The 67,682-nt window shown below is 38.9% G+C and overlaps 2 protein-coding genes and 1 pseudogene across 2 annotated transcripts; all 3 read right to left on the bottom strand.

Moving 5' to 3' along the window:
- Positions 1-10,617: 10,617 nt before the first annotated feature.
- Positions 10,618-39,187, bottom strand: LOC139721204 (ubiquitin-conjugating enzyme E2 R1-like). Its single transcript, XM_071632531.1, has 5 exons — positions 39,005-39,187; positions 36,169-36,255; positions 22,846-22,946; positions 12,684-12,818; positions 10,618-10,928 (listed from the first exon to the last, which is right to left on the bottom strand). Exons 1-5 carry the CDS (start codon positions 39,185-39,187, stop codon positions 10,703-10,705), a joined length of 732 nt encoding a protein of 243 aa, XP_071488632.1. The 3' UTR covers positions 10,618-10,702.
- A 4,843-nt stretch (positions 39,188-44,030) lies between these two features.
- LOC139721230 (uncharacterized) lies at positions 44,031-45,110 on the bottom strand (annotated as a pseudogene).
- A 3,612-nt stretch (positions 45,111-48,722) lies between these two features.
- LOC139721203 (uncharacterized) lies at positions 48,723-56,784 on the bottom strand. Its single transcript, XM_071632530.1, has 9 exons — positions 56,628-56,784; positions 55,493-55,700; positions 54,807-55,122; positions 54,226-54,302; positions 53,792-53,881; positions 53,266-53,441; positions 52,515-52,599; positions 50,741-50,825; positions 48,723-50,172 (listed from the first exon to the last, which is right to left on the bottom strand). Exons 2-9 carry the CDS (start codon positions 55,673-55,675, stop codon positions 49,811-49,813), a joined length of 1,374 nt encoding a protein of 457 aa, XP_071488631.1. The 5' UTR covers positions 55,676-55,700; positions 56,628-56,784; the 3' UTR covers positions 48,723-49,810.
- Between the last annotated feature and the right edge of the window lie 10,898 nt (positions 56,785-67,682).

Here is a 67,682-nt window from a genome sequence, read left to right as displayed (position 1 = left end):
CATAAACAGAAGTGTAAAGGTTGGTGACAATCTCCCACAATCTGAGTCATTTTGCCAGGGATGCAATGATGAACAACAACTGTTGCCACTCATAGTCAGTGAGTGCAGATAATCAACCTACATGCAGTTATGTTTTCCAGTCACGAGAGTGGCTTGAAATGAGAATAAAAAATAGCACCTCAGGTATCTTATTTTACCCCTCCCCAAAAAAACAAACGAACACCAATCATTGGCAAATTTTACACCCAATCTCTGTTCCAAATGGTAGTTTTTGAAATGGAACTAGAAACCAAGAAAAGCATAGGAGAGGGATTGAATGCTCTAAAGCCTACATCACAAGGTTCTGAACCAAGTCCATTATAATACGGGAAATCCAAGTCAAGTAAGGTACAATCATAAAGAGCTTTGTCATCATCAGCAATAAGTGTTGTTGTATTTGTGTGTGTGTTTTTTCCTAATATCTTCATTTTTTCTCTCTAATGTTATCACTTGTCCGTAACAACTCTGAATCTTGGGTGAAGTTCTCATCCACATGATATTAAGGACAAAATCATTGTGTGCAAAAAGATTAGGTGATAGTAGCTTGCTTTGCTAGGAAGAAAGAAAAGTGTTCTCGTATTTGCATTCAATTCTTTGAATTATTGGAAGTAGCTGCTGGAAGACAGGGTCAAACTGGTAGTAGCAGTAGTTGTAGTATTGTAGTGTAGTTAAATATTTTGCAAAAAAGGGCTACATCTGAGAAGTGACAAGAAAACTCCTATGTATTTTCAAACTCCTGAATATTTCTGGCTAGTTAGGGTGATTTGACTGGTGATTAAAAGCTTGCAAGTGTCCAGTTTAGATTCAATTCTCCCTATCACATATAGCCGATATCAAGCGATATCACCTTGCGATACCGATATCTGATCGATCGCTCTTGGGACGTACACTTCGGTTTTGCGGGTTTACCCCACAGAACTATGTGGCTTACCCACGTCACGTCCTTCACCTATGGATATTTTCCATAATTTCATTTTTTGCATCATCGGCCCAGCATTGGGCCGCTTCACAGAAGAATCCCGTTCATCAAATTTAAAGTTACAGATTAGAAAATAACTCTATTATTCGACAGATTATAAGACAGAATTTGATACGATCTGTGAATACTGGTACTTCGGCGTTCAATGTGCATTTAGTGTACATTTACACACAGCGCGTTTATAACCGGAAGTTTATATCCCAATAATTCAAGGTAAAAAAAATTAGAGTGCCACATTGTTCAGATTCAGAGAGCTATATGCAATAGGGAGAATTGGGTGATGTGCAAAGTTTCTCAAGCAGGGATGGGGAGTGACCATGCCTCCCAGCTGTGATTGGCTAGCCACTGCAGGTGGGCGTCGCCCTTCAATGTACTCTGACACTCCCATCCAGGATGATGGCAGGGAGTCACATGCTCTCCTTGCTTCACGCAAGAGAAAGGAGGAGCCTAGGCCTGATGGCTGTCAGCTAGTTTGTCTTAAAGGTGCATAGTCCCGGTAGTGTGGAAGGCGCTGTTGATGATACTGCCGATCACCATTAGCATTGACACGATAAGATTGCCGAAATTGAGCTGTCATCAAGAGTAAAGCGCGTAGGTGTTGCTATTAAAGTAACGTTGCCTTCGTTGTCTTCTCTGCGCATCACGCAGTCTGTAGTAATGCCAGGGTGCGTGCATATGTGCTTCTTATGACATCACAAAAGAAGTTTGCCAAAGCTGTCATCCCCCTCCGCCGAATCATGAGCCGAAACTGTGATCCGACCACTGACTACAGTGAATCGGACTTCTTCGGACTCGGGGAAGTGGGCCAAAGCGTAAGCGCCAAAGAGGAGTCTATAGCATAGGTCTGTATGGGAAACTTGCGCCGTGCGCCTGCGTACGCATTTGACTAAAACACCGGGACCATGCACCTTTAAACTACAATGTTGTCCCGTCTCATTTTAGTACATGGTATGATGATAGGAGTGAAAAAATAAGATGGGCCATATTCGTTCTGTGTTCTGACCATAAAATGCATCATTAATACCTGCTTTTATAAAGCAGTCTGTTACATTGTCATGGTTTTAGCTGTGTGGTGATGCAATTTGTATAGTTTTTTTTTACCCTTTTGGTGAACAGAACTCATGGTGTGACTGAGCTTGGTGATGGAATGTGAGAAAAACTGTAGTTTGCATATCAAACTTTGTGATTGAAGTATGCACTCACCACATTCAGGATCTTGTCTTGGAAACAAATAAACAAACCCCAAGATGGGAGGAAAAATGGGCTGGATATGGAACTTTGAAATGCATTTTTATATGAGTTTTACACACTGCTGGGAAGAAAGAGTTCAGGATATTCTTTGTGGTTCATTTTTACTAAAATGAAATATCATATTATAGGCCAATAGTGTACTTTTTGTGTATTATGAAGTGATGTATGGCAGTGCTAAGAAAACATTGCACAGTCATCATGAACAAATTCTAGATTTTACATTTGATGTGAACATGTGTGTTTTCTCACCCACTTTCTGTGTGTGTGTTTAAACACATTGTGCATGCTGAGTTTTCCTAGACCCTCAGGTAATTTTGTGTTTGGCTGTACTTCTGAATTGATTTGAATGGATTTCATCAGTCGTGTGTCTTCCTTATAGTTACAAATGTATTATACTTGGACGGATTACATTTGCTAGATTGAATATATAGATTTTACCATGTTTTTGCTATCTTAAAAAGGTTATTACTGATTCAAGAAAGAGGCTTGTAATCAACATTACAACAAACAAAAAACTTGAACAGGGTAGAATGGTGCTAAGATTTTTTTTTTTTGTATTCAAAAGGGTCAAGAGGTTACTGCAGAGTAGTGCTATGCCATGTACTAAAGTACATATTTTTGCTCTGGTAGTTCAGTGACTTCAGGCTGTACATCTCGCAGTAAAAGTTTATAACTTATCCAAGTTTGGTCTTGGGATGTGTGATAAACCACATGCAAATTTGGGTATGTGTTCAGGGGTTCAAAATTTTGAGAGTTGGGGCTCGGTGGGGGAAAAGTAAAGTGACCCCCCATGTCGAGCATTTCCTCTTCGGCACAACCATGTCCTAGTCTGTCATAATAATTATGTATCAATTGTACACAAAGTATCTAATCAGAGACTCCAACCCAAAGTACCTTCTGATCTGGAGATTCTCCCGCCTGAAACCCCTAGCAAACGGGAGACTCAAAGTTGATGTGTGCGAAGCGCGAAATTCCCAGGGTTCTAGATGCTCTCTGGTGCTATCTAAGGCTTATTTTTTTCAACATACGATAGAAATATGTAAGAAATCCTTTCCGATGGGAGACAAAGAGCCAGGGCGGGAGAAATTAAATCTCAAACGGGAGAATGGGAGATTCTGCAAAAATGGGTTTTTGGCGGGAGATCTCCCGTCGAAAACGGGAGAGTTGGAGTCTCTGTCTAATCTTCTAAAGTAATGAATGTATACGTGTCGATTTTATCATATCATGTTTTTGAGATGGACATTGACTGTGAAACCTGCCAATTCTTGATCATGATGGTTATATACCTGGCTGCATTGTTTCCAAGATATATTGGATACTATATATAATTTAGGTTCAAAGGTATACATATTAGAAAATATTATGAAGTACTTTCCTATTACAAAAGGCAGTATTGATGCCTTGTATTTGTGTATATTCATCAGGATGGATGATCATAGAGTATGCAAAAATGCTGCACACAGACTTGTGTTTAGAAAATGCTACAGACAATGTTTATTTCACGATATAAAAGCATCATTGGCCAGAGTTTGAAACTTGATTTTCTTTTATTCTCTCCAAATCTGGTTAGAAAGTGACTTCTGTATTTACAGATCTACCAGACTTGAAGTCAAAGAAAAGTGGGCTCCAATGTTGTTGACCCTTTGGGACAAAACTTGCCTAGTCGAGTGTCTGCATTCAGTAATGTGGTTCAGGACATGCCATGTGTAGAATATGAGGTGACATGCATTCAGAATGCAAGGGTGCATTTGAAATGCTTATATGCATTATAGTGCTTCTTGCTATGGATGAAGAGTTTTGTGCTTTTATGATATCCAATCTGTACCTTCTTTTTAGCAGAGAGACATTATATGTCTCTTTTGTCGCATTCATATATTTTAATGAGGTATTGTGGTAACACTAAAGTAAGAAATCTTGACCACAGTTTTAAGTCATCTTAAAGAAGTTTGTGCACTTGTTTTATATCTACCTGGCTACCTACAAACTTTTTTATACAATAACAATGTATTTTGTCTTCTCTGTATTTAACAGTATTAATGACAACTTGAAGGCTTTGGGGAAGTTTTAAAGAGCAAGATATTTCATACCGAAAGAGGTATATCAAGGTTGTATTGTTGCTTGTGATACTTCACAGGGAGACGACAATAGTATGTGCAATCTGCATAGTGATCTCGTAGAGCAAACAGCCCATTGTGCATTTTGTGTTTTTACCTGACCTCTGTTTAGTCATTTTTGTTTATTCATTATTTGTGTTATAAACCTATTTTACCATGCTAATTATATTATCATTATCATTGGTCGTAGTAGTACTAGAAGTGTAATTGTTGTTATTGTTGATATCAGTGTCAAGTAATACTACATGTAAGGCTGAAATTTGTGCCAAAAATTCTCTGACCAATCAAGATTGCAATGTTCAGACCAACTCAGCTGTAGTGAATTACCTCTTCTGTGAAGGAGCTTTTGATAGTGTACCCAGGGTCCTATACCAAATCAACATACCCATACTTTTGGTGGAGTATGTATTTTTCTTTCTACACAAATTGTTATGCCTCATTTGTTGTTGTTTTTTCTTGTGTGTGTGTGCTTATTTGTTTTGGGGGAGTTATATTTTGAATGTGAAATGAAATGGAGGGGAGCCTCATAACGAGCTATTTGGGACCACTGAAATTTTCATATTATATTGGGTATCTCGTTATATCAGGGATAAAAACAAGATGATTGTTGAAGGAATTGGACCTGAAACATTATCTAGTTGCATCAGGTATCTCACTATCCGAACTCGTTGTGACAAGGTTTCATTGTAATAGCTTGTGTGATGGGAACAACCTGATATTACCTCGCAAAATAATTGCATAACACTCTGTCAATCCTTTGATAGAATGTGGGCTGCAAGGTATGTTTTTGAAAGGGGTGCAAGGTATGTTCTTGAAAGGGGTACAAGGAGAGCCCGTAAACATTGCCAGGGATGTGGGGCCGTACTGTGACACGTAAGTGGAGCGACGAGGATTGAGAGTATGAAAACCCATGTTGGCAAACCAGGAAGTGAAAACCACAGCTTGTGTAGAATTCTCTACCGCAGTGTTTGGTTTGCTTCATCTGCAGGGCGTATCCTTTCAATAACAAGCCGTTGGTTGTATTGGATGTACACTGGTATAATATGCTACCAGTCTCAATATGAGTGATGTTTTGTTAGTGTGTTGTTGCAAGTAGGCTTTTTAAATGCCCCAAATGCATGATGTTTGAGCTGAACAGAATATGAAGTATTTTCACATCAACAGAGATGATTTATGAAATTAAATAACTGCTTTTAAATCAGTTTTTTTGTGTGTCAATACTGTCTTGCATGTTATTAGCAAAAGAATTGATGTAGAGAGATAGATTGATAGAAAGATAGATAGGTACAATGTAGGTAGATAGATGGTGTAATTCTGTCGATATGACAGACTCGATCACAAGGTCTGCGATTTGGTCCCCTGGGTGCAACGTTCGTGCCCCATGGCAAGGTATTTTGTCCTCATTGCCCAGTCTTTTGGAGGGGACTTCAAGCCATCAGTCACTTGCTCACAAGCATCCAGTGCTAAACAATCATGGTGCAAGCCAAATTTCATCAATCAGTCAATCTACCTATCTATCTATCCATCCATCTATCCATCCATCTATCTATCTATCTATGTGTGTGAGTGTGAACATTTGAAGTGATCGAGCATTAAGTGGACATCACATATCCGCTGCATTAAAAAACTTGTGAAATACAAGAAAGCACTAGATCAAATACACAGGCAGGTGGTCCATCTCGCTACAGTTTGACAACAATTTACATGTTTATTATTAAATATGTGAGAAAAAAGTCCTTGAATTACAATCAAGTTGTATCTTCCAGATCATCATATCATGGTGTATCAACAGGTGATTATTCAGAAGTTCTTGCGCTTTAATAGCTACCACTCGTTAGTCTACCGACTAAAACTGGCTTGAAAAGAGAGGAAAAATAGACGGTGGCTCCGACCCATGTCACTCTCACATACACAGTCACACACACACACAAGCAAACACACACGCAAACTCTCTTTCTGTAACTGGTTAGAGTCTACACTGGCATAACATCACCTGGGGGGGGGGGGGGGGGGGTGGTTGTTTCACCCCAAACCCATTCTTGGCTTTGTATGACATGAAGTCACAGTATCATAATCTAGTATTATCCATAACTGGCAGGGTCAGCAAAAAGAGGATACTACTGAAAAATGACTGCAGGCGAGTCGAGGAATATGGACGCAAACAGCAGTAGGTATTTCTTCTTCAGTAGGTTGCAATATTGCATGCCCTCCTCGCCCCCACTATCCTTGTCTGTACTCGAGACGAGGCGACAGTGGGCAGAAAAATTTGTGCAATCTCATCAACTTATGTCCATGACCACAAAGTTATGTTTTTAGTATGATTACAAAATGAGAACTAGCTACATTTCTGAAGTTGGAAGTAGATGGTGCGTGAACCATAGATAGCGAATGATGTCAAGAAAAAGCAAATGCATATTATGTGGATGTGAAGTACATACAAGTAATCCAGAGATTTCAATACCACAAAAATTACCTTACAAGGCAACGGATATTGGTGCCGTCAACTCATTCCGTAGCAAACCTCCTTCAAACTGCTAAATTTGGAATCCCTTATCCTAGTTCACAATGAGTTCAATTCTGCACCTCTATCATGGCGATTCACTTAAGTGTACTGGGCTTGTGCCAATAGTGATGCCACTCGGTGGTAAAAAGGGGGAACTAATATCCACAGGCACAAGAAACATTCCAATCACATCTCTAGAAGACGGTTAGTTGCACAGACAGAGCATATAAACCCCCAAGACAGACATAATGATAAAACTTTTTAAGTATGCCTTTGTCCAACTCAAACACTACCATCTAAAATTGAATAATATGCGAAGCAGCAGCCCAAATATTAGTATAGCATATGATTTCTTTCTTTATTTCTATCTTCTTGCTCCATTTCTCACACACCCTTTTTTCTTTCTCTTTGCTCTATGAGTGAAATACCGCTATTTGGCATAAGCCATAAACTGGTCCAAAGTTGGTAACACGTCATCTCTGCGATATTTGTTGATGAGGAAACTTGTTTCGTAACCACGCCCATGTCAGAATTCTGTCACACATCTAGTATCTCTGGGAAAGTGCCGCCCCTCTCGACGAAACAGTGAATTAATCGTCCACTCTGGTTGAACCCCATGTGTTCTGGGGCAGGTTGCACAATACACATCCACATGGAATACTATCTGTAAACATCTCTCCTGCTAGTGGACACCTACCGATGCCAGCACTACACAGAAATTGAACAGTACTCGTACTCATCTAATGCAAGTACCAGCACTGGGATACCTGCTTGCTTGTGCCCTGTACACCTGCCCTGGGCTACCATATATAGAAGTTGTGTTGGAACACACACTACTTTTGAGTGCACATATAGAGTAGTGACTTTGACTTAACAGTCATCAGTGGTTGTTTTGTTTCATTACAAAATTACACTCTTTCTTCTTCACCCTTTTTCTCTTTCAAAATGCTCTGCAACAGAGCCAAATTCTACAAGTCACATGGAAACGCTTCACAAGAATTTGCACCACATAATGTCACAACTAGGTTAATACACATAACTGCTTGGAATTATATAAAACATTAAAGAAAAAAGAAAACAACCTTCAGAATTCAAATACATATATCATACTCATGATCTATACAGAGCTGTAAAAAAAAAATATATAAAATAAATGCCAATTAATGTCAGCAGTCTTACTGTGATGACTAACCAACTTGACCAGCTTTTACCAACATCATAAAAACCTCTGGGGTTAGAAATGTACTCAAGCCCACATTGACTACTTTGTTAAAGCTTGTGCTACTATGTAAACTACAAAAATAAAGAGACAGCATTGCATCATATTAAATAGGGAGTTTGTGGTAACAGCTACCTCAGTGAGTGATGATATTATCAATACCTTCTTGACAAACCAACCAGGGCCCCATTTCATGAAAAGTTGATATGATAGCAAGTCTTGCTGGAATGGCAATTGTCATAGTAACGACAGGAATCCAGCTTCCTGATTGGCTGTTGCTATTGGAAGTTGCCATTCCAGCAAGAGTTGCCATCCTAACATCGTTAATGAAATGGGGCCCAGAAATGCACAAATGGGAAGTGCCATGAAAAAATGATTTCACACAAAGAGATTAGACACAATTCCATACGGAAGCCTAAACCTTTGTCTGGATTATTTTTTTTGTTTTCCCCTTTCTTTCTCTATTGCATTTTGGTCTGGGGGTATATAATACAATTATATATCACTAAATTGGAATGAAAAATGTCTTCAGGAAACACTATCATCCAAGAATGCTATACACATGATCATGTTCATGTTACTGTAGACATGAATTCTGTATTTGGACATGTCAGACTATTGTAGTTGTGTCAAACAATGTATCTAACAAAATCCTTCCTGTTGTCAGTCCCCATGGCTTTAATATGATTATGATTTTCAATCAGAACCTCAGAATAACACGAGCTATTGACCTTTGCCAATATACACGTTTGCACTGATTGCAACTTGAAAAAGAAAATTATGTCCCTGGCACCCTTTGAGGTGAAGGCATATATACCAATATTAGCCCAGAAATGATTGGCTAAAAAAAAAAAAAAAGGCCGTATAAAGTTTCGAACACACATGATTGACACTGAATGTTTAGAAGCATAAAGGAGAAATGCTTCTTAAAGGACTCTTTGGTGAACAAAATACAAAAAAAAATAATGCCTCCGGCACCACTTCATGGCGGAGGCATAAAAAAGGAAAAAAAAAAAAAAAACTCCCATCGATGCATATGATGGAGGAAATGAGGCAGAACAGAAATACAGAGCAGAATCTTTTGAATCTAACTACTATCATGAACAGCAAAGTCAAATGAGCTGGTTTGTGTGTAAGCCAGAGATTTTTCAAATGACATTCAGCACAAAACTCACAAACTTCTCCTCCTTCTATCTTCCTCTGTGCAAATGTGATGTAGTGCTGAAACTTGTATGTGATACATTTCACCTTCTTCTTGGAGACTGCCAGGTAAGAATCTCTCATGGTATCACAAGGACCTCGATATCTCATGAAACAACTATGACACGATTACATTCAGTTCTCTTCTTTTATGAAACAAAAAATTGCTACAGGTCTTGCGCATGATTTCCTGTAAGTGATAGGTATATAATGATATTGTTTTCTTTTGTACCTAGCCAGGAAAAAAAAAATAATGGCTCAATCATAACTGCCTGATAAGCTGCTTCAGAGAAAGCAGGTGAGTGTATTTATTTCTACCAGATTCTTTCACTTTTCTCTTGCGGAAGAGCAGAGCAATACTTTGTGTCAGTGAAGGCCAGGGCAAAGTCTACACCCTGTCACAACTACAGGATGGGTGACATTTACATTACAATGATGCTATGTGGTATAATGGGAATTTCTCGTATTCCAGGGTCATGAAATGGACTCGTCTAGAGAAAGAATGAAAAAGGCAGACACTGTAACAGTAAATGAGCAAACCTGATTTGGTGGCATCGCTATGATTCTCTATTAATAGCAAACTGTTGCAATGCTTGCATTTTCACATCACCTCCCAATCTTTTAGAAAAAAAACAAAAACCCAGGTATACATTTTAAAGGAACACATCTTACACTTTGCCTATTTGTTTGTTTATTTGTTTGTTCTTTGGGGTGCTTTGTGAAACACATGGCTGACCAGATCAAAATTCCTGCAATGCAGCAGAGCAGAGCTTCCATAGAAAGTATACATGAAAGTAAATAAAATTGTTGCACTACATATGTCGCTGATGCTGCATCTGACGTTGTACACATAAACACAAACACGCACATATTTAAAAAACATCACAAGTACATCTAGCCCCCAACTCATCACTGGCTGTCACACTAGAAATGTCGTCGATGACACGCGATTACAAACCCTCGTCCGAGAAACTTGCCATTCCTGTCCTTCATAATACCTGCGATGGTCACACTACAGTGTATTCACAGCTTCTGACCTATCTCTGGTTTCCCCCTGTACATAACATTTGTACTATTAAAATAGCGCACGCACAGGAGACAGAATGAACATATGAATGAAAAAACCATATTGTTGTACTCCACTTTTATCTACAGTGATGATAGCTTCCATAGAGAATGGTTCTGCATCATACATGGCAGTAAAAGATAAACATTTTTTTTTCCCTTTAAAACTGCTGGATCAGATATCCATGTCTTTTTTTTCTAATTTTTATGCAAAGATCAGTATATTGTTTTCTTCAGAAAATTGAATCATATACAGTTGTAAGTTGGATGATTTTTTTTTCTTCCTTTGTCCCGATCACATTTATCAACAGTTTGTTCATGAGGAATGCAGGTCACGATTCTCCATTTCCCGAGTCGTTCTCATCATCGTCATAGTAACAGTCATCATCGTCTTCGTCGTCGTCATCCTCTGCATAGTCCTCATCATAGAAGTCGGCCAGATCCACAGAGCTCTGCGACTGTGGCGTTTCTTTCGTCTTGATGCAGTATTCCTCCAGTGTGGTTGGCACGACAACCTTGTCCTTTTGAGCTTCCTTCTCTGTGGCCCTGACTTGCTTCCTGCATGACGTGAGACAAAACGTAACCCAAAATGTCCATCACAGAGTTGATTAAAGGGATGGTGCAGTTTCGGTTAAGATCGGGCTTCAGGTTTCCAACTTTTATTGCTGATAATTTGTTGAGATAATGAGAAATCTTGTATGAAACACAAAACAGCATATAGTTCTAAAAAAATTCAAAGTTTACTTTATAATAATTAGTTTTGAAATGGCTGAGCTATCCAAAACAAAGCAATCATAACAAAAGCTGGGACCCACCTTTAATTAGAATCTCTTTGTTGTACTTTGTTTTTGGATATCTCAGCGATTTCAAAACTGATTTTCATCAAACAAACTTTGAATTACTCTCAGAATTGTATGCTATTTAACATTTCACAAAGTGTTTTCTAAGTATCTCGCAAAAAGTTCAAACCAATGCTACAATGTATACCATCCCTTTAAAGAGGTATCAAGGCCTGTGCTGACGCACAATCAAACAAAAAACATTCCGAAGACAAAAAAATCTCTTCAAATCTCTTCTCAAAATTTCTTCAATACTGGGAAATTGAACATCAACATCTACCATTTCAGACTATCAGTTTCTCATTTTGGATGAGGAAAAAAAAATAAAGCAAAGACACGCTAAATTGGACTTATGATATATAATACACTTCTCAGACCCTATGAAAATACTTTGCTTTATCAAAATTTTATTCTATCAAGATTTGAAAAACAATAAAATACAATGAACTCTCTGGGTAGTTCTGGTTACAATGTATCTTCAAGCTGGACTATCATCATCATCAAGTACCTCTTCACAATAGCTGGAACTATGGGACAATGACAATCTGCACTTCAATTTTACTTGACATCTAAATGCTTTCCACAATTTCATCTGGATTTTTTTAAGGTCACTTCTGAGAGTCAGATGATGATAAACATGGAAGATATTAACAGAAGCTCTCCCTGACATCATTTCTGCACTGTACTTTCATCTTAAAACAGGCCCAGTGCTTGTTACATGTGACCTTTACTTACAAATGGGGAAGGTGTACAGTTGTAGTAAAGTCTAAATGAATGTGCCTATTGTAGCTCTACACTGTAAATTACAATAAAGTTCTACAGGTCATATGATATTCATTTCACAGAGTTGATGTCCCGTTTACCTGTTCTTTGTCACAAAAACATGTTTAACAATGGCATTCATCAGCACAATAACAAACCCCAAATGTAAATGTTCGAAATAAACATGTAAATTTGCACCACAAATGACAATGAAAGTATTTTGTAAACGATGTCCCCCCATGCCTATGAACATATACAACTATGCCAGAACTAGGGTTTGTCTACGTCATAAATAGCAATGTTGCATTTACACAAATGTGTCATTTACCATGTCTTGCAGTCTCTGAGCTCAAAACCTTAGCTGCATTGTTTCGCATGCAGGGTCATGACCTTTAAGAACATTACAGGAAATTTTCCTCATCAAAATCCAGGGAACACTTTTATTCCTTTGAGATGGATCTGAACTAGTGGCTCCTTATCCCAAATGCCATCTCAGGGCATTACTTCTCAGAAGCTATAAAAGATCTACAAAGCAAAATCTTTTCAAAAGGAATGCAAAAATTACCCCTCCCCTCACCAAACACTAATTTATAATCCTTGCAACATACAACATGCTGTTCATGATTTTGTTTCACTGCTTGACATAGATGACTATTAAATTGAAGATTTGAATTACAGATTAACAGTCACTATCAAAAGGTCTTTTACTCACATGATCAGCTCAGCGTAGTCATTGTTTTTGCCCTTGGAGTCCTTCCAGCGCCTGTACATCACCGAGGCATCCACGTTGGCAGGAGAGTATGTGTTGGGTTCGTTCAGCAGGGAGATAACACTCAGCAGAATGGTCCTGTTCAGAACAAAAAAATATATTCCAAATATATGTAACATTACATATCATATTATGTGAAGATGTTGCATTTTAATTGCACTTTCAGGCTGGAAGGAGAAGGGAAAAAACCCCCAATATATTTCAAGGGTAGCATTAAATGTCACATGTGAAAACAGTTTTTAATTGGACTTTCAGGCAGGGAGGGGAGAGAAAGAAAAGAAAACAAAAACAAAAACAGAACTCTTAAACCAAAACCCCACTGGCATATTTAAGAATCTGGGTCAATGACTTGGCATGCAATACAGTTTGCTATTCTCGGAATCACTCTCCAGCATTTCCCCTGATATCTGTTAAAATCCTGTTGCATGAAAGTGGTGTTTTTTTCACTCCTTTCTATTTTTTTTTGTTTTCTCCAGAATTTCCAGTAAATTTCTTCCAAGTCTTGAGAATTACACTTTACTACCTCCAGTTTACAATCCAGTCATCTTTGTAATCATTTCAAAACGGGAAAGACAAAGAAAATGAACAGGTTGAAGTTTTCTGAGTTTTACGACTGGATTTCTCATTGAATCTTTGATGAGATACACAATGTACAATGTATAATTGAGACAAGTAAGCATTTGACCCCTCAAAAATATATGGGGATACAGTTAGGAAATAGAGGAAGAGTGTGAAGACACGAGCACTGTACAGTTTACACAGAGTTGTGTACGGAGAAAACACACAATAACTTATTTAAACAGTACAATTGCTGCATACAACAAACAGAAAAATAGAATGTCTGTCAAAAATAAATCATGGCTTTTGTCACGTTCAATGTATGTGACTATGTTCAGGCCATGTTACAATTTCTTCCAAGGTCACGGCAGTTCAAGGCAAAAAGGTCGCCTCACCAAATCCCTTGCTGCCATATCGTGTGTCAGTTCTTGATTCCGCCCGATCTATTTTCAGCCCCTTATGATTTCACACGGTAACCTTTAGATCGGGTCTCCCTCCTGCCTGAGACAAATTCAACCCCTTTGGATCTGAAAATAGTGTCTGTTCTTCCACTGAAGACGTGCCATTTTGTGTGGCAGCATCTTTTCCCCCGCAGGGCCTGCTAATTTCCACAAAACGCTTTGGATTCTGGAGATGATATTTGGAAGGTGAATTGGATGTGCTATAAACTCCTGTCAGATTCAAATCCTCAACTACACTGTATGTTAAAGTTACATAACTTTTAAAGTAAAGATCCACTACAGTACATATTCAAGTTGGCTTTAATAAATTGAATAAAATCAAATGAAAAAGTGAAATTCTAAACAAAATCTGACCCCCCCCCCAAAAAAAAAAAAAATAATAATAATAATAACAATAAACTTCCATGTTTTCCCACAGTGATTATCAATCACATATGAAAATAAGATGGTGTGAAGATGTCATGGCTTTATATGTTTTCCTGGTTTGCACACAAAACTTCTGCTTTGTTTCCTTTTTTTTTTCTCCAATGCAAAATTGTTTTAAAGGGATGGTACATTTTTGGTTAAGATGGAGATTTGTGTTTCCAATCCTTTTTGATGATGATTTTGCGATAATAAGACACCTCTTATAAAATAATGAAAGAATATATAATTTTCTAAGAGGAATTCAAAGTTTGTTAGAAGAAAAAAGGGTTTTGAAATGGCTGAAATATCCAAAACAAAGTGATCCTCATAAAAGGTGGGACCCACCTTTTCATAGGATCGCTTTGTTTTTACTTTGTTTGTGATTAATATCTCAGCCATTTCAAAACATTGTCATGCAGTAAACTTTGAATTCCTCCTTGATTTGGATGCTCTTTAACACTTCATGAAGTGACTTTTAAGTATCTTGCAAAAAGTTTTAAGCTGAATCCTCACCTAAACCAACATTTTACTATACAAATTGTACCTTTAACCTCTACATCAGTTTGTTTTAGAGTTACATGATGAAACTAGAGTGTATGATGACTTTGTTATAGGGTTGGAGGTCACAGCTGCTGAATGCTTTACCAGAAAAAAAAAGAAAAAAAGAAGATAAATATCTTGATGAGCAAACCAACAGGAAAGTCGTAAGGAGATTACATCATCACCATGTCAAATTGTACATACAAAGTTGATTTTGACTGATATCACTGTCTTATGGCAATGTATTAACTGACTTTGAATCCCATGACTTTTTTTTTAAATCAAACTTTTACTAATCTCTTTGTTTTGATTTCACTTTCCAGCTGATGCCAACTTGAACACATAGTGGAGTTTCCCTTTAACAGAGAATATTTATGGCATTCTTTGAATCCTGCTCTGGTTAAAACGTATTATGCATGTGAGGGCACATTGGAAATTCCAAGGACTGTACTATGTACAATATACACTGAATCACATGATCTCTGAGCAGTTAAATGGTTGTAATTGAAGCTGCATCAAATGACAGTTCACGGACATACTGCCAGACGATGGACTGGTGGAGTGGAGAATGTGGTTGCTGTTAGCAATCACGAGCGCTAACAGCTGCTGATAGGGAGTTACACACATGACACCATGCCTCAGCAACATATCACAGTGATGTGAAAGCCACGCACGGCACGGGGACATTATAACTACTATGGCACTCTGGTGATATAGTACACCGGGGAACATTGGACCGTGCCTGTGTGCAATGTGTGCGGAAAGAACAGTGTAGGCCCTACATGTATAACACATACAGTGATCAAGTCACATACACTGTAAACATTGCCATCTCTTTTGCCGACAAAGCTCTGTGAACAATGAAAAAAGCAAACAATGTGGGGGAGGGGGGGGGGGATGTAGATTTTGTGAAATTAGACGCGAAAATCAGTCATTGCCTGCCTGAATAACTATTTGAACTCCCTTTGAGCTCATGTTGTGCATGGAAGGACAGTAAGTACCGAAAGTTCTTGTCGAAAAAAACAACAAGCATGCATAGTTCCAGCAGATATACATTCAAATGGTCCCCTATAAAACATTTAGAAAGCAATAATCTCAACAATTGTGGTGGCCTGTATTTCTGGAATTTCCCCTCTGTTTTCTTAAGTTTGCTCATACTGTAAGTGAAGAAAAATACACATATGACCAAATTATACACTGTATATGTATTGTATACTTACAATGTACATATACTTACAAACTGGTAATGACACAAAATTTTGCAGAAAATCATCCTTACAGCCAACAAACTGGTAAACAGGGTACATACAGTGTACATGTAGGTGTGTAATTATAATAGATTGTCTCAAGAGGATGTAGGCCTATAGCTGTACATTGTATATTATGTAATGGCAGGACCCAACACTGAATAGACAACAGATAGGAGCCTATTGTTTTACAATGAGTACAAATACACTGTAGGTTGACATGTGTACATCGTACAGCTGTACCGGTACACATATAATTCTAAAAAGTTGCAATGTTTTGTTTTGTGTCTTATTGTTTTGCTTTGTTTAAACCAATCAATTTCTGGAAACCATATTTCTGTATTTTTATTTCTTTTGTATGATTGTTGACATTGTTACAGTGTAGTGTTTCATCAAGTAGAGTAAAACATTGTCTCCACCACTTCTTGCTTTTTCCTACTGTTCCCAGACTCTTTCAATAGAAAGTGCCTACCGTATACAGATGGACGTTGTACATAAAGTACATCTATACACATTATAGCAACCCTATTCTTTTCTATCCCGTTCGATTCTGGTGCAATGTCACAAAACGGCTTGTACAAGGAAAAGGAGTGGCTGAATGATTCTGACACTGTATGATACATGAACTTGGCACTGGAACCTTTCCTGTACAGTGCCTCATATCCTTCAAGAGAAGGCAACTCCATAGTACATTATCATAGAAAGTGAAGGTTAATGCTGTACCGTGCTCATCATACTAGTACCGGCATTTGCAGTGGTGTCAGCATCTACACTAGGGGCTGCATTTCATTATCCATCTAAAAACCTTGTGAATATTTGATACTCTATACTCATGCTTCAGTGTAATTATCAAGAGAATGTGTGATGTCATAAGACTGAGGATAGCTCCCTGTTGACTCGAACAGCCAGCATCATATCATATGGTGCTTTTCACAGTTTACAGACTTCTAAAGACTTCAGTCTGCCTCATCTTACTGTATACGCTATAAAAGCGAGTCTAAATTTTCGCGAATCAAGACTCCCCAACCATTTCGTGAGTGTTGAAATTCGCGATCGTGAAGCGCAGTACTGAACAGCATGTGCACGTCACTTCCATATCAGGATCAGAATCATTATTTTTGTGCGTCTTTAAATTCGCAAATAGCACCCAACTCATGAAATTTGCGCACACAAAAACCTTGTGAAATACTGAACGTACACAGTATACCACATCACGTTGTACCTGGTATGTGCTCTGAGTAAATACTTTTGAGCAGCAAAAATGATACTGTAAAACACAATATTTTCGCGGCATTAAATTTTTTGCAAATTGCAGCCGATGGCCTTTTTCGCAGCATGAAATTTTTGCAAATTGTCTATAATGTGTATAGTGTAGACAAGAACTTTCACATGCACTTAATTTCGCAAATCTTGGCTTTCGCAAAATTCACGGAATTAAAATACACACAAACATTCCTCATTTTAGAGTACTTTACACAGCTGAATGATTAGCTCCAGGAGGATGCCCTTGGTAAACTCAGAAGACAGATGTCACATTGATCAAATGTTAAGTGCTAGCTAATTATACTAGTAGGTCGACATGAACTTATGATGTGTCTCAATGTAACACATAAGGCACGGTCAGACTGGCAAAAGATCAAGAAGTTTTAAGATTGCGAATTCTGTGTGATCTTTGGCCGTCCGTTCACACTGGCAGCCAAACTTCTCGATCTTTATGTCGAGAAGTTTGGGTCACTAGTGCATGTGTGAAAGCAAGAAGAAAGTGTACACAGTCCGATGGCCTGTGATTGTGATGTAACAATGAACACCTGTACATTACAATAGCCCTTCGCTTCTTAGGCACTGCCCGAAAACAGGTGGTGGAATGGTCACGTGACAAAAGATTGCAAAGTTTCAGTTTCTGGCATTCACACTGGCAAAAGATCGAGAAGTTTGGCGGGGGTGGGGAAATATCCCTAGTATGAGTGGGAAGTTTCGTTGGAAATTTCATGAGAAGTTTTGCGGTCACACTGGCAAAATTTTGAGATCTTAGAGATCGTGATCGCAATCTTAACTTCTTGATCTTTCGCCAATGTGACCACAGCTATAGTGAATTTGACCAAAAAAAAAAAAAACTTAATGAGTTTTAGCTTTACTATGTACATGTACAATGCATAATCATGTAACAAAATATACACACGGAAGGACAGGTGACTTCACATACATATATATTGTAAATCATTCATCCTTGGTAGAAGCATTGGTTGAGATTATAGTACAGCACCATATCATATGAAAATTTGCTATTGCACTCTGTCAACACTTTCAAGTTTTACTAAAGGTACTGTTTACCACTGGGAGCAGTGATTTCAAAAATATTCGAGCTATCACATTTGATGCATATGTGTGGGTCAGTTGTATCACAAAACACCCTAACATATAAAAACTGTGCATTAAAGCCTAAAATATAAGGAGATATCACTATTTTTCTCACTAATGCATAACTGTACACAGTTTTGTCTAGACACAATTTTATTATAACTACTGTTCACATTTTGTGTATTTAACAATACATGTACTTAACATTGATGATACTGATAACTTTTTTACAATGGTTGTTTCTATCCTTCACATTTTAGAACTATTTTGAAGCACTAAGGAAGAGTTTTTGTTTCATCTGCAAATGGTAAACAATGCCTTTAGAACAGGGTATGGTAAAGTACAATACATTGTGTACACGCTGAACCTAGCAATAACATCTACTACTATAATACTCGAAGTTGTTGTTGTTGTCGCGGCCTTATGTATTTCCTGTTTTATTCCGGCGTTGCTGGTTTCTCTATCTCCACCCGAGCCGTCGGCTCCGAGCAGCTGCGACCGGTGCCGTCGGCCGCAGGAGAGTATCCTGCATCGAATGGCGCGGGTTTCGTCCCCGCTCCGCCTCCGTGTCGACGTCGAGGACGAAAAAGAAAAAATTAATTAGATAGATGCATAATGCATTTTTGTGCGTGACGAAAGAGCCGAGCGTTTTAATATTCACCAATCCTGCGCTGGACTCCTGCTTTCTCGACCGTCCATCTTTTAGCTTGCTGAAACAGTGGGGATACTAAAGATAATGGATGCAGCGAAATCTCTGACATCTTCCGGCGGACGCGCACGCACACACACACACACAATGTACCTCACAGAACTCTACACACTCTGCACTGTGTGTAGAGTTCTGTGATGTACCTTTGCCTCCGCCTGTTACGTGTATGTATTGACGATGGTTACACGATCGAAGCACTACATCTGCGTGCGCGTGACATGGACTACAAGGGCATTTACGTACAGTTCGCCATTGGCGTCCCCAAATGAAAACAACGAACGTTGTTATTTAATTGTATTTTACACAACTGTACTATGCAGCTCAGGTACGTCATTTAGTTTGCTCGCCGTTTGCTCTCAAATCGGGTATCATTGTACGCAGACTGTGTAGGACGGCTAAATATATTTGCCGATCGTGCCCTTCCATATCAGATTACACGCGCAGCTATGTCCATTCGTCTACTGCAGAGCTAGCTGCTGTAAACATACATATTCATAAGATGAGCGGACGTAGGGGAAAACCTCGCTTTGACGACCGCCTATTTTTAAAATTACAAGTGGAAATAAAATGTGTGGTTCTATGGTCTATCAAACCAAGTTTTGGTGATAAATAAAAAAGAGGGAGCAAATGAAGACGAATATAATTATATTCTTCTTAATTCTCCCATAACATGGGAAAATATTGGACAAAAAAAAAAAACGATTTCATGAGACGTCCAGTACTTTACTCCCACAGGTGCCTATTAAACCTGATGACTATGATCTCCCCCTCCCCAAATAACAATGATGATAATATGATAATTATAATAATAATAACAATAATAAGAGCAAATTGTAGGCCTAATATTAATTATGATAATGTACAGTCTGAAGCAGATGAACAGATGGTTCTATGATATATCAAGCCAAGATTTGGTGACTAAAAACAAAGAGGGAGTAAATAAAGACGAACATATTTTATTTTTCTCTCATGACGTGGGGAAAAGAAATACAAAAAAAAAAACAAAAAAACGAGGCCTTGAGACCAGCCCGTGAGTGCCTGCATGGATGCAAGAGCAGGGGGTACTTGATATCAAAGTCATAGTGTTAATATCTCCCCGTTTCGACGGGAACGATCTGTGGGCAGAAATTTCGGGGAATCTCATTTGCGTTTTTGGTAATTTTCCCTGAATGTTTTTGTTTTTTGCCCTGCGGAGGTGGAAATGTGTGTGTGCGTGGGGGGGGGGGGGGGAGGAGTGAGGGAAAACAAGACAACTGTTTGACTTCAACGGGTGCAAATAACCCCTCGAAACTCAAGTTCTATAATAAAAGCAAGTAGTGGCGGGAATGATCCCTACCAATGGACCGGATAGCCGGGCACATACTACAAAAATGGAATATTAAATTTCTGGGAAGGGCGGTCATTTAGAAGACAGCACAATTAACGAAAGAATGAGAAAACTTTTCTTTTTATTTCTTCAATAAACATGTGCAAAATCGTACGATGAGAAAAAAATAAAACCCCTCAGACCCGTGGATTTCCACGGGTGCTGCTAGTGTATCAATAGTGTAACATGTGTTCAGTCCATAGTCAAATGCCAGTCAGCAAATTGGATGAACATGAGCATGAGATGGGGGATCACTTGTTGTGTTCAACCATGGACAGAACATTCAAGGATGTTCTGCCCGTGGGAGAAAATTTTTGGAGGAGCAAATGGCTAGTGATACCAAACAATGGAACAATGATAATTTTTGATAGTGAAATCAACGAAAACATTCCTTTTTAATAAGCAATTCAATGTTCAAAAATAGTAAGAGACCAATACTAGCAATTTGTGATGCATGTCAGTATGTGATTTAGAATTTAAAGCAGTGTGTACTATAACAATTGGGTTTGCAAATTCGGGGTTTATTGCATGCATTAAGGGAAACAGCTGCAGTATGCACACTGACGTCTTGGTGGAGATGATGCAAAAATGGCCATCCCAAAATATTCTTGTTGAAGGTACAAAGTGTATATGTATGCATTCTCAAAGAACTGAAACAAACCCACCTACAGTACTAAACAAATTATTACATTTTCTAACCCATCCCCATGAACAGATAGTCAAGGGGCCTAAGCTTTCAATCCGAGCAGAATCTTCATGTCAGAGGCAAAATACTATGTACATTTAACTTTACTTTTTTATGTTCTAAGGTGAGAGTTTAATGTTTTCCTAAAATATTCTGGGAGATCATACATTGTATTAAAGTCCCTCAATACCATTCAAACCCTTGGGACTGAACATGCTATCTGTTCTTCTTGCCTGTAATCATCTACATGCACATATATACAGAACCTGTTGTATTATTTCTACACTGTACATGTGTATGATGAACACATTTCGCCCATTTCGCACAACCAAAAACGACCATGAAAATAAAAGCATGGGAAGCTGGTTTTATGTACCACTATGTAATGTCTTCATTCTGCGGAATTAAAAACACTCATTCATTTTACTCGGCTGAGCCCGAAAAATTACTCGCGCAAAAATATCCACTTTTACAGTATAGGATTTAATTTCCTATATTGCCATGAAATTCTTGCACAATTGTTAACCATTAAACATCCACAATGTACATACAATGCCACAAAACATATGTACGAATTGTACAGCAGTACGGCCGGCTCGAGCCAATTTTCAGAATGTCTGGCTTACATTCAAGGCAGATCAGCGGTTCTAATTAATGTGATTACCCAGCCACTCTGCACTGTGCCTAAACAAAGGCCACTCACGCACCTACACGGAGTGACTAACAGCCTTTGTCAAGGCACAGGGCTATGATTTTCTTGTCTTGGCACACCCACGAGACACTTGAATCATGGCCTATAGGGGACTGAATGTTGAACGCAGTCATGACACTCCCGTTTCATATCCTTACATCTACTGGTAAGGATACCAACTTCCCTGTCTACACCGTAAGCTTACCATACATCCTGTAAAAGATCACATAGTGCTATGTACATGAAGCATTGATTTCTACAATGCACAAATGCACACATGAAGACAGAATTGTAGGGTTGAGTACAGTAGACTTTTCTATTCTTTTCACCGACTACAGAGTAGGCATAGAATGTTGGGCAACTAGGAATACATGAACAGAAAGTGCAATTGTGTACGATCAATCAGGATCAGCACTAGATATTTTATGTGAGGTGTTTCACAATATTTTTTTCTTTAATAGTATGATATGTAATAAATTGTATTAATGCACATAGCATTGACAACCCCCTCCCCCCCCCCCAAAAAAAAAAGATGTTTAACTCCATTTAATAATCATAGTTTATAATATTAATTATAATACTCTGCATTGATATAACCTTGTGATTCCCTTCTGTATACCTTACATGCCACTTTAGTAGTAGTCTCTATTGGGGAATATACAGCGTAACTCATAAATTATCTTTGAACATTATTTTCATCCCTCTTTTTTTTTTCCCAAGGATTTTTACCGAACTTTTCAGAGACTGACAACTTTCATGAAATGGTGCCCAGAGGAAACGGTGAATAAGAGAATGATCAAGTATTACAAGAGGGGCATCAAAACTGAACTTAACCCGTTGAGGACGGGCTGATTTTGCTACAACACGCATTTCCCATAGACACCTGCCCGAGTATACTCGCGACTCGTCCTCAACGGGTTAATATGAAATGAAATGAAATGAAATATAATGAAATGAAGAACCTTGACAGCTCCAAGTACCACAGTCCCTGGACTTTTACCTGGTTGGCCTATAAGGAGTCAGATTCCCCTCAACCTCCCCCCCCCCCCACCCCTCCCATGCAAAAAGAGGTGGCATCCACTCACCTGACGTTCTGTGTGGGATTCCACCTCTCAGAGGGCAACTCGCCGCTCTGTTCATCAGCCACCGGTGGATGCAGGATGGATATACACACGTCACCGCTGGTCTGCATGCATCAAAGGGGAGGACAAAAATAACAACAAACATTAATCAAATAAACGTTGTGATGAGAAAAATATGTTTCATCGTTATCAGAAATCTGCAAAAAAAAAAAAAAGGGGGGGGGAATGGGGACAGAAAGAGGAAATTTCAATTTCAGAGTCAAAATACAAAAAGTAAAATGTGTGTCAACACAGAGCAAGCCTTGAAAATATAATCTAACAGCAATCAGGGAACCACGAGTCCAACCATTGATTAACCTCGTTACACAACTGTAATGCTAACTTTGTACATTGTGGCACTGTACATCATGTCACACACCACTTTGTCAGCTGTCTTTCATTGAATTGACCTCAATATATCTGCTTGCAAATCTCAGTATAAAAGTTAACTGTGAAAATGACTTGACACTTTAAAGCAAACTGTAGAAAACAAATATATCAACCTTTGATGTACACATAATGGAATACACATTTCAATGGAGGAATTTTGTTGTTGATGACAAGTAAAAAAGCATCAATATTTCACAACTTTGGGGTAGGCAAGCATTGGGCAATTTAATTTTAAAACCCACTGGTCTTCAAACCATCGTAATTTTTCATTGTATGCCTGGACAACAACAAAAACAGCAGCAGCAGCAAATACAATGTAGATATTGTTGAGCATTATAACTTCACAGACCGACATCAGGGATGCCAAGTTCAAAAAAATGTTATGAGTGAGATTTTCATGACTCGGCATCTCGGCATGCGAATGTACACGCGAGCGAGGGTGCGGGAGGGGTTTTCCCCCCTGTGGCCTCCCACGGTAGGGAGCTTTTTCAATTTTTAGCTCTTAATGGTGCGATCAGATGCGTACTTAAGTGACTATTTTTTACTTATTTTGAAAGACAAAAGGGAAATATACCTTCATTTGCAACTATCACTTTAATCTTTTGAGCTACACTCATTATTATAGGCCCAAGTTGCAGACTTGGCCCGATGCGTGAGAAAAATGGGTGTCATGCGTGAGATCGTGAGATTGCCCCTAAATGCGTGAGACTTGGTAGCTCTGCCTACAGTATATGTGTAAAGCCTAATATCAAAGCAGTGGAGTGGGGAATGCAGGCACACAATGTTCACTTACTTGTACAGTGTACTGTAAGCATACATGTATGTCACAAGAATATCCTGTTCCGAGTCTGGACATCTGAGAACATGCAAGAGCCATTTGCTATCCTCACTTAGTTTCATAGCTCAACTACTATCTAAGATATTTTAAAGTAACATCACTAACCACTACTATAACTGGTAGTACAATTGTAAATAGTAATGCCCCTATAAACTCTACAGCTTCATTGTAATACTATCAAGGATGATAATCAAATACCAAAGACAACAGTACTGTATACCACAATGTAAAAGTTGTACCACACTTGACTGACATGATGAACCTGAGTGACTACAGTGTACATTCTAATTTCAACATCACAAGGTCAAAAAAAGTCCATTACTGGGTTGAGTAGCATGCCCACTGGGCAATACCACACAGATCTTCAGTCATAAACATGTTATGTCAGCTGCAGTTGTGTACTGTAGGAGTTGTAAACATGTAGCCTAATCAGGGAGGGTTTCCACCTCCCTGATGTAATTGTAATAGAGACTGATTACTGTATTTGAGTTACCCTGGGACATGAAAAAGTGCTGTGGGGATATTGTCAAAACCAAATTACAGTATGCAAACACTTTGTGCCACCTACATGTAGAACACCTGAATTTGGCGGGGTGAACATACTGCAGAACACCACAATTTGTGAAATACACAACTTTTTGTGCCACTGTGCATTGTGCACAGCACGTTGCCTTGTGCATGGTACACTGTGCACATCACACTGGCACTTGCTGGTGTGCCAAACCGTGTCTAATGAAAGCTTTGCATTATTACACACAATTGAGGTCACAATAAATGAGAAGCCAGCAGAGTCACCCCACCAGGGCTCACACTCACTCCCCCGATCCCATCATTTCTTGGACTCCATAGTACTGATTACTCACTGAGGTTTTTACACACTTCAGCATGAATCATCGCTCTCTCGATGGGCAAATTGAGTTTGTCTTCCCACGGCAGCGCTCGGGGTAATCTTCAGCGCATGCTACGTGCTGTTTTCATTTGAACCGAATATACAATGTAGTGGGGCACACAAGTACTGGTGTATAGTGTAGTGCTTAATGATGACATACATGTACTGTACATAAATGTATAGGGAAAAGAAGAAGAAACTAAGAAGAAGAAGAAAAAAACCATCCCTTATCATGGGGGGGGGGGGGGGGGGGGAATGGTTGTCAAAAGATTGAATGTAACACAGCATTACAGCTCAAGTAGTACATATTGTAATACACAATACAAAAACTGCAATTAATATCATAACATTCAAATTATGGTCACACTGCAACAGTAACAAGCATACTACATACACGTTGTATATAAAACCGTACACCCACCCCTGCGCTACACATGTAAGTTTATCTACTGTTTAGTCAGTTATATAGGAAGTAAAAGGATTGAAAATTTCCATTCTTGTTGAATTTCAAACAAGATTTCGCATATCACTGTACACTTTGTACACACACTTTTCAAGTGTAAGTACACTATATCAATGTACAAATGTACATATGATCTGCCTCTGATACCCAAATCCTGTACTTCCAAACAAACTTTGGTAGATACTGGTAATGTGATACTTGCATTGAAAAGAGACTATTAATGCAACTTCACTGGAAATTTCACTCAAAAGAACACACTAGTTTGTAATCAGGCAGACAGAAATTAAAAGCAGAAACAGGCTGGTTAAAAATAGAACTGCTGTTTGTCACTGGCATATGCCTATAATTAACTTAGAACTACATTGTCAGCACTGTTAGGATTTATTATCCATGAGAATCGAGAACGAGAGTGGATGCATACGTGCCTCAAACACAGCTGACTGACACCCGGAAGGAAAATGTTATTTAAGTTCTGTGCAAGTGTTTATTTCTAAAGTTTGTCCATGATGAGTTATGCACGTTCACACAATGTTCCTACACTTTAAGATTACCGGTACCGGTAGCTCAAAGTTTCAATCTATGATAATTAGCTTGTAATCTAGCCCCTTACATGCAATTAAGAGTTAGTATTAAATCTTAAAGATTAGTTGATGATTAGTACCACAAGACCTCTTATTACAGTTTATGCTCTGCTAAAGGAGACCCCACTCATAGTTTAGCATCGTGTGGACACGAAAATCAATGAACTCGAAAGTTAGCGTGACCTCTCCATTAAGCCCATCCCCCCCAAGGTTCTGAGTCAACCTCCAGAGCATGCTGTGCACTGCTGTATCTTTGTGCATCCTGATTATCGCATTTAACTAGTATTGCATGTTAGTATTTCTTGCAATTCTATGGTTGAATCATTGAGTGGGACTCTCACTCTAAAAACGTGTCACTCTTGACCCACACTTACAGTACCGTAATATCTTGTACCATACTTACAGTACAAAAACAACATGTGGATAACAATACAGAGCTGTACATCATCTAAAATATAAGGGCAAACCCTACAGTATGGGTCCATCAATGGCTTACTACTGTACGAGTGTGTGTCAGTAAACGATGTACAATTTGTACACCATTCTATGTTTATTTTCACTGATTTCTTGATATCATTTCACTGAAAAAAGAATCTTCCAAATAACAGGATAAGTGTGATGAACTTTTTTTGACCTGGAAAATGTAATCTGAATAGTGAATGTTGTATTCCATGGAAACAAATATTTTATTAAATTGACCCGATGCACTGTACACTATAGATGAAATAAGAATCCGACTCCAGAGCACTGCAACTTATGGCGGCCATAACTGGGGGCTTCCAAAGAAGAAGAAAAGCACTTTCAATGGGTTATGCAATGAGCCAGGTGCATTACTATGACAGTGAACAAATTATCTCTTGTTAAAGCATACAGCGTATTTGAAGTCCCCAGTTAGAAATTATCATAAAAAACAATGCCCAAACCACATTGGTCCATACATACCCCAACTACAATGTAAAAGTAGGAGTTACTGTATTAGGACACGACAGGGTAACACGCTCTACACAGAGCAACATACTGTAAAGTACATTGTACACTGTACCATTCCATCCTGTTGCAATTATTATGCTTGAAAGTTGTGTACATGGTGGCTTTGTATTCCTCTTGTACATTGTACATCTTAAATTTTTTTGATGGTACCTGCCATCCTCAGAACTCATACTTCAGACTGATGATCTTAATTGTCTGAAAACATCATGGAGTTCTGTCTGGTTCACACACTGACGCGGATATTTCTTGTATGCCCCTACAACTAACTGTTAACATGCAGGCCTAATTGATATAACAGTGTACAGTGGTGTGTGATTTACTGTATATAATTTATAAACATCTAGGTCCACATTGTAGGGCCTATACAATTTGCTGACCTACAAATGTACTTTGTAGAAACAAAAATGGGATGCTGAAATATATTTCAGAGAATATCATGGAATATCATAGCATCAAGTTGCTTACTCCATGAGATAAATACATATGTACTATTGGGGCATAGCCCCTAAATGCTGTAAAAAAAGCAATGTTTGCGTGCATTTTAATTTCGCGAATTTGCCGTGAGCCATGATTCGCGAAATTAAAATGCACAAAAAGGCTCTTGTCTACACTACAGTATGCATTGAATGCCAGAGGCACTTCGCGAAAATTTCATGCCGTGAAAAAGGTTGTCGGCTCCAATTCGTGAAAATTTCATGCCGCTAAAATATGTTTTACAGTACATTGTACATGTACTGTGCATTGTATATTGTACCTATAAGTTGTACCAAGTACAAGACCTACGCCCTACACATTCCACATGTACATGTACATGTACAATGTGCATATAAGCTGCTAGATGTGAGTTTCCAGAATTGCTGTTTGTACTTACAATGTACTGTATACGCTATAATTTTCGCGTACATAAATTTTCGCGAATTGCCGCTGTCACACATTTTCGCGATGGTTAAATTCGCGATTGAGGGACCAGAGAAAATATGAAGTGGCAAAGAAAGTGAATTTTCAACTTACTAGCAAATAAGAATGATACTAGTTATACACTGCATGAAAAAAACTCACCAAACGCTGCGAACTAGTAAGTTAGAATTCAACATTTTTGAAGTGGTTAAGTCCATCCCGCTAGATTTCTGACGAGTGGTCCCCTTGCGATAATGGATTGGCTCTCTACAGTATTCGTAAAGTAGACGTGGACGTGTGTAAACAAGCTTAGCCAGTATGATCTGTTCGGTAAGCCGTGACATGGTATACTAGTACTGAAATGTTCGTATCATCAAGGCAAGGGATTCATTTTGGAAGGTAATATTTTCGCGTGTTGTTAATTTCGCGAATAGCTCCCGATTCGCGAAATTCGCGAAAATAAAACCCCCGCGAAATATATAGCGTATACAGTATTGTACTAGCAGCACCCGTGGAAATCCACGGGTCTGAGGGCCTTTATTTCTTTTTTCTCATATACGATTTTGCACATTTTTATTGATGAAATAAAAAGAAAAGTTTTCTCATTCTTTCATTAAATTGTGCTCTCTTCTACCCAGGACCACCCTTCCCAGAAATTTAATATTACATTTGTAGTACGTGCCCAGCGATCCAGTCCATTGGTTGGGATCTTCCCGCCACGTGCTTTTATTATAAAACTTGAGTTTCGAGGGGTTATCTGCACCCGTTGAATTCCAACGGTTGTCTTGTTGTCCCTCACCCACCCCCACCTCCCCCACACACACACATTTCCATCCCCGCAGAACAAAAAACAAAAACAAACATTCAGGGAAAAATTACCAAAGACGCTTATGAAATTCCCTGAAAGTTCTGCCCACAGATTCTTCCCGTCAAAACGGGGAGATACCCTTGACACTATGACTTTGATATTAATTACCCCCTGCTCTTGCCTCCATGCAGGCACACGAGGGAAAGCTGCTAGCTGTGAGTTTCCAGAGCTGCTCTTATGGGTACCTACAATGAATGTATGCCAACTGGGTCCTACAATGACCTTCTGAAGTCATGCACAGTGTGTAAAAAAAGAAGAAGAAAAAAGGCTGTTGTGTAGCCAGATTCAACCATGTTCTGTTTGCTCAAAGTGCATTCAAACTGTAAACAAAATTGTAATCAACAATACAGCAAAGCTACAGTGTGTATAAAATGTCATTGTTGTCTGCAACCAATATTCTTTCATACTTATTCCACTTTTAGTAGTAGGACTTCACATAAAAAGGTGGCAAATTGACAGTATTTCTACACGGAGCATGCTATTCAAGTGTAGCTGTGTGTACCATAAAGGAAAGTCCTCTTAAATTTCTTAGGGTGCGTTTATAAGATTTTTCTTTTGGCCAGAAACAGTGTTTTGAAACACTGTTTCTGGTCAAACAGTGATTCTAGCAAGAAAAAAATTCTTATAAACGCTCGCCGTGATTTGAAACAGTGTTTTGAAACACTGTTTGTAAACGCACAAAATAGTGCGTTTACAAACAGTGTTTCTGTAGAATCAGTGTTTCAAAAATCTTATAAACGCAACCGCGATCGCAAACACTGTTTATGTGACGTCACAATGCCTTGCGCGCACCCTGTTTGACCTTTTGCCGAGGAAAAACTGCGCAGAGTGAGTTGCGCAATGGCACAGTCTGAGCGAGAGCCCAAACACGCTCGGAGAAAAAATCTTATAAACGCTCTCCTGACGAAAGTGTGATTTGAAACAGTGTTTCAAAACTGTGAATCTAGGTCCGCAAAATCTTATAAACGCACCCTTAATCTGTCATACATGTACCGAGCATACACTTGTACATGTACACTGTACCCAATTTACAGAGCTCTACACTATGGGTTTATAGTATTAAACTGTACTATAGGACCCTACAGTGTACGTAACATGTACAAATGTAGGCCTACACTTGTACATACTACAATGTGTATCATACTATTACTACACACAAATGACATTAGCTTGCTTGGCATCCCATTTGTGTCAACTTTTACATATGGCAATCATTGGCATGGTATAATAAAGCACACATAATGCAGCTGTGACCTCAGTTTGCTGCAAATATTAACCCCCCCCCCCCAAAAAAAAAAAAAGAGACTGTACAATAGGACCGACAACGTGTACATGTACTGTGTACACCTGACCAAACAATGTACAGTACAGGTACAATATGTACAAGCTGTATGTGTACCAGTACAAGGTATGTACTGGAGTTTCCCCTATCAATCATGTGGTACAGTGTACAAAAACAGCTGTACATTTGTGTGGGACACTGTATAGTAGATTTCAGCCATAGGGAATTTCCCAAAGTTACCCCCACAACGTACACCTGTACTACAGTTCTCTGGCATACTGTACATTGTACATGTACATGTAGTCACATAACAAATGTACACTACACAAACACAGTACAGCTGCATGTACAGTATACACAAATTTGTACGTAATGGAGCAAACATTGTAAATGATCCTAAGTATGGAGGAAATGTGAGGCCCTCGTACTGTACTCACTAAAAGAAGAGAAAAGAAAAGAAATTTTGTAATTCTCTGCTTAAAGGTACTGTTTACCAGATTGGGAGCAGCGTTTTAACAATGAGTTAACACATTTGATGCATACATATATACAGTGTATGTGTAGATCAGTTGTATCACAAAAATCCTACCATACAACAATTTTGCAATAAAGCCTAAAATATAACGAGATATCACCATTTTTTGAAGGATTCTGTATCATTTTGGGAAGGAGGGCCTACTTGTGTAAACAAAAGGAATTCAAGCTGCATGGTATGTGGTGTGCGTACATTTGTATTTGCACCAAGTGCATTCTTAAGGCGCAACAAGAAGCTAAAGGTAGAGACACCAAAAAGTATTCTTTAAATTGGGAAATATGGCCACAAACATTGTACTATACGAGTATGCTATGCGTGCAATGTATATGGGTGGAAAGATACGCTGCTTGGCGGAGGTCTGCACTCTCTGAGTGATTTTTGTTTTTTTTTAATGAATACAAAAACAACAGCAAACAAACAGGTAGACTTGCTCTTTTGCATCAAACTATTTTGTTCTAGTAATAATAAATACAAGTAAAGACTTTTGGAGGACGGCATTCCCAAGTACACTGTACAATGTACATACACTCCAGTAATTGTACGCATACATTGTACAGAAATGTACACCCTGTACATGTACAACGAAACGTATCACATTACTGTAAAACATGATATATTCGCGGCATGAAATTTTCGCGAATTAGAGTCGACAGCCTTTTTCGTGGCATGAAATTTTCGCGAATTGCTACTGGCATTCAATGCATGTAGTGTAGACAAAAGCTTTTGCGTGCATTTTAATTTTGCGAATTTTGGCGCTCACGAAATTTGCGAAATTAAAATGCATGCGAAAATTCCTCGTTTTACAGTACTCACCACACACTATGTACATTGTACATGTACGTACGCTACATTTTTATGGTTTTGTGTTTTGTATGTAGTACAGGTATGTTGTATAGGCCTACACTGTACAAAAACTATATTTAGGTTGACCTAGTGTGACAATATCAGTACTTCATCTAATTTGCATGTCGCTGTAACAAACAGCACAGATCCATTAAAACACCCCCCCCCCCCAAAAAAAAAAAAAAATCAAAATTGAATAACTTCATCATTACATGAATATATTCAAATTTGTTTCAACTGTTCAATTTGTTTCAACTTAGACTGATATCAATCTTCAGTACTTTAATATCATAGTCAACTTAAACAAGGAGTAAAATCGCACATCAAGTGCATGGTTACTGTAGCTATAATTTGACTATGATTGATTACTGCCATAATGTATTAATCTTGTGATCGACAGTTTAGAAGTTTAAGTGTAGAGTCCACAGTAAGCCTGTTGTGATTATGACATATCCACATGACAGAATGTTTTATAGAAATTCAAAATGATCCTAAAGAGGACTGTATACCAACTTGATGCTTATACATGTACAGTGTACAAAATTGTACATACCCACTTGGCCATGCTGAAACTGTACCATACAGAAGGCAATATCGGCACTTGAGTGCATGTGATTGCCACAGTAAAGTCTTCAATCTCATTCTTTTAAAAATGCAACTTCTCTGGCAGGCCAGGAAAATTTAACCTACAATTGTATGTAGTATTTTGGAACATAATGTATTGACGCTGAGCCAAAACTGAAGAAGTACTTATGGATCCTTGCCAAATCTGTGATGTGCAGCTAAAAGCTTTAGCGTGCAGGTTGATGGAGCATACGGTAGCAAGACAGCCATAATCTTAAAGGGCATGGATAGTTTTGGGGCACTAGAGGCTCATTTGGGTCTAGAACAAGAACTAGAGTGTATATACTGGCAATTTGTCATCTCTAGGATGGAGATGGGGTTTGTGATAATAATACTTTGTATTCTTAAATACTTACCACCAGTGCCAAGCAATATCATGCACATATTATCCAGGGTGATTTGATTGATTGATTCATCTATTTATTTGAAATGTTAAGTTTGTTTTTCTTTGCATGAGTGCTCATATCAAAACAACCAAAACAAAGAAAGAAAGAAAGAAAGAAAGAAAGAAAGAAAGAAGAATATCTACAGAGATGCACAAGGTTGATGTGACAAGTGACAAAAAAGCTGTCAAGTTGTTTCTTATGCAGATAATCTATCATGTGTACGGAGTCAGGAAAAATGTTTGCGTTATGATAAATTACAGATCTCATGTCATTGCCGCATCATATAATGCCTACTAACTATTGAATATCAAATTACTGTTTTGCACCCTAAATTCTCGTTGCCTGAAGATGTTTTGAAGTTGTTTTCTTGAAGTAACATAATGCACAGTTGGTATTTTTCATTTTGGCTTTTCTCTATTAATCAGAGGTCAACTGTTTTGTGCAAAGATGTACAAATTTATCTCGTTTCTAGACTGCAAAGGTACGTTGTACTTTGCAAAAACAAGGATTTAGACTGTGTGTATACTTCCATGTGGTTTATTTAAAACTGAATTGACTTGGGTTCAGGTATCTGCGTCTTGTGATATCAGTATAAAAAAAAATACCCCAATGTAAAACCCTCTTTTCTTTCATGATAATGTCAGATGGAACACACAGGCCTGAATTCATGAAGGTGGTACAATCTTGTCCATGGTTTAAACCATGGACAAAGACCATAGTCTTTCATGGGACGCCAAGTGTCGCATGGCCTATTTCGTTATGAAGTCAGTCATTTTGTTATGAAATGTTCTAATTTTGTTACGAAATGACTGATTTCGTAACGAAATAGTCCATGCACCACTTGGCGCCCAATAAAAAAATACAGTCTTTGTCCATGATTTAAACCATGGACAAGATTGTACCACCTTTGTGAATTCGGCCAATGGGTGTATATACACTAGATATCACAGTTCTAAGTGTACCATACCAGGGGCAGATCCAGGAATTCCGTAAAGAGGGGACGCCTTTACAAAACTAAAGGGGGGGGGGGGTGCACGCATCCCACTACCAATTTTTTTCTTTTCATTTACAGTATTTTGTTTTCACAAAAAATAAAGGGGGGGGGGGGGGGGGGGGGAGGCTACGCCCAGTGCACCCCTGCCTGGATCCGCCACTGCATACTGTAGTGTACATGTACAACATACATGTATCAACACACATATTATGAACATGTACACAGTCATGCACACTTGAAATACTGGTACATAGTGTTTATACATTTGTACATTGCGTTTGTGTATTGTGAGAACACAAACACACATACAATGTGGGAACATCACCTGCATGTATACCATAGTGGGTTTATACAACTTTTGTATGATGTGTGATGTATGTAAATGACAATATATTCCCTTTATATTTGTGTGGTACTGTGTGTGTGTGTGTGTGTGTGTGTGTGTGTGTGTGTGTTTACGTTTATATACAAATGTACTCATGGTTGATGTGACTACTGTACAATGTACTATTCATGATAAAGTAATTGATTAGATTACAAATTCTATGAGCATTGATAGCTGATCCTGCTACAGGTACATTTGTACATACTGCAAGATGAACAAGGTAAAAGTCTGTACATGTACAGGTATACTACTGTACTGCGGTGTGCGAAGGGCAAAGGGGCTTTATGATGTACTGTATGTACATGTACACTGTGTGTGCATTCTGTTTAATAAGTGTACAGTATGTCCTTGGAAACAATGTCTACGTGACCTGTGCATTATACACTGTACTACTCATGTTGAATGCAATGTGTACGCTGGTTGTCAAGTATGAACTGACGGACAATAACTTCATTGTGTACAAAGCAAAGAGACTTCATCAAACATACTGGAGCAACGTCTCTGTTTTGAAAATGTAATCATGTTCATCACATGGTGTATGGGACATTGCACACCTGTTTAATGCTTTTTTTTTAGTTTACAAAAGACACACATAAAAATGTACACACAATGTACATGAACAGAAATACAAATATATACATACAGTACATGTACATACAGTACATGTACAGACACACTACTTTTAGAGTTTCAATGGGCAGAAAGTATAGCAATTGATGAAGAAAGGAGACACAATCTGGTGCTTTGGGTGGTCATTCTGGGTTGGGTGAATAAAACATTTAACTCTCAACAATCAGTCCTCTCTGAGCTACAATTGTATGATTCATGTACACTGCATTAAAAAAAAAGACTGGTAAAAACACATAGAGAGTGATGATATACAGATGTAGTTTCGCCCATGGCCATGCCAAAAAAAAAAAAAAACAAAAAACCAAGAAAAAGATCTGTTAAAAGTTCATTGTATAATTTGATGGATCTCCAATACAAACTGTACCTGCTTGCTGAAGGGGTATTTGAGGTACTGCAGAGAAAACAAAAATTGCTTGCAAACTTCATGTTGAAAAGGAAATTTACAAAACATGACACCATGAAAACTTGATGCTATTTATTAAAAGTGACCTACATTTGTACTGTGTACCATGTACTCTGTAAAATGCAAAAAAAAAAAAAATAAAAAAAAATCACAGTGCATGTACACCATCGTACAATAAGTCTGTTAATTCAAAATTCTACGTACATTTGTATGTAGATGATGTCACCCTACAAATGTACTGTATTGGTCACAATCCAGATGTAACACACTCTCCCATTTAACCCATATTGGGCCAACGCACTTGTGTAAACAAACACCGCAGTGGCCCAGCACCATTTGCGCACACACGCTGACAGGCAGACAACTCTCCAAACAATCGCTCTTCATTAGCAAGCAATGAACAAAACATGGACAAGTTACATATGTCATTTGAAAGAGGATAAAATTCCCTTTAAAATGGTATATGACATGCTGCCATTTGATTCACAGTGCAGTCATAATACTCAGCAGAAATGAAGTCCAGTCGTCCAAAAATTACGAAATCAATTTGTTTGCTTTCATTCATTGATTAAAAATAACAAATGTTGTAATTTTACACATCCAGTATCGGAAATAAAATGATCAGAGCGTCAGCTTTCTCATGACCATTGATACAATAATTGCAGATTTATGTTAATGTTTACGACCATGAAACCATTGCTAGAGCACAGGAAATCGATAGTATAATGTGTGCATCCTACAGTTTGTTGAAGCGAAACTTGTCACGATAGATGCACTTCTACAGCTTTTCAGTTTCGACAGAATTATACAATTGTTGTACATACAATGTACATGTGGATGTACATGTGGGACTACATGTATTATCACAGTCGAATCATCACCCGGCAAGTGTCCAAACTTCCTAAAAAACTGCGGCAGAAAATCCAAAATCGAGTATTCCGTATACCTGTAGATAGCACCCACTGATGCTTCGTGGTTATTCGCGTTATTCCATGTAAACACATATTTTTTTCGATGATTTTTACTATATTGTTGGGGTTCGACTGACAAATCCTTCTTGAATTATCGCAGACAGTGTAGCAAAGCATTCTGGGATATGTTGTCAAAGGTTACAAGGTGAAAGAACTTTGGAATGACGTCGTTTTATGTCATTTTTTTCACTACGGGATATTCCGTATTTGGCCCCTGCGGCGTTTGGACGAACTACGGAATATCCCGTAGATGGCCCGATATGGGTTAAGACAGGTTACATTATACAATGATGGCAGATATCAAAAAGGTTTCCTTACCTCATAAATATTTGGATGCCACATCTTTGTGAGGAACTTGAATGTTGGTGGTGAGTAAGGGTAGTCTTGTGGGAAAGTCATCACAGCCTGCTCATGAGGAAAGAAAAATGGAGGAAACAAAAAAAAGACAAAATTATAAAATAACACAATGATGCTTGGTTGATCACATTTCAATACGATAACATTTCAACTGGAGTTTACAACCTGGGCCCCATTTCATCTACTTGTTATCAGTGACAAGTTGTGATAGCTGTTACAAGCTACAGAAATCCTTGCATCTGATTGGCCAAGAGCAAATTTGTCACTGAAATGGGGCAGTTGTCACTGATAACAAGTTTTATGAAACGGGGCCTGGCTTGCTTTTGTGCTGTCATAATTTTCCAGACATGTTCTGGTTTAGGGACTAAACCCTATTTTTAAGGGAAAGTATGAATTTGAACCCCCTCCCCCCAACTCAGAAATGAAACATACAATTGTATTACTGGTTGTAAAGTGTACATTTGTAAGAGGCGATGCAATTGATGAAAAATCCCACAAAAAAGAAAGAAATATTTTACAGCATATTCTTTAAAGCCTGATAATGCGACTGAAAATGTTCCAATGACACTTTCTGCAAAAATTTTGGACTGCCAAAAAAAAAAAACCACCAACAACAACAAACAAACACAAGCACATGTGTATTGTAATTAACATCAATTATCCATATTCTGCACAATTAAATTGTGCATGTTAACAGCTGTATGTTCAGGCAAGGTTACAATGTATCAGCTCCCCTTACAAGAGACATACATGTACAATGTACTGCAATCATTTTCCCCTCTTTCTGTATTACTAATTATATGAATGTACAAGCCAACTGGAGGTTGACTCTGAATTCTGAAGTAAAAATTCATTTCCTGAAACAGAAATGTGAACTCTTTCTTTCCTGTCAAGTTCTATTGTAGCTGCAAACCTACATGTACAGTGTTGCTCTGTTGCATACAATGTAAATGCTACTCTGTGCAGTCATCATGACTTCGCATTTCATATCCTGTCTGGGGGCATGAACCCTTTCAGGGATATTTTGTGAGTAAAATACTGTCAAGTCTAAGGCTCAAAACTGACAGGATGTGAGAATGCATACAATGTAAAACACAGAATAGTCTGAAAAGTGAGTCATTTTAAACGCCATGTACCAGTATAGGTTAATTAACACTTACACTCTCCTGATAATTTTAAGATAGCCATGAACAAAGGCTGGAAAAATAAAGAAAAGACTGCACAATATAAAGCAAGCTGCCATAATTTTACTATGATGCCATCCATTCAACTGTTGTCTGCATGTAGAAAAGAAACCGTACATGTACTGTATGTGCCAATGTTTTTGCGTGTGGTCGAATTTGGGCACGGGAGGTCGAACCCACGTGTGGATTTTTTACCACCACACATGTACCATGACATGAACGAGTCCTTTTGAAGTAGAAACAAACCAAGAAGCAAAAAATAAATGTCGGGCATGATGGGAGAAATTATACCGAGTCTATGGATGCAAGCTGCCCAGACATGTACAAACTGTACTTTGACCACAACACCGTCCAAAATTTGACTGCCTGCTAGTGTGTACATGTAGACACCTACAGTTATGCTTCTGCGCACGGTCGAACCTTGGCGCGGGAGGTCGAACTTTGGTGCGGGTGCCGATAAATGCCCTGCTCTGTAATTTGTAAATTGTTATATCAATGACATCAATCATACATACGTTATACAGCACACATGTACACACACTTTCACATTCACCGTTTGGTAATCAGGTACTGATGCATGATGGTTTGTTTGTATATGTACACCGTATACTGTATAAAAGTGGATATTTTCGCGTGACTAATTTTTCGCGCTTGGCCGGGTCGAAAGAGTTTCGCGTGTTTTTAATTCCGCGGAATCAAGACATCATGCACAGGAACATATGGCAAGCAAAAATATTTGCGTACTTTTATTTTCGCGCTAGTTTCTGGTTGCGCGAAATGCGCAAAAATTTGAACACCGCGAAAATTTCCACTTTTACAGTTCTCTTTTTCTATAACACCCTGTATTTCATTTAATACAGGAGAAAGTATTTTGTGTGTGGTCCACTTACAGCACTGTCAAGATAATGTAAAACACGATATTTTCACAGTATGAAATTTTCGCGATTTGGACCTTTTTTGCGGCATGAAATATTCGCGAGTTGCCTCAAACATTCAAAATCTAGTGTAGACAAGAACTTTCACATGCATTCTAATTTCTGCAATCTTGGTTCTTGCGAAATTCGCGAAATTAAAAAAAACGCGAACATTCTTCGTTTTACAGTAGAGCATTGAAACGTCCATTTACATTAGAAAAAATATATCCTATGAATATGTGAACATTGTCATTACATCATACCGACATGTCACTGTGTTTTAGAGACCATTTGATTCCCAATATCATTCATACTACAGCAAACTACTGCACTGTTTGCATACAGCATTATCACTGATTATATGTTCAAATGTAATAAATACTAGAGAAGTAGCTCTAAACTTTATATAACAATGAAATTGGATTCCTCTCGATCAGGTGTACAGTGTAGCAGCAGGCATGCCTGAACAATAGAACCTGCAGCACACGCACTGACGATCACCGACATTCCTTTGTAGATCAGTGTTTCCATGCGCAGCGCAGTGTACCAGTGAGAGCGAGCTTCCGCACTGCGCTGCCTCTGCAGTAAGCGAAGCTCGACTTCACGCAAATCATAAACAGTGTGGTTTGTGGATGCTAACATGAAAAGTGATAAAGAAATAAAGGGTTTTCATCGTATATAATACGCAGGCTTATGTACCTTGAAGTAGCCTCCCTCGTACAGTGTTCCCGGGGGACCAAATATTGCAACTTCCCATACAAAGAGGTTCTCATCATTTGCTTTGACAATGAATCCTTCCACGGGTTCTTTCTCGAGCTTGACCAGTTCTGCCTGCAAGGCCCGAAGAGCGCCCGTTGTAGTTACGCTGGTTGTTGTGGCCATTTCCCTCCGCGAGTTTCTCGATGTTATTTTTCTGCACAGAGTTTCTTTTTCGATGATACTCCAGTAAGGGGCTGATTTCCCGGTATCTCAGACGATCACCAGGATTTACTGTTCTTGATACGTGTCTCCTCCGACACAGCGCTAACTACCAAGGTTTTGGAGGTCTCCCCGTGCTTGAGTTTCCCGTTTTGTTGTGTGCGTAATCGGCACTGTACTGACTTGCTTATATTTGTGTGTATAAATGTAAATGGACGTAATGATCACACAACCGTACCGCGGACCGTACGCAGTATCCGAGTCACACACTATACGTGTGTGTGTATAAGTATTAGTCATGAACTGGAAGTTTAGGATGACGTCACCAATGCGCTGAATCCGCCGGACTGTGAGATACGGGTACTGTGTGAGGGAATATGGGATGCAGCGATACTTTTGTTGCGTCTGCTTGTTATTGACCAAAAAGTTCCTCTTTGTTCCTAAGAAACAAAGTTAGCCAACTTCTCACAACTCGAGATTTTCTCAGGATTTACGTAATTACGTGTATCCTTTGAAGTCTACTGTGAAAATGTGAAAGCTGTTGTCGTCCAGCTCCCGTTTACTAAATCGAGAGCTACTCAGTAGTGAACAAAATTTGCTTCAATAGAAATGATGCGGCTAAACATTTTCCAAGAAAAAAAGTTAAACCTCTAGCCCAAGACAAAGGATAAGGCCTGAATATAGGCCTATACATATTTCGAATTTCTGTAAGATTTCCTTGAATATTTAGGTCTCGAGTAGTCCTACAGTACCTTGTGTTGGATTTAGACTAACACAGTTTAACTTTGTAAAATATTTGCAGCCACAATTTAAAAAAAAAAAAGTAAGCACTGGGGGAAAAAAAAGATCACCAAACCCCTGTGATTTGTATTCTTACAATTATGCAGAATGTTAGATTTCCGGTCCATCGCCTAATTTTGTTCTCTTCAAGAATCACGCACGAGTTACATTGAAATATGAATTAAACTTCATAATGTGATTTTACTACAAAGCGAGTCTTCGATTTCATTTGCAATGAAATAATTTTTAACCAATATTCCCGATGATGGGCCAACAAAAGCTATATATACCACATGGAAAATGGCAGTGAGAAAGGGTTCCATAGATACCTATTGTCCGTACGCTGGTTGTCATCAGCCTCATTAAAGGCGCGAAGAGAAACTAAAAAAAAATAATTTGATGCCATCTGGACAACAATAATAACAATATTCATGTGAAGCATGATCCATCTGCTTTAGCAATATTCTCTTGTTATATTCCCACACAAATTGGCCTATAACAACAACTTTCTTTGATAACCTTTATCATTGTATCAGTTTACTATCATTATCATCACATAAAATGCAGTCTTAAGATACTGCAGTTATCATCATTACTATGTCCATCACTGTTTAAGCATGACTAGAAATCTATCGTTGTGGTGGGACCGTATGTTATCATGTTCTCGGAGCTGGTCACCTCTCAGTCTCTTTTCTTTTCAAGAAATGAATAATGATGATTTGGTGGCCCTATCTGTCACGAAATATTTATGAGTGTGTACATTGTTTTTGTGTGTTTTCCTCATCCAGAAAAGGGGAGAACAACTCGCGGCTGATTACTTGATAAATTGCATGCCATTTCAGCTGTAGCTATAGCTGCCGCGAGCAGCATGGCGCATGCAGAGATGCAGGATCGCCGCTATATTTCACGGCCAAATCTGTGCAGTCTTTTATGGCTAAATTCAGTCATATCGTTTCTCCTCCCTCGGGCAAAATCTCGTGGCCACATTTATCTTATAGAAGTATAGGTATGCCCCTATATGTTAAACACAATCCTTTTATGAACATGTGCATAGTGTTATAAGAAGTCATTATTATGCCTCAATCTAATATCAAATACGTTAGACTCCATATAGGGAGTAAATATGGAAGAACTGTTTTATCATATATGCAACTTTTCACATAATCATCCTGGTCTACAATCGTTTTAATGTTTCGTTGAATTATTTCATTTTCAAGTTTTTTCTTTCTTATACTTCTTAGTCACAGTACGTGGTATTTGAAGCATCATACACTGTAAAAACATCGGTGTTAGATTTAACACCACGGGTGTTAAATCAAACACCGATCAAACTTCAATAAAGGTCCACACCCACAGGTGTTGAAAATGCACTGTGATGGTGTTGAAAAGTGTTCACCTGACACTTCGTGGTGTTAATTTGACACCGTACCTGGTGTTATTTTGACACTGTACTGGTGTTAATTCAAAAATGACACCACATGGTGTTGATTTGATATTTGTTGGTGTTAATATCAATGGTTTAACACCCGTCCAGCTTCAATAAGAGACCACACCAGCTGGTGTTACTTTGGTGTAAATTTATTTTCACATTTTTTCAAAAATCTAGTAGGCCTATTTTAATGTAAAATTCTTGATCGTCTTGTTTAAATTAAAAATCAACAAAAAGTGTAGTTACTAAGAAACTCTTCAAAAAACAGTTTAAAATTTGGAAATGACACCCGGAGGTGTTAATTTAACACCATAAATGAGCACCGAAAATTTAACACCATAGTGTTCACTATTTAACACCGGACTTTTTGCAGTGTATCATACCTGCCAGTTCTCACAATAATCATCATGATTTCTATTATATCATATTACTTTATTTCTTTATTTTTCAGGCGACCAAATTTTGTTGTCCAACCAAAAAAAAAAAAAAAAAAGAAAAGAAGAAAATTGAAGATATAGTGTCGAGCCTTAATTGTTGGTTAAGGATGCTGATTTGTATAGAAACGAAGACTGCTCAAGTATGCAATGCATGGTATGAAGATGTAATAAGATTGATTGCCACATCAAGGGAATAGACCAGATAATCATGAATAAAGAAATCGTAGTGTCATAGCAGAAAATGGACCTAAAATCCCGACTGGATGTAAAACATGCACAACGCGAATTTAACAACAAGAAACGAAAACTAAAAAATGGCAGATATGCAGCTTTCTGGGAATTTAAGATAGACAGAAAAACAATTAGATTCAAATAAAACAATATGTATGCGATAAAAAGAGGCTAAACACGAATGTGCGGAGAATAAAATTTCAACATGATCTCGGATGTGAATGTTTCTGTTCTATGGAGTCAAAAGGGGCCTGAGCTTTCGATCCTAGCAGAATCTTCGTCAGAGGCAAAATGACAAACAGGCAGGGAAAGCAATCACATATAAGGACTTCACACAACAAGAACAGACAGGGACAGGCTGGGTACACAAAACAAAGAAAACAAAGGAGAGGGTGGGAAGTCATGGGCAAGGAGCCCAACAGGTAAAGGGAGGGGATTAGAGCGAGCAGGAGGGTGGACAGACAAAAGGCAGAGGAGAGCGGACAGACAAAAGGCGGAGGAGGGTCAGTAATGATCATGAGGATCAAGGAGGCAACCATTGAAGGAAAGGATGAATAGGGAGGCAACATCAAAGAAGATAAGGAACACCAGAAGGATATGGAAAGGGAAAGAGTGAAAAAAGCAACAGCAAGGGAAGGGGGGGGGGGCTGAACAAACAGGGAGCCCTAAAGGTGTACCAGGAGGAGGCAACAAAAGGAAGTAATCAAACATATCAAAGTATATACACATATAGTAATGGCAAAAGTGACAAAGGAATAACAGTAATGAAAAAAATAATAATAATTAATATATATATATATATATATATATATATATATATATATACAGATAGATAGATAAAAGAAATAAAATAAAGCACATGTGAAAACTAGGGGAGAGAAAATTGTATACATGTATGTAGATAAGCAGGCAGGGCAAAATAAGCACAAGTATGTATAAACAAACAAACCTAGTGTGTGTATGTGTAGGCGGAAAAGGCTGTATAAAAAAGATTCGGGCTATAGGAAGGAATAAATTGGGGAAAAAAGGATCTGCAAATGAAAAAAGCGCAAAGAAAGAACAAAATGAAATTAAAAAATGAAAAAGAGAAAAATAATAATGGTGGTAATAATAATGAAAAAATAAAGGTGGTTAGTCATTTCCCTCCTGGATGTTGAGGCCATGGGGTTGGATGGTGTGAAGTCGTCTCATCCAGAGCTTCTCTCTGCTGGTTCTGACTGTGTCTGGACGAGTGCCTAAAGATTCAATGCCCTGTAGAGTCATATCAGTGATGGAATGATCGGGTAGATTGAAATGGTGGCCCACTGGAGTGTCGAGCTTGGCTGTGTTGACAGTAGATCTGTGTCCATAGAAGCGTCTTTTGAGTGTAGTCTTGGTTTCCCCAACATACTGGATTCTACAAACTCTGCAAGTGATGAGATACACAACATTAGTGGTAGTACAAGTGATGTTTCCCTTTGTGTGGTGAGAGAGGCCGGTAGAGTTGCTGGTGAAAGAGTCACTCTCATGGATGTGTATGCTACAAATGATGCACCTACTGGCTGAACATTTGAATGTGCCATGCTGTAAAGGAGAAGAATTGTCAGTGAGGGAGGGTACTTCAGCACGGACGATGAGATCCTTAAGGTTGTGGGGGCGTCGGTATGCCAGGATGGGAGTATCTGGGACGACCTGTAAGAGACGATCAGAGGTGTGAAGGATATGGTGATTATCACGAAGGATATTGTGGAGAGAGGGTAGATTGGGATGGAAAGTGGTCACAAGGGGTATTCTGTCAGTGATGTCCTGCTTGTTGGTTTTCGGTTTGAGAACTTCAGATCTTGGGAGAGAACGAACTTTGTTGATGGCTTGTTGAATTCTCCTGGTACCATAGCCCCTGGCTGCGAGATGTCTCTTCAGGTTCCTGGCATGGAAAGAAAACTCAGAATCCTCAGAGCAGATACGGCGAAGTCTGAGGGCTTGACTGTAAGGGATACTGGTTTTGCAGTGGCGGGGGTGGCAGCTGGCTGAGTGGAGGTACTGATGGGTGTCTGTGGGTTTAGTGTAGAGAGTGGTGGTGACATGGTTAGACTCCTTCCTAACGGTGACATCGAGGAAGTTGGTCTTTTCTTGGGAGAAATCAGAAGTGAATTTGATGGTTCTGTGGAAAGAATTGATGTGGTCAATGAAAGTATGGAGGCTTTCTTCCTCCCTGGTCCAGATGAAGAAAATGTCATCGATGTAGCGCCACCAGATCCATGGACGACAGGGGGCTGAATCTAACATCTGCTGCTCTAGCTTGGTCATGAAGAGACAGGCGAAGGAGGGAGCCATCCTGGTACCCATAGCTGTGCCAGATACTTGTAAGTAGTGCTTGTCCATGAATGTGAAGTTGTTTTTCGTCAGTACATGTGACATGAGGGATTTGATGTCAGATATGGGGGGGTTGGAATGGCCGCTGCAAGTCAAAGCCTCACAGGAGGCTAGAATACCTTCATCGTGGGGAATATTGGTGTAGAGAGAGGAGACGTCGAAAGTACCGATGATTGCTGTCTCGGGTATCTGGTCCTTGATGTCATCGAGTTTCCTGAGAAAGTCTGGTGTGTCATGAATGTAGGAGGGTGCGAGTGAGACAAGAGGTTTAATGTGGTGATCAACAAAGAGGGAGATGTTCTCTGTTGGGGAACCATTTCCAGAGAGGATGGGACGACCGGGATTGCCAGGTTTGTGGATCTTGGGGAGGAGATAGAATCGGGCAGGTTTGGCATTAACGGGGGAGAGAAATTTGTGAGCCTTCTTGGTGAGGTGTTCATGTTCCTTCATGTCATCGAGTGTCGACTGGATCTGTTGGGAGAAATTATCGGTGGGATCAAAGTCAAGAAGTGTGTAGTGGGAAGGATTGCGGAGATGTTTCATGGCTTCATCGATGTACTGCTGGCGGTCCATTACTACAACAGCTGATCCTTTGTCTGCGGGCTTGATGATGATGTCAGGCCTGTTTTTGAGAGATGAGAGAGCCTGGCGTTCTTCCTTTGGGAGATTGTCATGTGATGCAATGTCGAGCGTATCTGCGGAGTGGACTTGAGATGAGACAGCTTCGATGTACGTTTCCAGGGAGGGAACTCTGTTCTTGGGGGGAATCCATGAGCTTTTAGGATGAAAGGGCTCAGGAGCAGAAGGGGGTTCATCGAGAAAAAACTCTTTGAGGCGTAACCTGCGGTAGAAAGTAGAGAGGTCTTGGCTGAGTGCTATCTGATCGACCTTGGGTGGAGTGGGGCAAAACTTGAGACCTTTTGAGAGAAGAGACGTTTCTGCTTGAGATAGGGGAGAAGAAGAAAGGTTAACGACAGAAGTGGAGGATGCATCAGTGGATGTGGTGTGTCGCCTGAATCTGTTGGACCTTTGACGTTTCTTCGTGAAGTTGCCTATTTTCTTGTTCCTGCGAGCAGTGAGGTCAGACATATGTTTTGAGAGACAAGATTCAATTTCATCATTGTATTTGAGCCACTGGGTGTCGGTGCAGCAAGAGCGAAGTTCAGTCTCCAGTCTGTCGATGTCAGCTGAAAAGGAAGTGAGAGAGGCAGCACACTGTTCGGAGAGAATGTTAATCAAACGGATGGAAGCTCCATGTAGAGTCTGGTTCCAGCGTTTCCGTAGTTCAGGCGAGAGTGTTCCAAGAGCTGGAGTGCAGTGGAGTTGGAGACCTGTGGGTATCATGCGGTTGAGGGAGTAGAATCTGTAATTATCCTGGTGAAATGAGAATCTGAGGGCCTTGAGCTTGGTTTTCCTCAGTTGATGAAAAAGAGATAGATGGTTAGCCATGGTAAGCATGGGACAGAGAAGAACAATGATAGCCAAACAAGGGAAGGAGAAATACATAGCCTGTCAGAATTGAGGGAAATTCAAAAAGGGGAGCAAGATTGACCTGTAAGGCGGATAAATCAAAGGGAAAAGGGTAAGTACAGTCGGTCAATGTACAGCTAGGCCAACCTGTGCTAAGCAGAAAAGTGAGTGAAGAGAAATGATAAAGGGAAATGAGACAAGCTCAGAGATAAAGGCACGGAACTGAAGAGAAAAGTACCAGGAACGGAGACAAACACCTGAAAAGGAAGTAACAAATACGATACAAACAAACAAATATAACACTGTGGAAACAAAGATACTACAAGTCGAGAAGTGGGAGGGAAACAGGGCAAGGAAGGAGACTGAACTGGAACAAAGCAATAAAACAAAACAGAACAGAGAAGACAAAGAGGATAAGGAGGATCACGTGGGCGTGATGCAACAGCAGAAAAGGAACTAAATGTAGCAAAAAAAGCTGCTGAAAACTGCTTATCCAATGAAGGCGAGCCAATGAAGTAAAATGGAGTCAAAAGGGGCCTGAGCTTTCGATCCTAGCAGAATCTTCGTCAGAGGCAAAATGTTCTATGCACATAATATATGAGCGGCCAGCTTTGCGTTTCTAACGTCATGATATGATGAATCGTGGCCAAAGAGAGACGAGTATGAGTGTTTAATACGTCATTATAAGACCGCCTCACTGGCTCTTCAAGAGTGAACTCCCTGGTCAGTCCCTGTTTTGGTTCTATTATGCAAGGCCATCTCTGGAAACTAAGTTTGCTCTTTTGTCCTTTTCTCCGGGCCTTTTCTTTGGGAGGTTGAGGAAGCGAAAGTACTGTAGTATACGAGCACCGCACGTGAAAACCCGTATAAAGTTGTTTCGAAAGTTTTCTTTTGTTGTTGTTATTGATGTTTCGTTTAGCGACTTCCGTAAGTTGACTGTGTAATCCCAAACAAACTGTTAATAATGCAGAAACAAAGAAGGCGCAGAATATGCTGTAGAGGGTATAATGACAAAGCACCAGATGGTGTCACTGGGCCTTCGGGCCGGGATATTCGTTCACAATGTCACTGTAATGTACGCATGTCCGGTCACCTTCTCAGTAGAGACAATGCGGGTTGTTCCCGGGTTGTTGTTGGTTTTGATAGCTTTTTTTTCTTCTCTGTAAAAGGAAATGAAATAACAATGCTGTGTGTGTGTTTTGATTACTATTATCACCAAGATCTATTTCAATCGAGGAGCACTGCCCTCAGCTGCAAGCAATCAATACCAGCATCTCTTGCTCATAATGGGCACAATTAATTTTCCCATCCACGCGATTCTATGCAAGCGTACATGATTGGGACAAACGATAATTATACAGGCTCCATCTAATTCAAGTCTTATGTCTAACGATATACTACAAATACACCCTCCCACGTGTTGTGGGGATGATATGTCGAAGACATAAGGACTTGCGTTCCTGGGAACACATTGGTACTGGTAGCAATGGGTGGGAATATGTAGAGTTTATACTGGCAGTGGTATAGCAAAACAAAAACCCTCAAACCAGAACTCACTCAACTTTAGAAAAATCAACAACAAGGCTGTTCAAGGAGACTTCAGAACCCGAATTTTGCTTTTCAATGTAGGTAAATATCACTAGTACTGAGGGTTTTATTTGAAATCGTAGCTCACATTTTCACCTTGACATGTAGGAAAGCATATCATTGATGGCTGGTCTCTCATGTCAGTCAAACACTGCTTAAAATGAATGTCAAGTCATGATTCCCTTTGATTCATATACAGTGTATAATTGAGTTTGCAAGGTGTGTAATGTATGTTGGTGTTTACAAAAAAAACCATACAAACATAAGAAAAATGAATGCAGCTACAACACATGAAACAATTTTGCTGTTGTTGTTGCCAGAGAATCTGCTGTAGAGTCATGTATTTGGCTCAGTGATTGCATAGATGTACAATGTATGTATAAACTTTTCTGCCATGTTGTTACTGTTAACGATCCTAGCATGGGGCCCAGCAGTCCTCTTGGATAATATTCTCTGACTGCCCCCCCCCCCCCAAAAAAAAACAACAACAAAAAACAAACAAACAACACACACACAAGTCATCATCACATGATAACATGACTTCTGGTATCAGTGGAAAGTGAGTGAGATTTTTTTTCAAGTGCGTAGGTCTACCCCCCTTGACCTACAGTAGAGTACACGGTATAAAGCGTGTGCTTTTCAATGCTTTGCTTTTCAACACATAGTAAATGATGTTACATTAACTACATAAGTACACCACATACAATTTACAATCTAACATTCTCTCTTTTCTTTTCATACGACTGCACTTTATTTACAATAACATACATGTACAATTTGTATTTCAAAAAATATAATCATGATGAAAACGATGAATTTTGTTTAAAAAGGGATTTGTTTGTTTTCTTGTTGGTACTCGGCTGCTGTATTTCAATATCACGAGCAACATATAGGGGAAAGAACGCTACCACAGCGTCTTGGATAACAAGTACATGATATGTTTTCTTACCTTTTTCCCTTCAAGTTTTTAGTACACAAACTGTAGCTTTTACCAGTGTAGGTCAAGAACATGATCTGTCGTAGACAATGGTTTATTATCACAAGCAAAAAAAAAAAAAGTGAAATGGAGGAATGATATCAATTAAAGCACAAACAATGCCACAAGAAAGGAAACAAATAATGATATAAATAATAAAGAATTCCAGGCTTTTCCTCTACTAACAAAAAAAACACACACAAAAAAAAAAAAGCTTCAAGACTTCAGAAAAAGGAAACATGCTTCAGGTACACTGTACATGTACTTAGATATCCAGATAAGTACTGATCAAAATGGTAGATGGGGATGGTATATCATGTGTTCTCTTACAAATATCCCAATAAGAGGTAAACAAAAACACAGCTGGCAAAATAGATTACAGGTACTACCTGCAAAATCCAATCCAAAAGTTTATGAGAAAGTATTTGATTTTCACTCTATTTATGAACTTAGAGAAAAACAAAAAGTCACCTTTTGTGTAGATAGAAGTTATTGTTCAAGGATTCAGGACAGATAAATACAGCTTTGTCACGTATCAAAAAGTATATACATTACATTTCTATGTACAGTATTTTACAAAGACACACACTATAAAGTCTCTTTTGTCACGATAAAGTAGAAATATTTGCAACAACTCATTAGGGTTGCTGTTCCTATCATAATTATACCATTATCCTTCTTTACATTGCACTTTAAATCCGGAGTTAATTCTCCTTGTAAGTAAAAAAGAAAGATCATGATTAGTTTTCCTTTACAAAAAAATATTAAATCATCAAATCCATCTCCAAAATTTAAATTTGTATCACCTCCTTCAAGTTTGAGTATCAGTGAGAATAAATCTGGTTTGTCCATGAAAGGTGTGTAACATACAATGTACTGACCTAAACTGCATGATCTATAACTGCTCATACATGCATATTGTATGAGCATGACAAAATCTCCTATGAAGCACCACAAAGTGCTAATGAGGTATAATAAATTCTGATCAGTCCCTGCCAGGCATTTTGCATTTACGATCCACCCCTGTGTTAACACTTCCTTTGCTGCCTTCAGAGTGACACCATCGGAACCACTTTCACTTATTTGTCACAAAATCTTACTCTCCTTCCCCCCCCCCCCCAAAAAAAAATCAAATTATCAATAACTGTAATCTGTATCGCCATTTGACACTTTCTTGACATAATCAAGTGGGGAAAAAAATCCATGACAAATTGGAAATATGAATAGCCTTATGCTGAAGTTGGCAATATATAAAGTTCATCACAGTCAAGACTGCCATGTTTCCAACAGTCAGTCGTCATATACGCTTCATGAAACCTGCCGAATCACATTTCATCGTTCACTAGGTGAATTTTGCGCTTGTTAATCACCGTCGCGGTGTAGGCCACCGATTCGTCCTCCGCATTTGGTTTGACCCGATTCGCCTCCCCTTCGATCTGCACAGAATGGACTTCAGAGCGGTTGACCAGAGGCATGATGTCGTCCACGCTGCCCGGAGTGGACTTTGCATACAGCTGAGCCTTGCCCGGTGCTTCCTCCGCAATCATCTCTTCTTCGATGTCGAGTGCCGGCGAGGTGTCCTGCACGGGCGCCGACTGCACCACCAACTTTGGAGAGTGACTCATCTCCAGGTCCACCGCCACTTCGTCCACTGGGTCCTCGACATGGAGAAGGTTTCGAGACATGCCTGCATCGTACAAGCACCAGAGAGGAGGCAAATGTGAAAGTGACCGTACAGCTGTTTCTAGCAAACAGATACAAGCAATCATAAAACCTCATCTATGACTAATAACACATTTGCACTCTCATTTGTCACATACAGTGCACTCCTTTCATAACGATAACAGTTATAACATAATTCTCATTTCAACAAAGTAAAAATTCAGGCTCCAAAATTATCATCTAAACATTTTTTTATACTTTACTCTTTGGCTATAATGAAATTTTGATATAACAAGAGAAAACTGCAAGTCCTGAGGACTACACTATAATGGGAGTTTCCTGTACACGATACGCTCTTTGTAAAGTACATCATTGTCCATATGTTTGTGGTTTGGAGAAAGCTCCAAAAGCTCATGTGATGCAGACCGTGATTGACAAATGGGTTCCAATCATATTACATGTAGCAGAATGGAGAATGTTTTGCAGACCAAACTCATTTTGCCATTCAAGACTGATAGCATTGTTTCCCCAAAACTGACTAAGAATGTAGCTGTTAGAAATGGTTGTTTCATGATGACGCCCAAGAAATTTACCTCTTGAAGTTCCAACACTTCCAGGAGTTCCATTGAACGGGTTGAAGCTCGGTGCAACAAGAAGAGCAAAGGACATCAGCAGAACCTGGTGAGGAACAGAATATTGTGTTATTGTGAGATCATAATTTTCAAGCTTCTGCCAACAAAAGAAAACCATAGGCAGACAACAACAAATACTTCTTCATTTCTCCATTCTATTTTGTCTCTCCACCTGAATGGAGAACTACATGATGTACAGGGGAAACTCGGTATAACGAACACTGCTATAACGAGATATCGGTTATTACGAGGAAATTTTCCCGGTCCCAAATTTCCTTCCAGACAAGTCTATGTAAAATGCTACTCTTATAGCGAGATCGGCTATAACGAAATAACTGCTATAACGAGATAAATTTTGTGATTTCCAAACAAAGAAAAACATAGCCAATCAAACCTGATATAGCGAGGTAAAGCAAAATGTCTTCGCGTAAACCTTTACTTCTCCTGTGCTATCACGTTCCGAGATTGTAAAGCTCAATGCGCCAAAAACTGTCTTGTATACACACATATTTTCTTCAGTTCACTCTACAGCTAGCACCGCATGTTAGTATATGTGTGTGTGTGTGCGCACTGATACATGCAGAAAATGTGGTGGGACGGCCGTATACATGACATCATCATGACGTTTAGCAAGTGTGAGGCAATCTGATGCTGTGATTGGCTTTCTACGTAGGGAATTCCCCATCTTCACACACACACGCAGTCATAATGTACATACAGATTGTGTCACATACACACACAGCATTGTGCAGACCATATTCAAGCTTTCCACACACAACGCCCATACCATAACCACATACCAATCCCCAGACGATCTTCACACGATCGCAAGCTATATAGATTTACAAATTCAAACATCTACAATTAATAAGAAAAACATTCTTGATATCGGATTTCATTGGCGAAAAAAATCTTCTTACCCATAAAAGTGAGTAATTACCACACACACATTACCAAGTTATCAGTATTGATTGAAAGATGATGGGTAGTCCCACGTGTGCAAATTAATGTCTTTATGTTATGCTTTCTTTTATGCCTACTGATATAACGAGATATCGGCTATAACGAGGAAAACGACTCGGTCCCTACCATCTCGTTATATCGAGTTTCCACTGTATAATCATAACCAAAAGACAGCACTGCACGCTAATATGTGAGCCCCTCGCATTTGTTTTAACTTTTGATTTTGTCATACAAGGTACGTATTGCTGTTTAAAAATAGTACACACGATGCACAAAAATGTGGATATCTGCCGTGCCAACTTGAAAGGATAATGCACAGGTCAATATTTACAAGACAAAGTCAGAGAAACTACTATTCCAAAAGCCAGGAATATAAAAAAGCAGTGTGTTTCTTCTCCAACATTGAAATGGAATTAAAAATTGACCACCAGAATTGAAAATTAGGAATCAAGTTTGTTTATGATGTTTGTGCTACTGGGGCAAGATGTGTGAAACAGTAGACACATGTTTGTTTGTTTGTTCATTTTCCATCTGAGAAGATGGCTGGATAGAATTCAGTCTTGAAAGAAGAGACTGGAATGGAAGACTTCATTTTTCCCTGCTGCTCACATAACACTGAATAGCATGATGCATGTGGGCATACTGTTACTTGAGAGGCGTATTAAAGCTTATATTGTATTCTAATAGATTGAAGGGGTTATCTAACATCCATGTGCTTTTCACTTGTCAATCAAAGTTTAATGCGCCAATGAGAGAACACAAAATCACTTACCATGACACATGTGCCTGCCTGTGCTGTCTTGGTGGTGGTCTTTGCCACCAGAGACTGAAGCTTTCTGAGCTGGCTCAACAGAGATCTGCAAAGGAAAAAAAAAGTGACAGTCAGCAACTACAGATCTGCAACAATATTGACAACTACTAACACAACTAGGCATGATTATAATTGATCAAAATTCACCAATGTAACTGTTTAAATGTTAACATATGACAAAATCATTCCTTGATTTCCAATTTCAACCAAACTACTTAGTCATTGTTGACAGCATTATCATATCTAGCGGAAGTTTTACTGCCAAAAATGACCTTCAATAACATAAGTGTTTTGTCTCCAAGAAAGGAAATTGTTTCAAAAGATATAACATTTCTTAGTTCTGATTCTGTTATGTGGCTCTCAATCAAGAACGTAACCACTCAACAAGTTATGTTGCAAGTCCCAAGTTTTGCAAAATATCATGTTCTCCAAACTTATGGTGCATGGTGACAAGATATTTGCTCACACTGCGACAACTGCTCCGGTCTTATTTTCTCCAAGGACTGAGGTTTATGGTTATGAAAGGGTTTTAGGTTTAGTTTGATGCAAGGATTAGGATTAGGGTTTTGTTTGTGGGTAGGTTTAATGTTCGGCTTAGCGTGCAGATATTACATGAGAGCAATTGTCGCCGGAGCAAATGTCATGGAACCATGGTGCACACACTATAAAAAAAAAATAAAAAAATAAACAATGCTGAAGCTTAGATTCTTACTCATTTTTGTTCTCGAGGTCCTTCACCCTCTTCTCCAGCTCCCGGTTCTGCTTGGTGCAGGTCTGTACCCGGTGCTCCAGGCCATCTACGTATTCCTTTTTCTTCCTCCTGCTCTCCTGGGCTGAGGCCTTGTTGCGGATCTTTCTCCTCACCGTCTTCAGATGTCTCTCTTCCTCCTGGGGTGGGGGTGGGGGTGGGGGTGGGGGATCAAAATTCACATAAATTACTTCAGTCACCATATTCTCATAATTTACATGGGCATTTTCTCTATTAATTCAATATTTACAAGAATCATATTCATCATTTTTTCATAATTCACATGCTGTAGTTTCTACAATTTTAGCATTTTTTTTATTCTTTTCAATTTTCATTATCATTTTTCTTGGGTGGGGAGGGGGGGGGGGGGGGGAGATCACTGTACTCATGGGATAGAAAGCACAGCTGATGCCTGTGTAAATATAGGGGCATAGGGTATGCAAATAGAATAGCCATAGTGTTTGCTCTTTGAGCGGGTCCTCCAATTTACCTTTGTGAGTGGAACATCTGTTGGCAGCATGACATTGATTTCCTTCAGTAACCTCTGCTCCTCCTCAGTGAGAAGCAACTTGGGGTAGGACTGAAATAGTAAAAGGTTGGAAAATACCAATTATGACTGAAGCAAAAAAAAAACAAAAAAAAAACAAACATGTCACCTACAGACAAGAACTGTAGCTCACTTATCTACAGATCAAAGGCATCACTCATGTATTTCAAACAAAGCATTTCGCATAGACACCTCTGTACCGTCACAGATTTCAACTGAATATTGCTTGAAACATGCAAATATTAGCCAATTCCTCAAAGAATAGAAACATGTCTAAAGACATTTTATTAAAACGTGGTTGTTGTTTTTCAATCAGAATTGCATGGTAATGCAATTTTTATAATCAAAATGTCTCAAAGATTTTAGCTTTTACTCACTCGCTCCTCCTCTGTGATTGTGATGTCCTTTTGTGTGAGTGGCAAGAGGTTCTGACTGCTGTCTGTGTGTGAAAACGCTGCATTCAGGGGGGGAAAAAAAAAGAGAAACATGTCCAATAAATGACACTACATGATGAATAAACACACAATATAACCTCTAATAAGCACATCACAAAAAAGAAATCTCAGAAGATGACTCTTTCCACTGGCCAATGATATATTTTTTTTAATTATCATTTTATGACAAATAAGTGTTTGATAAACGGCCAGTTGTATCCATGTCATATTTTCTGACTGTTGATTAATATCCATGATTTGTGACAGATGTACTGTATATCATTCGCATACATTCATCTGTCTAAGCATGCATGTAAAAATGACTAAACAATCAAACAAAGCATGTGCATGCACAGTGTTACACAGTTTTTGCTCTTCTAATGCCTATCTTGTATCTACTGTCATTTCCACATTTATGCTTTGAAGGGTTAGAGGATAGTTAAAAAGAAAATGTAATAAATTTGCATGCCATAACAAGAGGAATGTAGCATATATACTGTATCTCACAGCTCCCCCAAAGTTACCTGCATCTGAGTAACAGTCTTGGCTGTCCCCTCCATTCGTGACCACTGCCTCTGTGATGAGCATGGCATCGTCCCCTACAAGGATAGTGGACATGTCTAGAGTCTCCAGCACGAGTCCTTGGTGTGACATGTCGTCTGTAGTGTGGGCATCATAGCCATGGCTGCTGGCGGGTGACCTTTGATCATGATCATCGAAGGAGATTCCACTGTCACTGTGTGGGGGTGATCGGCTCAGCGACTCCGGGGAGGGGACGGACTGAAACTTTGCCTCTGCTTCTTCTGCTGTGATAAGGCCTTCCAGAAGTTCAGTGTCAGACTATACCACATAGAGAAATGAAACACCATACAGTGTAGTGCCCCTTGCATAAGTAACACTGTACATCTTCAGCAAAACAGTCAGTGAAGAATTATGTAGCATTTCAGCTGTCAAGTGCTAGCTCAAAAGGCTGGATAAAGGGAAAGCATTATCACACTTATGAGGCAACATATGAAAGTATATGCTGCATTAATGATATTGAATTGATACAATTTGGTAAATACAAATCACTCACATTAATTCATCTACTTTACACAAGGGTGTTCATTGATGCAAACCCTAACATAATTTACATGTATTGTGCCATAAAAAAATACTAATACAAACATTAAACAAGCAACCTTTTTATTGCCTTGAATCTGGTTCTTACCAAGTTAAATGAGTTTGAGAATGACAGCTCATTGTCTTGCGCATCCTTGATGACGTCCAGACTGAAGAGGACGTCGTCTGACAGAATCGGGTCCTTCTCGTCAAACAGGAGGTCCAGATCGTCTGACGTTGACAGCCTTCCGTGACCGACTGAAACCTGCCCCAACTGTTGTATTTCTGTCATGTTTCTAGAGTACCAAGTTCACCTGCTGTAAGAACACAACAAAAGAACATTCCCTAAACAGTGTGAAACATTGAACCTGCACATCTTGACACTCTGAGTGACATGCAGAGTATTCCATATTGTAAACAAATACAATGTACTGTAAATTTACTTAAAGTTTTTCATGGGCAAAATATGCTGTAGTTTCCATACAATCCATGAAATTGCACCATCATTGGCCATGCATGGAGGTTGTCTACTTGTACTCAGTTGCAGTACAAATAACAGGATACAATTTATTACAAAGATGCAGCATCAAGAAGGGCTTCATCCAGCAATCAAGTTCCTGAAATGAAAACTTCTACGAGTCTTACGACCATCGTTAGATCTAGACCTACAAGAATTACATTTTGTACATCTTGCATCTATCAGCAATTGTGATTAAATTTAGAATAGAAATGTCATGCCATTAAATTTAATCATTTAGTTTTAGTAGTATTTAGAATACTATGTAAGTATGCTGGTGGAACTTTTGATGAGATGGGCCTGTCTTGGGCCTCCCTAAATACAACTGTCTACACCTCGTAACACTCTGGCCTCTGCTGGTCTTTGAACGACAAATACACAATCACAATTCAATGACCTACAAAAACAATAAAGGGCCAACAATAAATCTTTCGTTCACATATGGTTCAGGAACGTAGTATCAACTGGTTAATTTCTAGGTGTAAATTTAGTTGACTCGTTCGAATTCTAAGCGTTCGTACAACCACAACGCCACAGAAATGCGGCAACACTCCAACACTAGCAACAGCAACAGTATTCAGATGTTGTTAACACACAGTTGAAAATGAAGTTCAACGGTTTAGACACGAGAGAGTGAGTACACGATCACGACAGTTAATAATGATGAAGCATGAGGTGACTAGCTAATAGTGTCTAGTTCTACTAGCAGGCATATGCGATAACATACCACAAATCGTACGTCAATGTCAATGAAGGACAATGAGAGTCGTGAGACTATGGTGCGACAGTTGATCCCGCTTAATAAATATTCAGGTAACTCTTTCCAAATCCGTATCTGAGGTTACAAATGACTGCTAGCTGTTAGTAGGCTTCTACTCGATGAATGAGTTATACACATTTGGACACACCACACGCCAGGGTTTTCTATACGCGTATCAGCTTAGTGGACTTTTTGCCATGCATGCTATGAATAGAACATTGCGTCAGGTTCCAGCGTGGCAGCCCTGACGTCGAAGTGATAGCTGCATTAACCAGGCTGTTTTACCTAATAACTTTTAAAAAGTTCCTTTTTCGTATCAAATCTTTCCATTAAAAGTCATTAAATTCAAATTTCAGGCAGAAAAAAATAATTTTTAGAATTATAAGTTAAATATATGTTTTCTAGGATGCATTTGATAATCTCGATGAAAACAGAATATCTAATGATGTTTTAATAGTAGACTATAAAACACGGAAAATATTTGAGACTGGTATCACGTACTTCAGCATTGTTGTACATTAGTGCGTACGGTAATGGATGAGAGATAAAGCCATTTTAGGGGTAACAGCCTGCAATGTTTACGACTCGTTGCTCACTGGGTTCGCGCGACAAAACAATGCGGGGGTTGCCCCGTGGGCAGGTGGGCATTCCTTTGACATCGATCAGAATGCGATAAAGGGGGCGTGGTCAAATCACACTTGACCAACGTTATTTCACAAGAACTCGTAACTTTATCTCGTGACAACTTCATTGGTGATATACATGTTGAGAGAGGTACAGCTATCTTATTCCCGCTGTACTTACCTTCTTGTCATACAAACACATCAGGATCTGGGACGTCAATATTCATAGATCATAATCAAACGAACTGTCACACTCTGGTCTCGAGAAAATGCCAAATTATAAGTTCTGAAGTTTGGCTATATAAACAAGACAGTCTGTGCCTCATGTGCCATCTGTACCCATGCATGTTCGTCAATAAAAGGCCTGCTGTGCGACCAGTCACAGATGTTTCCCTTATCCGTGTCTTATAATGTACGCATGTCTCGTCTCTCACTTCGCTACAGACACAGATGGCCCGAATTCTCAAAGCTGGAATAACTATTCCGCGGAATAGTTATTCCGGGGAATTTGTTTGTTTGTTGTTTGTTTTATTTCCGTACTAAAAATCAACATATTTCATACATAAAGGTCCAGTGACGAAAGAAAAAAAATACATACGGAGGGTAGCCCATTTTCAGTGGTGACAATGACAGTCACTTCTAGTCTTCCATGGGGCCCTGTTCACAAAAATGTCATACAATTAGGGACTGATAATAGAATAAAATATACACAAACACAAATGGAACGGTACATACATTACTACATTGTGACTACATTATATACCATATTGTTACACATTGTTCAAAGGTTTGGAGCATGAAAAAAAAATCAAGTGGAAAGGAATTCGGTTTTGTCTAAATTGAACTTAAAAACGGGTAAAGAGGAATTTTGACGTAAATCATTAGGTATGTTATTATACGCTGTTGCAGCTTTGTATGAAAATGATCTCTTACAATAATTAGTTTTAGGCCGTGGTAACTGTGAATCGTTTTGATTACGGAGAGAGTATGGTGATATCTTGTACTTAAACATATCTTTCATAATTATATTCAGGGGTCATGTTATTCATAATCTTATACATAAATGAAAGTAGATGAATTTTTTGTCTTTTGATTACTGTATTCCACCGTAAGCTATAATGAACCTCACTGGTAGTAATATGGGAATAAGGGTTAACTTTCAAAATTAATCTCCCGGCTCTATTTTGCATCTTCTGAAGTTTGGAAAGAGAGTTGCCGTTGGCGGATTGCCATACTACATCAGTTATTCCACCTTTGAGAATAGATTCCGGGGAATAAATCGCGTCAAGACGAAGCTGAATGGTCTGGTTTCTTTTGTCGCTTTTGTTTTGTTTCTGTTTTTGTTTTGTTTTGTTTTTTTGTACCCAAGTAAGTCAACTCAAGTATTTCAATCATGCACCGGAAGTGCTGAAATTTGCGGAGAATTGAAGTTCGCCATCAGCTCTGCAACAGACGTTACAATGTAAACTACTGTTTCATCTCCGATAAAAAAATAATGATAAATAAGTGCACGTGTTTTAAGAGGAAACGATAATCCGAATGACAATCTAAAATAGTTAATCTGAGCGTATCCAATCTTTCAATGAGGTGTATTTTGCAAAGTTCCCACCTCGTCAACCGCACCTAGTCAGTTCTTATTCAGCTGTATTCCTTAGTTCTTGTGACCCCTCCCTCCTTGAATTTGGTGTGAGAAAACAATAGGCTATAGAAAAAGTTAATTGACAGGTGCATGTGACATGACGTCTGACATGACATCTCTTACGTATGGCTCTGCAGTATCTATTTTCCTGGGTATCTGGGTTTTTGAGCTCGTCTTACATATAGTGTGTAAAGCTTGACCAACTGCATGGATAATATCGAATTCAACACTGGAGTGAAATAACGTGTTGCGTTCCCCGTGCAAGCTCGATAGGAGTCTGCTGTCATGCCACTCACAGACGGGCTCTAAAATGTTATTATTACTGCAATGGTATACCAGGTGATCCATACAACCTAATGGAACATAAAGTTCTACTCAATTCCTAGCTAGCGGAAGAAGCTTCTGGGATATATTATATTGATGACATGCATAATACAAATACCAGCCATGCAGTGGCAGCAATATTACCACGTATGAGAGCTATGATTACCCGTATTTATGAACAATGATGGTGGCCGAAAGTCCGAAAGTACATGTAAACACTGGCGCCATAATTAGATACGAACCATCGTTCGTAATGGGAAGGGGAGCAAATTATGACGTGTCAAGATAGAGCAGCGCAAAACTGAAAGCAATGACGCCGAAAGGGGTAAATCCCCGCATAATTTATTATAGTTGCATTCGAGAGCAAAACTGTGAACCTGAATAATAATAACTGCACTCGTTCGAGTTCATGAAGACCTGACCTCCGTTATATCCTGCTTCAGAGGGTGAACATGGAATGACAAAACCAAACAGAACAACGGACAGTTTATTTCACAACATGAAGTTGAAACCTCAATGCCGTGTCCCCCAGTTGAAAATGACTGTTTTTCATAATCCTAAAGTTCAGGTCTATACACGTGTCATAAATGCAGTGATGCAAAAATGTTTCCTGGTTTCCTGAGAGAATTTCCCCGACATCTCTAAAAAGTGCATGCATGTAATACCCAAAATTGCAGAAAATGCCCGTCCTGAGTTTAGCAACAAACAGGAAGTTACGAATAACAATCCCCATATAAAGTGTAATTGCTGTATAGACGTATTTCTCCAAAACTAAAATTACACGTGGATTCAAAGAGTTCATATCACAGGTGAAGCACATTAAGTCACTCTCACTCGATATGGGAACTTCTCATGATATCGATTCATAACCAGCCTAGTAAAACACTTTAAAGAAAGTAAAGAAATAAATGTTAAGTGTAATCATGACGTCCCCTCTGAAAAGAGCCAAAACACCCTCTGACTCGGATGTATAGGCCGTGTGCGAGGAAATCACAACTCATGCACCGTAAAAGATCCAACTTCGTTTATTCATCGCCAAGAGAATGTTCTAACCATAACCCGATGAAGTAGTCCTCCCACATGAGGCTTACCCCCAGAAAAACGGGAGAGTGAATATGCCAAACCCTCGTGCCGCCCCAGGTGACTTTCCTAATAGTCAGCAAAGGGTACCAACCCCTAGCACAAACCAGGCATTGTGGAATACGAAGGAGAGGAAGAGGAAAGAGATTCAATCTTCGTTGTTAAAGAAACATTCCTCACTCCTTTCACATAATCACTATAAGATATAGATTAAGGATATTACCGGTCCCATGGATAGGGTCCATTCATGGCCCCCTAGTTCTCGAAAGCAGTGGGCTAAAGGGGACTCTGGTTAATCCCTCCCCCATTCAATCGTTCAGGATTTCTTCATACCAGAATAATCGCAGAAAATATTTAAAGGGTGTGTACAGTTCTGGTCGAGGTTAAGATTTAACTTTTAACGTTTTGTGAGATATTCAGAAACCACTCTATGAGATGTCAAAGAGCATGCAGTTCTAAAGGGTATCAAACGTTTATTCGATGAAAATCGGTTTTGAAATGGCTGAGATATCCAAAAACAAAGTGAAACAAAGAGATACTAATAAAGTTGGGGCATGTCGCCTTTTATTATTAGCACTTTGTTGGATATCTCAGCCATTTGAAAACCAATTTTCATCAAACAAACTTTGAATCCTTCTTAAAATTACATGCTCTTTCATATTTCATAAGAGGCTTTTCATTATCTCACTTAAGAATGTTCAAAACATGAATCCCTACCTCAACCAGTACTGTACAGTCCCTTTAAATCATGCACTGTCAAACAAGAAACACATTAAAACTTATTTTCATTTTCTATATGATCATTAAAATTGTATTTTTGGTTTTCCATCGTGCGTGTCTAGGGAGAATATTTTACAGGTGCATAAAGGTCCTAAACTTCGGGGCAACGATTGATTGCAATATTAATGCACAATGGGTTATTAAGATCTCTGAGATAAGGGGCGTACATTGCCTTTCTGGGGCAAATCATCCAATGTAAACTAATGTAAACGGTTGGAGGGCGCCAGCTATAGTGAGGTTTTAAATTTAGCAACTAATTGGTCTTTGAAACTTGTGAAATATACACTGCTGTAACTACAACTACACAAAGAGTTCAGATAAGGATCGAGGAGTCTTACTCTACCCACTGAAATATTATAACAATTTCAATTTCAATTTATTTTCATACTTCTCAATGAAGGAATGTACATCAAATATAATAAAAACATAGTGAATCATAATATCCGGCTTGGATGTACAGTAAATTAATGTAAGAATATAAAACATATAGTGGTCAATCATCGTACGTTTGGTTCTATGTATAACGCTAAAGAAATATGACGGAACCTACTTAAAAGCGAGCTTGTTAAGCGTAGGTCCCAGATTCTGAACAGAGTGTAAAGATGAGGAGCACGGATGCAACGTAGGACCAAAATAAAGAGAAACAAAAATGAAAGGCAAAAATACCTGGTGCACTAACAGAATCTTCTCAATACATTAATAGTGATATACAGACAACCACATTCTGCAGATGTAAGAACAGTTGATTTAACAATGTTGACAATGTTGATGATGTTGACAACAATGAAAGTAAAGCTTATGAAAGAAAAATACAACTCAAATCCACAGAAATTTGGACTTGATCAGCTCTGTCCTAAAGCATGCTCGTGGTACCTTCAGACTACACAAACAGAAAATATTCCATCATTAATCTCTTCTCGATGATGATACTGCATGACATAAAGACCGCCGAGACAACATGCAACAAAAAGTGTTCATAAAGTCCACATTTTCTAATATTGTTTACTATTGCTGTTGTCATAGTTGTATGTATACAAAAAAATGCATTGTGTTCATTCATCGTCTTGTCATAATATCATTTCTTTTTCCCCTATTGTTCAGCCATCATCCCACCATAAAGACAAGGGTCGCTGAATAGAAGGGGAAAGGCGTAACTGCAACTTTAACACAGCATGGAATTACATTTTAAAAATCAAATGAGACCGTCGTCTCTGCAATGTTCAGTCCTAAAAAGTGTTGTGGATTTTTTTAACCGCTAACTTCTTGTGAGTTATAGGCTTTCTCGACGGACGAGTCTGTTATCATGGTTATGTAACGCATTGGAATGTAACGACCTTGAGTTTGGTCTCGCTTTCCCTTCCCCCATCTTTTGACCCCCACCTCTCTCTGTCTTGCTTATCTGACCTGACCTCAGTTTAGCCTGTGTCCTCAGCATGCCCTTAGCCAGTAAGGTCAAGGACGAAGTAGCCTACTTATGTCCGGCCTTGTGGCCAGTTATCTTTGCTCTCTTGGGGCTTGGTCGCGTGCCGCCCAAGCCAGGCCAGGGGACGTAGCGAATGTAATCATGACGCTCCTTGGTAGAAACAGGGAGATATACAGTAAACCTCTGGATGGTATACACAATAATCGACGTCTTTTTAGTTGTAAACCATGTTAGAGACGCATCACAAGTTCGGACTATAGACACTACAGTCCAGAGCGACTTATAAACTTGCTTTAATGCCCTCTACTCGCTGTTCTCTAACCTGTCAGACTGAACTGCGCGCTGTGTGTGGCATGTGTGGTGCAAAGTGATGCTTTGCAATACATCTAAATAATTCAACTCTAGTGATACAGTATTGGTGGATATGAGAATTGGGCTTTTTTTTTTTTGCGAGATACCAAAAAAAAAAAAAAAAACCACTTACTAGTATGATAAAGTACAGAGCATACCATTTTAAGAGGAATTCAAAGTTTGTTTGATGAAAATCGATTTTGGAATGGCTGAAACACCCAAAAACAAAGTGAAACAAAGCGATTGTAATAAAAGGTGGGTCCCAAACTTTATCATGGTCGCTCTGTTATGGATATCTGAGCCATTTCAAAACCAATTTTCATCAAATAAACGTTGAATTCCTCATGGAATTACATGCTCTTTCATATTTCATAAGAGGTTTCTCATTATCTCACCAAAAAAAAAAAAAAAAAAAAAATGTCAGAAACCTGAAGTTAGGTCTCAACCAAAACTATTCGATCCCTCTCAGTATATAAACTGATAGTGAAGTTCAAATTCGCAGAAGTGGAAATTTCGTTCAATAATTATCAAAACCCATGGATGCTCCTTTCGTCATGACGTAGTGACGAGCTTCTACAAATCTGTGAAGTGGTATGCTTGGTATGTAGGCCCTATAGACACAAGTTACTAAAGTACGTCGGGCAAACACCGGGCAAGCGTTTTGATTGTCAAGTAGAACCATGGTAGGATAATTTGCATATACCATATAGTTTACGTGTGAAGCGATTGAGAAAAGAGCTAAATTCTGACGTCTTGCCCACATACAGCACTTTTAGTAACTTCTAATCGGAGACATTGCACGCCTAAATAACAAGATGTCACTATTATGTATAGGCCCCTATTATGGCAACAACCAGTGCTAAACATGCAATGTTATTACAGAAACTTCAAAACAGAGCATGTCGAATATTAGGAATAAGTCCGTATACAATATGTCGGTTAGAGAGTTGCATGCACTCTGCGTCTAGGCTGGAAGTCATTAGCAGCTCGGCGTTGTTGTCACTTGAACACCATAATATTGTTATGGCATTGAATGACTTTGCATGCACCTCCGTATTTAAAAGATCAATTTCAATACTGTCATTATAATTATTCACTTAGGTCAACTGGTAACTTAGCACTGCCAAAACCTAGGACAGAATATTGTAAAAGAACTTTCTATTATAGGGGTGCTGTGCATTACAACAATCTCCCTCCAAATTTAAAAGTTGTTTGTAGTCCTGCTTCCTTTTCTATGTAAGTTAATATCATTTGTTCCAGATTTTTAATAATTCCTCCATAGTATAAGTTTATCTTCTGTGTAACTCAGTCAATATACAATGTCTACTTTTTTTTTCTCTTGTCAATGATACACATATTTTAACAGTTTGATTTTCTTTTTAATCCTGATATCAATATCAATTTCATGTTAGGACTCCATGGAAGAACAGCCATGTCTTCGTAGACTGAGCTGAATGGGCTATCCCACCGTACATATTCGTTGCTTTTTTTTCTCTTGTTTTTCTTCCCTTTTCCATATTTGATGCATTCTGTTTTAAGCATATATTCTATTGTTGATCATAATGTGTTGTATAACATGCTTGTCATACTTTTACTGTACTTTTTTTTTCTTGCATGAATTTTACCGTGAATGAATAAATCAAATCAAATCAAATCAAATCCAAGACGCCCCCAGCCTATACATTTATATTAAATTGAGATGGGGATGGGGAGGATCCGGAGGTGGTCCATGAAGAGCACAATGTCATTGGGAAATCAATTGTTAATTGGTTACAATCTCCTACTTCGACGAAATTGCTCCTCCCGTCATTTAGCTTTCTTTCAATAATATGCCATTATTGAAACAACCTGTATACAAAATAGGCTTGCGCCCACATCACAAGTTGTCACGACCGTGGACCACCGATCTCGGTGACGCAACATCACAACGGGGTGGGTTACACTCTACTGAATCCTGTGGGTTAAACAGTACACATAAACAGTACACAAACAGACTGTTACAGAACGAGAAACCATCGCTCTGAAACTAAAGAAAGGTATGGCCCTCTTCTCCATCTGACGAGAGGAAGAAAATTCGGCAAAGATGAATTTCAGCGATGCATTTCGGTCATTTTTCGGGATTCCGAGGCCACCATTGAGGCCCGAACACACGTATGTATGAGTGAAATACTGACAAATACGATGACGTTCTGTAGCATAGACCTAGTCCCATGTATTGTGTTTACTGTTGGAGAAAGGTACAGTAGCCTAATTTTGCGGCTAGCCCAGGCGACGATCAGGTTCCCGCTGCATAAAACGAGTACGGTAACTGTACAATTTATTCAATTCAATTCAATTCAATTCAATTCAATTCAATTCAATTCAAGAAAAAAGTTCCTTATGTCCTCCCCACCAACTTCCACAAAATAAACAAACCACCATTCCCCCTTACTAATAATAAAGTAAATAAAGGTTATGGCCATATATTGTATGGGAAGTCTTCCCATAGATGGCTAACCTTTATTTAGTCCATTGTTAGTATTAAAAAAATAGCAATCTATCCATTTTGCGCAAACTAGTGGGGGGGGGGGGGGGGAGGTCATAAGGAACTCTTTCCCAATTCAATTCAATTCAATGTAACTCTGCTCTGTAGTCAACTCTTCAATGTGCTATAAAAATTTGAAGGAGGAATTCTCTTTGTACTTTTTTTTTTCATTCCCGTACTGTGACATCACATCTCAAAATCAAAACCTTTGAATGGATCTTTAGTTGATGTATGCATTTCGTTTTGTAATATACAAAGTACTTTGCATTTCAGTCAGATTTCTATGGTGCATTTAACATAATAGTATGTGTATCAAAGGTTTGTTTCCATGATAAAAGAAGGTCCCATGTCTTCTTTGTCCTTCTCCTCTGACAGCGATGAGGGCGAGGATGAGGGAGACACCTTCCAGGGCCCACATTTCTTCACTTTCCCACCGGGTGGCTTTGGCGGCTTCAGTGGCCCAAAGTTCCCTGGTGGAGACGATGGCATGGACTTCCCAGAGGAGGGACCGCCGGGTCGGAACGGACCCTTTCCTGGAGGATTTCATTTCGCATTCGACAGGGAGATGGAAGAGATGTTCAAACACTTTGATGAGATGTTCAGAACTTTTGGACTTGCTGATTTTCCATCCCACTTCAGTGGTAAGAGTCTTCTTCTTCTTCTTCTTCTTCTTCTTCTTCTTCTTCTTCTTCTTTTTGTTCTTCTTCCTCTTCTTATGTGAGAGTGATCACAATCAACTTGCTGATCATTCTGTCACTTTTGGGGAGGTTTAAGTTGCATGAGTCTCCAAAGGGTTCAAGTTCAAGTAGTTGCAGAAATAATCATCATCCAAATAAGTAAATAACTAAGACAATAGTCTGTTTACTGTCGTTGTTTTGCTGTGTGAATTAATTTGTGCTTGGGAGATAAACGTAATGTTGATGCATTGCATCTTAAATCTCATGAGGGCAAGTTATTTTGAAAAACCAACCAAACAAACAAACAAACAAGTGCGTACATGAAAGCTTCCCTTCTATTTGAGCAAACATTGACTATTTGTATTTCGGGTAACATATATTATTTTGCAGTGTGAGGTAATCAAACTTTAGGAAAAAATCTAGCAACTTTGATTAAAAAAAAAGATTCTGTGTTGATCTTTGTTGATTAATGAAATGATAATCTGGACACTTACCCAATACCAAAATATAGAAGGAATCACACAACATCCCCCAAATCAGCAAGGTCCATCATCACTGAGAGATCAGATGCTGAGAGAACCAGATGGAGAGCCCAGGGAGGATGCCACCAGCTCATCACAGTCACCAGCTCCACAACGAACAGCAGACAGAGTGCCCCGACTCTCATGGGTAAGATAGAGTTTTTATACCTCCGCCAACGAAGTGGCCGGAGGCATTATGTTTTCGGGTCGTCCGTCCGTCCGCCCGTCCGTCCGTCCGTCCGTCCGTCCGTCCGTCCGTCCGTCCGTCCGTCCGTCCGTCCGTCCGTATGTCCGTACGTCCTTCCCTACGTCCGTCCCGTTTTGTTTTTGTCGATATCTCAAGAACTGTGAGGTGGTTTTGCCTCAAACTTGGTATGAGGGTATATCCTGGGGGATAATACTTTGTTTGGATTTTAGGGTCACGGGGTCAAAGGTCAAAGGTCACAGGTTATTTTGTGAAAAAAAGGTTGAAATTTCATGTTTTTCTCCATATCTCGCAAATGGTTCAAGGTATCTTCATGGAACTTAGTATATATGCATGTACCGATGGGCAGTGATTATCTAGGGAAGTTGGGGTCATGGGTCAAAGGTCAGGGGGTCAAAGGTCAAGGTCAACTCCTCAAAATATCACTACTTTCCTTATATTCATGCAATGCCTGAAGGATTTTTTTTCACTTGATATATGCATGTATAACCCAATATATATTCTGTGGGAAGTTTCTTGCCAAAAGGTCAAAGGTCAAAAGGTCAAAGGTAAAGTGAAAGTGCTAAATTGCACTTCCTCCTCCATATCTCAAAAGTAACTCAAGGTATTATCATGAAACTTACATATTTATGCATGTTCTACCTAACAGTGATTCTCTTTGGAACTGTGAGGTCAAAAGTCAAAGGCCAGGTTTAGATAATACTATTTTACCATTTGATACTGAAATTATACTTTTTCTCAATACCTTGAAAATTACTCAATGCATAAACTTATAAAAGGGTCAAAAGTCAAGTAAAAATCATCAGTTCCCCCAAATACCTGCACTATGACGTTTTAATCATTCATCCAATTGAACCTAGTTCTATGAAAGTGAA

This window comes from Diadema antillarum, unplaced genomic scaffold (assembly GCF_040938485.1).
Source record: "Diadema antillarum isolate AM-2024a unplaced genomic scaffold, OU_Dant_1.0 scf00000140, whole genome shotgun sequence".
NCBI classification, from domain to species: Eukaryota; Metazoa; Echinodermata; class Echinoidea; order Diadematoida; family Diadematidae; genus Diadema; species Diadema antillarum.
This window is presented reverse-complemented; position numbering and strand designations above follow the sequence as displayed.

Excerpts from the sequence above, each read along its gene's own strand:
- LOC139721203 (XM_071632530.1), bottom strand. The coding sequence starts at position 55,675 with ATGACAGAAATACAACAGTTGGGGCAGGTTTCAGTCGGTCACGGAAGG. Across the intron at positions 53,882-54,225 it reads CAATCACAGAGGAGGAGCGA|TCCTACCCCAAGTTGCTTCT; the intron begins GTGAGTAAAAGC and ends TTACTATTTCAG. Across the intron at positions 52,600-53,265 it reads GACCTCGAGAACAAAAATGA|ATCTCTGTTGAGCCAGCTCA; the intron begins GTAAGAATCTAA and ends TTTCCTTTGCAG.
- LOC139721204 (XM_071632531.1), bottom strand. The coding sequence starts at position 39,187 with ATGGCCACAACAACCAGCGTAACTACAACGGGCGCTCTTCGGGCCTTG. Across the intron at positions 36,256-39,004 it reads ACGAGGGAGGCTACTTCAAG|GCTGTGATGACTTTCCCACA; the intron begins GTACATAAGCCT and ends CCTCATGAGCAG. Across the intron at positions 22,947-36,168 it reads GGCATCCAAATATTTATGAG|ACCAGCGGTGACGTGTGTAT; the intron begins GTAAGGAAACCT and ends TGATGCATGCAG.